This window comes from Anoplophora glabripennis, unplaced genomic scaffold (genome assembly GCF_000390285.2).
Source record: "Anoplophora glabripennis isolate ALB-LARVAE unplaced genomic scaffold, Agla_2.0 scaffold418, whole genome shotgun sequence".
Taxonomy (NCBI): Eukaryota; Metazoa; Arthropoda; class Insecta; order Coleoptera; family Cerambycidae; genus Anoplophora; species Anoplophora glabripennis.
Window position 1 is genome coordinate 53,553 of NW_019416647.1, and position 72,089 is coordinate 125,641.

At 33.0% G+C, this 72,089-nt stretch overlaps 2 protein-coding genes across 3 annotated transcripts in view; both read right to left on the minus strand.

Annotated features, from left to right (window-relative positions):
* Positions 1-2,657: 2,657 nt before the first annotated feature.
* LOC108910095 (fibroblast growth factor receptor homolog 1) lies at positions 2,658-45,956 on the minus strand. Of its 2 annotated transcripts, none has more exons than XM_018714605.1 (12): positions 45,727-45,956; positions 23,268-23,367; positions 20,941-21,095; positions 15,922-16,309; positions 7,916-8,073; positions 6,901-7,048; positions 6,694-6,820; positions 6,514-6,637; positions 6,231-6,462; positions 5,875-6,176; positions 5,587-5,824; positions 2,658-3,505 (listed from the first exon to the last, which is right to left on the minus strand). In XM_018714605.1, exons 2-12 carry the CDS (start codon positions 23,344-23,346, stop codon positions 3,207-3,209), a joined length of 2,250 nt encoding a protein of 749 aa, XP_018570121.1. In that variant the 5' UTR covers positions 23,347-23,367; positions 45,727-45,956; the 3' UTR covers positions 2,658-3,206. The 2 variants fall into 2 exon arrangements, with proteins under 2 accessions (XP_018570121.1, XP_018570120.1); XM_018714604.1 differs by lacking the exon at positions 7,916-8,073 and adding an exon at positions 11,789-11,973.
* A 19,540-nt stretch (positions 45,957-65,496) lies between these two features.
* Positions 65,497-72,089, minus strand: part of LOC108910096 (putative GTP-binding protein 6) — a 7,474-nt gene continuing 881 nt past the window's right edge. The window contains exons 2-5 of the mRNA XM_018714606.1: positions 71,763-72,089; positions 65,958-66,168; positions 65,801-65,900; positions 65,497-65,629 (exon numbers count right to left, since the gene is read on the minus strand). The exon at positions 71,763-72,089 is cut by the window's right edge and continues 517 nt beyond it. Coding sequence (XP_018570122.1) covers positions 65,497-65,629; positions 65,801-65,900; positions 65,958-66,168; positions 71,763-72,089 — 771 coding nt within the window. The remainder of the gene's footprint in view (positions 65,630-65,800; positions 65,901-65,957; positions 66,169-71,762) is intronic.

Genomic DNA, 72,089 nt, shown 5'->3' on the forward strand with positions numbered 1-72,089 from the left:
AGAGTTTTGTGGTAAAATAAATAATTACCAAATTTTTATACTTGCTTCGATTTTTCAATGTAATATTTCAATTTTTACAGATTTCCAAAGGATGGTGACATAAAGTACAGATATGTGAAAGCTTTTAAAAAACATGATTGGATACCATCAAAATTTTCACTTTGAAGAAAATGTAAGTTTCAACAAAAATGTAATCCGCAAATTAGCAAAAAATGCAGTTTCCACATCAAATCTACCAGAAATAATAAGTAATTATAATTTATATGTGCAAATGCACAGTGTGTTCAATTTTGACCTGGACTGTGCGAATTAAATACATTTTTTTGCATGTAGGACTCTCCCAATACTTAGTGAAGATTTTAATACTCACCACATAATTTTATAAAATTATCTTCACTAATAGGTTTTTATGAACATGCACAATCCCAATCTTCAGATTCTTTTACGTCTCCTATCAGCCAACCTACCACGTCGCAGTCATTATATTCTGACCTAAGTAATACATCTTCGATGTCAACTTTGAAAAGATTATATAAACATTTTAGTTATGAGAAAAGAAAGAAGAAACTGAAATATGAAGTTAAACGTCTTTAAAAAATGATAATTTAAGAAAAAGAAAAAATAACAATTTTTTTTTAATAACTAAAAAAAGTACACCCAAGCTACAGAAAAATAAAATTGTGTATCATGTATTAAAAAACTTTTTGAATGTGAACAATGAACTTATTTGAAAATTTGCGTGAACATCAATTTGATAATTTCCCTAACAATTGAAATCATTTAATAGAACTGGTAAGGGTTGTATGTGAAAAGTATATTGATGTGAGAATACATCATGAAGTCAAAATATTTATTTCAGTAAAATCTACGAAAAGACAATTATTTAGAGGACAATAAATATATTTAAATTATTTTGTAGTTATTTAATGACACTAAAATATACTATTTTCTGAATTCCAAATTGAAACATGAATGTTTGTCATAAGATGCAATATAATGTTTAATATGTAATAAAAATATTACTTAATCCGGATCTGTTCAAAATAGGCGTGGTCAGATTACCTCGCACACTCCACTTCCTCGCAATTTGCATTCACTGGTACCCGTACATTGGAATTAGATACAGCCAGTTTAGGTGGTCTATGGTTTTCACAACTTTCGACGTGGATTATCTCAACAACAGTACACCGATGAACTTAATTCGACGTTTGGCAATGAAGCACCATCAAAAACCACTGTATATCGGCGGTACATGGAATTCAATCTGGCCGTTGTTCGTTCACTGACGAATTTCGTAAGGTCATCCAAAATTGGTTGTTGTTCCAGAAAACATTGTTGCTGTGCGTGAACTGACATTTCAAAATCGTCGTGTGACTTATTGTGAGATTGAAGCATCCTTGGGCATTAGCAGGACCAGCAACAATCAATATTGCATGCAAATTTGTTCGCGTTTGACACATAATTGGACAAACGTTCAAAAAAGGGTTCCGGCTTCAAAACACGTCTATAACAGATGACGAATCATGAATCTATGCGTATGCCAGAAAGTCAAAAGCAGTCGACTGTAGGGCTCTTTCAAGATGAGCCAAATCCAGCAATTTGTTCGCTCACGAAGCACTTCTAAGCAAATGGTCGGGTATTTTTTCGGAAAACGGGCAGTTCTGAATGGTACACAACCATTTGTTTGCCAGAAGTCTTCGGCAAAATAAGGGAAATCACCGACAATGCCTGGATAATGCGAGCTCTTACACATCGGCTCAAACAAGAGACTTTTTGAGAACTGAAAAAGTCGAATTGTGAATTATCCGACGAGTCCGCCCCCAGAAAGTCTAGCCCGAGAACAACAAGAATGAGCAGGTCTCAAATTTTCCTGTCAGTAAATAAGATATATGTAGCAGATTTGTGAAACATTTTTGGGGTTTATGGAAAAATACTACCTCTGTAAACCCGCCTACTGGACTATTAACAAGTTAAATAATATCACAGTATGCTGTGATAATATAAAAGCTGCTCTTCTCAAAAGAACGACAATGAACTATTTTTAGACATTCAAATAAATGAAATATTACTGTCCAACAAATTTAAAATAGTAAGATGCTAGCATTTTATATTTTATGTGCATTGAAAAGGAACAAATGTTTCATTATCAAGTAACGTCTACATCACTAGACCGTTTCACTTGCTTTTAAATTTAGATACTTTGTTATCTTTATTACACCTTGCTGTGTGGCACTGACGCTCAACGTTCGCAGTGTACTTTAAGAAAACTACGAGATTTAAAACTGAATATTGCCGTTTGTTAATTACCTCTTTCAATAATTCTTGTTTGTCATGTTTCGTTGGAATTCTCAAAGGTATATTAAAGTCTAAGAATAAAAATAGTACTGAAGCAGAAGCCTGGGGATAAGGAAATAAGATAGACATCAAAATATTTGTTTAACGAAATTTTCTATTAACTTGGGAGATATCGATATCAAAGCAGTGTTTTTGAGGATGCCAAATTTAATTTTCATACAATTTTGTAGCTATCTTGTAGAGGATGCAATATATGGCATCTCGTTATGGCATGTGCAAGTATTTCCACTTCAAAATCCATCGGTTAAAAGGATTCAGGAATTGGATGTAAAACAAACTAAAGTTAATAAAAATCTATTTGTTACAATTAATTATAATATACAGTCTTAACAATTTTTAAATTGCGTTATTTCCAAAACGTGAAAGGTAAAAAGTGAGAGAGAGCTTTATCCTTAAGTTAAATGTTAAAAATTACACTATTGATTTATTGTCTGACAATAAGATTTCTTTGGTGAAACTATAATTAAAAACAAAATACATCCATAAGGTTAATTCCATAACTAAATCTACTTTATGACACAGAATTTCCCTCCGTTCGAATATCATCAATATTTGGTACTACTTCCCACAAAATGACTGTTTTACAGCTTGTCCTTTACACTTTTTGGTACCACTCATGGTAGAATTTCCGTCTGCCACTCTGACCTAATAAATAAACTTAAATGTCACTGAACAAATTACTTTTGACAACTTTGCTTCAATATCCCGTCCACCTCTACATTTGACGGTGTCATTTTGACAGCATCCCACTGACCATAGACATCCAGGGTTACACTTAATACTGACAACGATTTTGCGTACTATGGCTTTCACAAAAGCTTATGACACAAAGCGAACTTATTAAACAACGACTAGCTTATCTGAGGAAACGGGAAATCTTCGTCACAACTGGACTCTTGACTTGATGGTGGAGTGTCGAGTTGTGGAAGGCCTAGATCTAGATATTCTTCGTTAGCTGTGATGGTTAATATCCTATCGAGGTCTTCGACTAACTCGGCAAATACCGGACGCTCGTTTGGTTGATAACTCCAACACTCCCTCATCAACATGTATATTTCCAACGAGCAGCACGGGGGTTTCTCCATCCTGTGGCCGTTCCGTAGCAGTTGGAAAAGCTTTTCGACGCTTGGGACGGAAGGATATGGCGTGCCTGGAAGAGAAAAAAAATTAAAAACACTTATCAACGCAAGTTTGCTTTAGAGACACCATGTTTGTTCTGAATTTTAAAATAATCATTTGTAGACTTTGTTCAGGAATAAAGCTTTGTGCCATCTGCAAATAATGAACATGCACATCCAGGGCAATCACGATGTCATTAATAGAAATTGTGAAGAAGAGCAGGCCCAGAATGGAGCCCTGAGGAACTTTAGCGAATTTCTGTCCGCCTGTGACAAGGTTCGAAATATACTGGTCGTGATACAGTATACTAAGTACAGTTGTACAGATGTACAGCAACCGAAATATTTCTGTAGCCACTCTTTCTAGTCGCCTGATACAATTATTTGAACTTGCCCTTAATACCCAGAAAGCAACACGTTGCATAATAGAAAATATATTGTGTTTTCCTTTGTGACTTATTATTCCTGAAAGGTGTAGAATTATATTTTTCGAAAGATCGGTAAAATTAAAACTACCAGGGAGTATTAAAATGAGAACGCAGTGGAAATCTCACTCCGTACTCGTTTGTCAGTGAAATTAAACAATCCAGATGTGTTAATAATGCAGTCAGCTGAAGTACAGTGGGTCTGGTTTTACATCATGGTACTTCAATAAAGCATGGCATTTAATAATAAACCCGATTGAAAACAAAACTGGGACCGAATGCCACAACAATTAATTACGAAGATGACGAATCCAATCGAAGTCTATTTGTGTCCGACGCATTCCTTCACGATACGGAACTACGTCAAAAGATTGTCCGAGAAAATATTACTGCCAAATTCGTTATTACGTAGCACATTCCAGGACATAGGATGTGTCCCATTTACCTGTTACCTATTCATTATGAAATTTAAATAAACAACTGTTAAGAGAAGAATCAACGTGACAGTGAAAATATTGTTTTCTTTTACCTTTTCACCTTTCCCATTTTAGGTACTGTGCGTAAGATTTATACTTTGGTTTCATAAATACAGGGTTTTTTTTCTAAAAGATAGATAAACTTTCACCGAAGCCTCTAAACTCTAAACTAAACTAAGAAGCCTCTACGGAGAGATGTCGTGATGAATTGATCATACCAGAATTTTTGAAAGTAAGACAACACAAAGAATCCAACAGCGAACGAGCACCTCGCTTCTACTGGCAAAGATCAGAGATGCCAGAAGGTAACTAAAGAAAAAAGAGAAGAGTTCTCTGGAAGTACAATCACGAGTAAATTAGACAGATACACCTAGGGTCTGAAGGACAGAGTGACTACAGAAAAAACATTATACACAGGAAAAGACGTCAAAAACAAGCAGTGGAAGAAGGTTGAAAGACTACCCAAAGAACATCCTAAACAGGTGAGTTTGGACAAGTCATCATTGTAGAACTTAATGATGACTTAGGGATGTACTCACCCAGTCTAATCATCGTCTCTCAAGAAGTAGCAGAAGAAATAAGGTAGAAACCGTCCCAATTTTCTTGCCTTCCAAAGGCCCACAAACTGAACGTACCACTCCAACCAATAATGAATACAGTTGGATCAGGATACTAAAGACCTAGAGGGAAATATAGCACAGCATATCAAAACGCTGGAGATTTTATTGACAAGATCAAGGGGATCCAACTAGATCCAGACATCCATTGTTTGTCTTTATCGAAAACTCATCGCAGAAGGATGAGAATTTATTAGACTTAGGTAAAAACGTGCCTCAGATAGACTTTTTTCCCCTTATAGGAACCAGTTTTGTGAACAAACTGAAGGGGAAGAGTTCATCCTTATCCACAGTTCTGGCAAATATATACATGGTAGCTTTTGAGGGCAATGGACTTAGCAGTTCTAAAGCCAATTCAAATATGTTGACGATCTATCTATTACTTGGCCTTGTGAATATAACAACTTAGAAGGATTTTTGGACCACACTAATAGAATATATCCAGGCATTAGCTTCACCATAAAGTTGAAAGAAAATGATACCCTTCCGTTCCTCGATATCTGGGATCAGTTCACAAACGAAATGAATCTATTAAGTCTAAATTAAGTCTAAACCGATGACATGACAGCTGTAGACGTAATTCAGTATTACTTACCTCCTAAGGTCATAATTTCCCATAAGAGAATTCCATAGGACCAGACATCGGATTGCGTAGTATAGACTCTGTGGAAAAGAGCTTCTGGTGCCATCCATTTCACCGGCAATCTTCCATCTGTGGTCTTTCTGTAGTAGTCGTTGCAGTGGATATCTCTGGCTAGACCAAAATCAGCGATTTTCAAAATATAGTCATCACTGACCAAAACGTTTCTGGCTGCCAAGTCTCTGTGGATACACTAAAAGAAAATAGTGTGTATTGAGATGAAACTAAAAGGAAAATATTTACCCGTCTCGAAGCCAAATATTCCATTCCTCTTGCCACTTGGTAAGCAAAGGACACCAGATCTTTCTGGGTAAGAGTTTTCTTCTCTTTCTTATCACCAACAGCTAACTCGTATCCTGAAGAAGGTCTGTGTTGCCTCAAGAAGTCACGAAGGTTTCCATGTGGAGCATACTCTACAACCACATACAATGGACCGCCCTGTGTACAGCAACCTAGCAGATTTATTATATTTATATGTTTTCCTATCATCTTCATCATTTCCATTTCCGAGACCAAATCCATCATTTCATTATCCGTGTGACCCTCTAAAAATACATTTTTCCGAAATGACTGCAATATACACTAAGTATAAGACGTACCTTTTAACATTTTGACTGCTACAACGCTGGTGCTTCCAGGTTTGAGAAGATTCATAGCTTCGGCTTTCACGACCTTACCAAAAGCACCTTCCCCAAGGTTTTTACCTAGGCAAAGCATATCCCTAGGTATTTCCCAATCGGAGTCCATTGGAAGCTCGTATTCCGAGATGGCGCTGTCTCCTGAATTATTTGCTTGGGATTTTTGTTTTTCAATCTTCACAACTGGCATCAGCTGGAAGAAGAAACGTTTAAAAAGCATTTAATGGGTTTAGCGTATGCTTACCAAGGGTTCAGAGACATTTTCAGAAGCGTTCGTCATTTTTTCGATAATAACTTTTTTGGTCCATTGAGTTGTTTTGATGGCAGCTCTAGCTGTCTCTACAGCTATCATCTTCTCTCTTTTTTCACTAAAATTTAATAATGTCAATATTTTCGTGTCTCTGATGGATCGTTTGTAATTTACCGTTTAATTTTCTGTCTAAAGTGTATGCACATAAAGGTTATGACAGAAATCACTATGACTGCTCCTATGGCAGCTACTATTCCTATAGTAAAGAAGTTCGTAGGTTCATCGTTAAAACCTAAAATATCTAAAAACAAAAATTTATTGGCATTTTATCCTTGCAAGGACTGGGATTGTAGTAAGAAAGTAGTATTTCGATTCACTTACCAGGTTCCTTGTCCACGACTTGTAGATAGGCCTTAGACATGGTAGTACCAAGGCTGTTGGAAGCAAAACAAGCATACCATCCCTCGTCTTCGTGTGTCACATTGGTAATTTGATACGTTTCACTATTTGTATTGAGGGCGTTATTATTCTAGTAGTTAAAAAAGTATGCTAAATATAAATGTATGTAAGAACTTTAAGGAAGGAGTAACGAACATGCAGGATATCCGGAATTTAAATTATACTGTTTCGAATTTGAAAATATAAATAAACCCGATTACTTAAAGTGGTGCGTCCACTCTATTTTTGCCTTATCTGAAACGACGGCTTGGAAATAGAATTAATTCGAGTACTAGATGTAAGGAAGTAACTTCAATTCCCAATACAAATAAATGGTTTTTCTACCCCAGCGCATAAAAGAATAATTTTACGCATATTGTATAGTGCGTAATTAAACTTTTTGGTATTAGTGTTTTAGGCATTAGTGCGTAAAATTAATTCTTCTACGCATTAGAGTATAAGACAGCTTATGATTAAAAAAATATCCAACAGTTTCAGATCAAGGCAGATAACATGGACATACCACCTTTTTAGGTATAGATTTTTATAAAAATTATGAGTACTACTCTAACATACGTTACGTTTGAATTTAGCACACTCATGCAATTGGCATTTATCAACTAAACAATTTGTATACAGGGTAATCCACAAATACGACATTCTTTCGCATCTATTATGTCATCACAATTTTGTTTTTTATAAGTTCTTTAATTCTTCGTAATTTTAACACCGCTGTAAATTAGATTCTAATTCTTACAGTATAGAACAAAACGAAAAAATGCCGTACGATTATAATCAAAAATATATTTCTGGATCACTGAAGTCATATATGTCATCTGTTAATTTTTTTATTTCAGGCGATACAATTTCAATGATGCAGAGTGGCTACGAAAGGGATCGTCAAAGACAGAAACATGCTGGTTTCGGGTGAGTTTTGATTAAAACAAATTAGGGATACCTGAAGCACTTGGGTATGACTTTCGTTGAAAAATCTAGTCCACATTATATGCGGGTGTAAGTCAGAGACAAATTTGCAGGTCATATTATGGTTAACACCCACTGATACCGTAGTATTTTCCAGTTCGCTTGTTAATATGGGCTTGTTGTGGTACCTCTCTAGAAATTAAACAATAACAAATGCCGTCACCACATAAAATCATTATTATTGTAACACAAGAATAGCGGAGAACCTAGATCCGAAAACCTTCACCTTTACCAAAGCCTTACCACCACCGAAACCCAAGCGAAAAAACAGAACAATACAACCCACTCAACAACTGAAACGCTAGCTGTTGAAATTAATGTAATTTGTTAAAACGTCTTGACATCTTAATTGGGTATATACCGGGTGGCTCTAAAAAACCAAAACAGCCACACAAATTAAAAAATCAAACCCTAGAGAGCCACATATCATTTTCGAAGGAATTCGATGCGCTGAACATGATCCTGTAGTTCCACGACAAATTTCGGAGAAAAGTGAATTTTATAGTGGTCCAAATATGGGTCAAAACTGTTTTTTCCTAAATTTTGTCCAAATATATCATTTTCGTAGTATTTTGAGGCGCTGAACACGATGCTGTTAGTAAAATTTACCCGTGACCTCGACATTTCTCAGATAATCTATTATTTGCGTGAAAACTAGCCCAAATATAGGGTGTTAATGATAAGTTTTGTCAAACTTTAATGGCGTATTCTACTGATGAAAATAATCAACTTTTGCCCTGTAAAATTTTTTATAGGACGCTTCCCTACGGAGATACAGGGTGTTAAATGTTTTAAACATTTATATGATTTTTGCTGTAACTTCACTGGCATAAAAGATTGAGTGATAAAATTTGGGGGATGACATTTTTTTGTAGGGACTATTTTTTCATAGATAACTTATTCCAAAATACACTCCAGTTGCGTAGTTATTGGGGAGTAGGGGACCTTTTTTGAAAAAAAATCGTACGCCACTGGTTATTTAAATAATTTTAAATGTTTTTAAAATGTACAATCAATTTGTGGCAATAAAATATTCTTGTAAAGTATTCGTAAAATTCACTGGTCTTTAGATAATTGGGAAATCAAATAAGAAGATTCTTAAGTACCTACGTTGCTATTTATCATTTTCTATTGATTACTAAATGTGTAACAATAAATTCAATACCTAATATTTTTGAGAGGTTTCAAAACACTATACAACGCCACTGTTTTGTGTGTTGCAGAATGTTATTTTTCATATAACTAAAAACAGATTTTAATTAAAAAAAAGATGGTATTCAATTATACAAATGTTGAATTAGCCCTATTAGCAAATATACTTTTTACATACGGTAGAGCGAATGGCAATGCTAGACAAGCCGAACGACTTTATAGACAGACTTTTCTAAATCGACGTTGTCCAACAAAGAATACTTTTTCAAGCGTTCACCGTCGAGCTCCTGAAACTTCATGTTTGTCGCTACCAAAACATTGAGCAAGAGAAAGACCTGTTCCTACAGTTCATTTGGAAAACAAAATTTTGGAATCTGTAGATGAAGACCCATCTACCAGTACCAGACAGATATCAACAGATTTGGGTGTAGCACATGTAACAATCTGGAACTTCTTACGTGAGCAGCAATGACGCATTAAATGAAAATGACTGTCAACCGAGAATTGAATTTTGTCAGTGGTTTTTACAACAATGCGAACAGCCTGATTTTCAGTTATTAATATTATTTACTGATAATGCGAAATTTACAAGGAAAACCATTTCGAATTGTCATCATAATAACCACCAATGGGTGGGATGTGGGCGATTATTTGATTGCTCCCTACTTTTTACCCAAAACGATCGATGGAAGAACTCATCAAAGGTTCTTACAAGAAGAATTACTACCACTTCTAGAAGAAGTGTCATTGAGTTTACGTCAATTATTGTGGTATATGCATGATGGGGCGCCACCTCATTAAAGCCTTACCCTTAGACAGTTGCTGAATAATTAATATTCTAATCACTGGATTGGTAGAGGAGGACCCATTGCTTGACCGGCTGCTCATTCGCCCGACCTGAATCCTTGGATTACTTTTTTTGAGGTTAACGTATAACTATGGTATATCATACTCCAGTGCCCAATGTAGAAGTACTTCGACAGCGCATTGTAGAGGGTTTCGCAACCCGGCGTGTAAGACGATCAATGCGGAGACACTACGCAGCATACATAGCATCCCAAGGACAGTATTTTGAACATTTCTTGTGATGTTGTATAGTGTTTTGAAATCTCTCAAAAATATTAGGTATTGAAGTTATTGTTACACATTTAGCAATCAATAGAAAATGGTAAATAGCAACGTAGGTACTTATTTGATTTCACAATTATCTAAAGACCAGTCAATTTTACGAATACTTTACAACGCTTTATTGCCACAAATTAATTGTACATTTTAAAAACATTTCAAATTATTTAGAAAACAGTGGCGTACGATTTTTCTTTCAAAAAAGGTCCCCAACTCCCCCAATAACTACGCCACTGGACTGTATTTTGGAATAAGTTATCCATGAAAAAATAGTCCCTTTTTATAGGGCAAAACTTGGTTATTTTCATCGGTAGAATACGCCATTAAAGTTTGGCAAAACTTATCAACTGTATGGGTCAAAACTAGTTTTTTCCTCCTTTTTGTTCATTTTCGTAACATTTCGAGACGCTGAATACGACGCCAGTAGTAAAATTTACCCATGACCTCAATATTTTTCAGAAAATCTACTATTTGGGTGAAAACTGACACAAATATGGATCAAAACTAATTTTTTTCCTAAATTTTGGCCAAGTATATCATTTTCGTAGTATTTTGGCCCAAATTTTCTGAGAAATATCGAAGTCATTAGTAAATTTTACTAACGGTATTGTATTGCGCCTCGAAACACTACGAAAATGATATATTTGAACACAGTCTAGAAGAAAATCAGTTTTGACCCATATTGGGGCCAGTTTTCACACAAATAGTGGATTTTCTGAGAAATATCGAGGTCATGGATAAATTTTACCAATGGCATCGTGTTCAGCGCCTCAAAATACTACGAATAAGAAATATTTGGATAAAATTTAGGAAAAAATCAATTTTGGACCTGTTTCAACCAAAAATTTCACTTTTTTCCGAATTTTGACTACAGGATCTTGTTCAGCGCATCGAATTCCTTCGGAAATGATATGTGGCTCTCTTGGGTTTGGATTTTTTTTGAGTGTCTGTGTTACCAATTGTTTTTTTCAAATGGGACGATATTTACAAAGTTGGAAGTCCAGAAAACACGATTGACAAATATTATTTCCAAATAGAATACTTTTTGATACCTACAGACGAGAAACATTTTTATTACAAGCCACGTCACCAGTAATTTCGTTTGAAATAGTAATTTTACTCGGCGTTGGCAATTACATTTTTGTAAAATAAAAAATTATTATTATAACAAAATCGAGGATAAAACACACTGTGCAGATCGACCAGAGAATTTTTCATGACGATGATTTTTAGTTGGCAATGCCAATCGTGCAGTGTGTATTGCCTATGCTCGGCGGTCACGTGGCTTGCTATCATTTATGAATTATTTAATTATTACTGTACTTATGGTACAAATTATTTAAAAGAAGTGACACTCTCCAGTCTTAAGGTAGGCTTAAAATGTGGTTAAAAAATGGCGGTATAATTTGCCGCATTTTTTACAAGACACTCGGTATAATCTTTCTTAAAGGTTTTTTTAGGATAACAGGATTATACATGAATTTCGCGCTTCCATTGTTGAGTCGATGTGTTGATATTAAATTTAAATACGTTGTTTTTATTGTTCTGAATTTCCACCATGTTGAAATACCTCTAATATCCATGTATTATTGGTGTAGTTGTAACTTTCGGAATTATTAGGAAGTCGTATCCATTGTATGAATGGCTCGAGATCGACAATTATTTGAGGACATTGAAAAATCGCCGTTTGATTTTCCACAACTGTTAAGTTTTGGGGATATCCTTCTTTTATGTACGGTTTTGACGGATAACGCTCTGTTTTCGGGAGAAATAAAAATAAACACCTTAATCATAACAAAATACGATAACAGTAAAAAGATGTAAATACGTCGAGCTTTGGTTGGTTTTGTAGTAAATATTGACGATATATTTTGCGAGGAACGTTAAAATTTAAATTGTATTTTGGATTACGCGCCAAAGAAACTAAGAAAATGCCAAGTTTAGTTTTCAGTCGCTCAGTTAGATTGAAGAGGTATATTCGAGTGTAAAGCTTATGACAGCTAGATCTGTATGTTATAGATATGGACTACAAAGATACACTCTAGGTTTTAGAAAAAAATCGATTTTTGCCCTTTCGTAAATTACAGTATTTCTGCTTGTGCTTATACAGGGTGTCCCATAATTAGTGTGCAATACTTTAACAGCGGATTCTACAATCAAAAATAAGATCATTTTTTCCTATAAACTAGTTTCGAAAAATGCTTCCTAAGAGGCCTCAGGAGATCATATTTTTTAAAATATTTCCAAGACCAGTTAACGTATCATTATGAATTTTGGTATGTTGGACACTCGATGAATGTTCTAACGAACTACACGAAAACTGTTTAAAAATTTTAGTCAGAGGTGTCTCAGGCAGGGGGGCTGACGGGTAAAATTCGCCCCCAATTTTTTGCACGTCAATATTTTCAAATTTAAACGTCAAACAATGATAGACATGAGTTTTTCACAAAAAAAAGTACTCTTGTTTTACTTCGATAAAATACTTCGTTTTCGAGAAAAATCGATTTTAAAGTTTTATTACATAATCTCAAGAATTGAAATGGATTACATGAATAGGTAGGTAGGCCATGAAAACAAACGTTTGTTTACTTGAATTAATTTGACAGATTATTAAACTAAAATTTATGCTTTCACTTTACGGTGCTGTATTGGATACTAAGTAAAATCTAAAGAAAAAATGCAGAATTTTAATAATAATTTTAATAAACATTCATTTTGTGTATGGATTTTGTAATGGGAGAGCACTAGCGGCACCAAGAGAATACCAACGGAAATACCAGAATCGGTGGCAACCTGGTCTAAATGTAAACATCAAACGATGATAGACATGGGGTTTTTACAAAAATATGGACTCTAGATTTACATCGATAAAATGCTTCGTTTTCGAAAAATAACTATTTAGATTTAGAAGTAATTTCTTCATTTCAAAACAAATTTAGAAACCATTCTTGCATCTCTCAAATCACAAACCGTTTGTAGACTGTTGGCATCCGTACATGCGTAGTAGAAATCATTTGCAAACTATCAGTAATTTACTACAGAAACAAATCTGATAGGTATGATATATGACTGAAGTTTTGTAATAAATCAGATAACAAAGAAATTATTAAAAACTAAATAACACGTTACAATAATTGCTCAAAATAATTGCAATTTAGTTCAATGCACAGCATAGTTCTACGCAAGGACATTTAAATAAAGGGGACTTATTTATTTACATTTCTACATGAAGCCTGCTCTATTCACAGTCTAATTGCATCATTGTTGTCAGCTGTATAATTATACTGGAAATGTACTTAATATTTTTATCGCAATTTTCATCACAATTGTGAAAATTATTATTATAAGATAGTTTTATTAAGTTATGCATACAATATTGTTAAATTCTGTACATATTAAACTATTTTTCATTTTTCATATTTGCCATGTTTGAAGACTTGGCAACTACGCAATAATTTGTAGCGTGTTCCTCGTTCGTTCTGCCGTGGTTGGCAGAATATGGCGTCTCTTGTTAGAAAATAGTTGTGATTTTAGTAAGTGAAACGTGATTAGTGTTTATACATGTATTTTGGATAAACTTTTAAGGTGTGAATATGGTTAGACAGTGCAGAATTTGTAAGAAATTGGATTATAAACATCCACATCAGCTATCCTTCCACAGGTAAGCGTGCTTGAAGGTGACTTTGGAATGTATATGCAACTGTGGCCATTGTCGTGCGTGTGGGTAACTTTTATTTGAATAACGGTAAAATTTTATAAAACTGACTTGGTATTTTTTTAAAATTTTTGCTGAAATAGTAAGAAAACAATAATATGAACCACGTTTGGCCATTAAAATCAAAGGAAAATGCTGCACCACAAATAAGTTACAGACATTATTTATATTTAATATATTTATAGGTATTTCAATGTTATCCCTTATACCCAACATTACAAATTTTAATCATTCATCATTTTCATTTTCCTCTACGACAAAAACCTTTTCAAAAATATATTTACAATTTTACTAAATGCACGAGCATAAAAACTGAATAAATACAACAGCAAAAATATGGTGGTGGTTCACTTATACATAAAAATACCGAAGATGCAATCAACTGAAAGTTGCATTCATTCAACCATTTGATGTTCTCCTTTGGGAATATATTTTTATGTCTCACTGAAAATTTGCCTCAGTATTCTAAAAGTGAAATGTGAACGTTTTTAGGATGCTTGGGGATGGTGCAACAAGAAAGAAATGGTTACAGTTATTGGGATTCCAAGAAGTTATAAAAATATTATATATATTTATTATAAAAATACTGAGTAGCTGTTGAAATATATTGACTTAGGACTATAAAATATTTTATTTTGACCCATCCAAAATGTACGACATTGGAGATGTAATCGCGCGCATCAGTTGGATGAAAATAAAGCCCTCTGCTTTCCCCTTGTCTAGCTTCACCCAACATATGAGATAGACTGTGACATGCATAGTCCCCTTTATTTAAATGTCCTTGGTTCTACGCCTTATTCCATGAGAAGCACGAAGAATTTCAAATTTATTGTTGCTTAGCATATTACAGGCCAAATTTATTTTTTCTAATAATCCTTCTCTGGTATCTATTTCGGTGTTATAAACGATACTATTTAAATGTCCCCATAAGTAATAATCTTGAGGACTAAGGTCAGGTGATCAAGGTGGCCAGGTAATGGGACCGCTTGGTCCAATCCACCTTTCCGGAAAATATTCGTTCAACCAGATTTTCACATTCCTACTATTATGAGCTGGAGCTCCATTGTTCTGAAAGTACATGTTTCCCCTAATATTCAGAGGTACATCTTCCAATAAATTAAACAATTCACTTTGTAAAAAATGTAAATAAACTTCACCGTTTAGCCGATTTGGAATTTCAATAGGTCCAATTCATTTGTTACCGATAATCCCCGCCCATTGATTAACTGAAAACCTGTGTTGGAAATTATTACGCCGAACTACCTTCGGATTGTCATTAGCCCAATAGTGGATATTGTGAAAATTAAGAGCTCCATTTCTGGTGAAAGTCGCCTCATCGGTCCAGAGAATTAATGGAAGCAAGTTTTCATTATTAATGACGCCTTTTTTAATTTTTTCTTTAAATTAAAATCAATACAGCACCGTAAAGTGAAAGCAAACATTTGAGTTTAATAATCTGTCAAATTAATTAAAAAAAACTTTTTTTTGACCTAACCTATTCATGTAATCCTTTTCCATTCTTGAGATTATGTAATAAAACTTTAAAATCGATTTTTCTCGAAAACGAACCATTTTATCGAAGTAAATCAAGAGTACATTTATTTGTGAAAAACTCATATCTGTCATAGTTTGATGTTTAAATTTGAAAATATTGACAAGCAAAAATTTGGGGGCACATTTTACCCGGGAGCCGCACGCCTGACAGCCCTGAAAATTTTTAAACAGTTCCAACATACCAAAATTCATAATGATACGTTAACTGGTCTTGGAAATATTTTGGAAAATATGATCTCCTGATTCTCTCTATTCTAGGGGAGCGTAGCTCCCTTAGGAATCATTTTTCGACCCTTGTTTATAGGAAAAAATAATCTTATTTTTGATCGTAGAATCTACTGCTGAAGTATTGCACACTAATTATGGGACACCCTGTATAACAAATCGTGATTGAAATTTGAACGTCCCTCGTAGCTATTACAGATGATGCTTACCAACGACGTCCACAATAAAGGTGAAATTAATGCAACCAACAACGTTACACACAACGCAAGTGTAATTTCCTTTGTCGTTCGTGACAGTGTCCTCCAGGGTCAAAGACCAATGATTAATTTTTATTTCCCCCAGTTCCCTTTTGGGTGGTGACCTGTCATCTCTGTACCATGTAATATTGGGTGGTGGAATACCCCCAGCCTTACAGGTCAACCTGACCATGTTCCCCGCCGGTTTGACCACCAGTTTTTGCATCTTTTTGGTGAAGTGAGGGGCTTCGAATATGGTCAAGTTGTATTTTTTGACGACGAAAGATTCGTTCGTGAAACAACCGTAAATGCCTTTGTCTTGGGCGGTCACTGGTCGGAATTCATACGAATCTGAATCCGCCTGGAAAATACAAGCTGGTCATGAAACATCCGTGTCTGACTACATACTCCAAATTTCATTTTTTTTTGGTGAACTTTGTTTCACATTATTTACTTCAAACCGTACCTTGTTCATGTTCACATTAATTGTTTACACTTTTTTTTAACGCCCTGTATATAGATATTTTTCTCACGTTCATAAATTATCCCTTTGGAAAGGAAAAAGTTAAAATATTGGTAAAAAGAAAGTCTTTAATATACAGGCTGATTCAAAATTCACTACAAAGAATTTAGGGGCATATTTTTATGGTCAAAATAAGACTTTTGTTTCCTATGAACGTAGGTCCACAAATGCATAGTTTTCGATATACAGACTGTTAAAGTTTTTTATTTTGTTCGATTTTTTAGGAATAATTTCCAAACAGATTTGAATATTGGCATAAAACTTGGAGTACGGGGATTTTTTAGGATCCTAAATTTAAATATGTCATTGTTAATGACGTTGCTTGTAGAAGGCGCTATCTATAAGGGTACGCTTAAATTACATTGGACTATACTCGACGGCCAAAATTATAGATAGTGATTCATCGCTAGCTCTTGGACTAGTAAGGGGGATGAAGCGTGCCGGGAACGAAAATCCATTGGCGTGTCTGCGTAAAAGGCAACAAGATATAGAAAATATTGAAAAAACATAATAAAACATAACATCTAATATTTTTTATGGTTTGCTATAACCGGCTCTTTGATCAGTTTTAATTATTACAGCATTTTAAAACGTCCCAGTTGTGTTTTTTTAATTTATGAATTTATTATTGCCATGGAATTAGACCCCTCGTCTACGCTTATGCTATGACGTTTCTCAGGACGGGCAAATCAAGTCAATCAAATTCAAGATACTTGCTTAACTGGTTAGATGGTAAATGAAAATTTAAAAATTTTTCACCGTAAATAATTAATAAAATTTGAAAATATGCATTTAACATTTCATTAGCCAATATCTCGAAAACGGTTGGCTGAGGAATTTCGACCAAGTATACCATTTTTGCATAAAATTGATAGGGGAATAAATCATAAATAAACGCATTAATACGAAACGTCAAGGTACAGGGTAGTAAAAAGTCAGGGCCAATTTAATTCAAACGTACCCTTATAGGTGGCGCCCTCTACAAGCAGCGTCAAAAGCAATAACATATTTAAATTTATCATCCTAAAACACTCCCGTACCACAAGTTTTATGCCAACATTCAAATCTGTTTGGAAATTATTCCTAAAAATCGAACAAAATAAAAAACTTTAACGCCCTGTATATAACTAAGCATTTGTGGACCTATGTTTATAGGAAAAAAAAAGTCTTATTTTGACCTCAAAAATACGCCCCTAAATTCTTTGTACTGAATTTTGAATCAGCCTGTATTCAGGGTGTCCCAGAATAACGTGTACAACGGAAGATCACAGATTCGTGGATTCAAAATAGGTAGATTTAGGCTAATTCAATTATATATATAATCGCTTCGTTTGGCCGCTAGATGGCCTCAAAGTTTGTGAAAATATTTTGAATTTTGTAAATAATTCGAATACGTATTATTCGATTTTGATTATTTTTGCGGTGTGGACTTTTGTTTTCAATCTACACATGTTGGTGTTTCTTAAAATTACAACTCCTACAAAATCGATGTATGGTGGTAATATCCGTTCATAACTTTTTCATCTTTTGGGCAATAATGATAATTATTTTTTATTTGATAGGCCGCTTATAGAATTCTCTTTATGAGCGGTTTGGGTACAAAAAAGTATTTTTTAAATGTATACATTATCTTGCCACCCATATTACAATCCTTAACAAAGTGCTAGTAGGCTCTGATTTTGTAGGCTGACTGTAATTTCAGTTTGCTCTTGTTTGGGATAGCATTATTATTGCCTCTATTATTCTACCCGATAGACTGAATGATGAATTTTATATAGAATTTTTGCAGAACCCGAGTTATTGCCGTTATTACTCAGAGCTAGCATGTGGTTTATGTATAATGTCGCTCCACCACATTTCAACTGTAAATGTCCGGCGGTATCTGAACCAAAGATTCACTCGTCGATGGATCGATAGAGGGGATAATTTCCTGTTAACTGGCCTATACGTTCACCAGACTTAACACCTTGCGACTATTATCTTTGGGGCACTCTGAAAACAACTGTGCATGATTCCTCATCTAACACTGAAGTGAGTTGTGGAGGCATATCCAAAAAGCCATAAATGTTTTAAAAAAATAGCCCTTAAGAACTGCAAAGGGTGTCCTTTAACTTTCTTCGCCGAATTAACCTTTGTTGTAGAAACAAGACTGGTCATTTTGAACAGTTTTTATAATAAGTTGTACTAAATTTAATAACCTTAACTTTGTTACTTTTATCTCCAGTATTTTTTATTGTATTTTATTGTTTTTACGAATTATTTCAATAAAATTAGGCACGTTGTAAATTACTCTAATTCGTCGTATGTGTGTATCCGTATCGAAAAATTAAGCAACATGTATATGTTATCGTAGTAAACAATCATTAAGAATTGGCAGGTACAATGATTTAAAGATCAACCTACAAAATCAGTGACTACTAGATAATGTAGACATTTAAAAAATATTTTTTTGTACCCAAACCGCTTATTTAATCAAAATTCTATAAGAGGGCCAAAAACTTCCAAATGGTATCACCTAACAAATAAAAAACAGTTGCCATTATTGCCCAAAAGAGGAAAAAGTTATGAACGGATATTATCATCACACATCAATTTTGTAGGAGTTGTGAGTTTTAAAAAACAGTCTGTATAACATTTGTAGATTGAAAGCAAAAGTTCACACCCCAAAAATTATCAAAATCGAATAATACGTATTCGAATTATTTACAAAATTTAAAAAAATTTCAATAACTTTGAGGCCATCTAGCGGCCAAACGAAGCGATTTTGGCTATAGGTGAATTAGCCTAAATCTGCCTATTTTGAATCAAATCTGTGGTCTTCTGTGATACACGTTATTCTGGGACACCCTGCATAAACAAGAACAAATCGAAAAGTATATTTGAAACCGAGGTAAAAATTATTTTTTCCGATAGAATGTAATGAATTAACTATATACTGATGATCATAGCATTTGTTTCTGTTATAGCCACTCAAAATTAAAGTTTGGAATTCTTTATTCATAATTTTAATTGATTTTCAGAGGTATCCAATTGAAAACTCAATCGATTATTAAAAGCACTTCGCTTTGATGCAGAAACCGTATAAAAAATAATGGATATTTACTCCTTAATCAATAATCGATTCTATATACATTAGGGTGGCCCAAAAAAAACGAATAGTTTTTTCGTGTCTCTTGTGAAAATATTTTAGTTTATCATGTTTTAAGAGCCCCCTCAAAAAATCACCTAAAAAAAGAGGTAGCTCAAGATTTTAAAAAATTTCGTCAAAAATTGAATTTTTTAAAAAATTTTTTTTCTCCCGTTATTTTATCATTTTCTAGGTTGAAAAAACAACTCTATTCTGAAAATTTCAAATCGATATTTTAATTTCTAAAGGTATCTAAAATGTTTTCGAGCGACCTCTAAAAATAAATATCAACGAACTAATAATTTTAATTTTTTTAAGAGAACAGAAATAAATCACGAGACACTTAAAAAATTTCTCGAAGTAAAATTTACTACCGCACTGACTGTGAGTATCAAATGTTTATATTTTTTAATTTTTTAAAATTTAAGTGTCTCGTGATTCATTCTTTTGTTCATCAAATTCAAAAAAATAAAAAATCAAATCAATGTTCATCAAATTCAATAAAAAAAATTTATTAGTTCGTTGATATTTATTTTTAGAGGTCGCTGGAAACATAAGTATACTACTTCGAAAGTGACCTTTAGAAATTAAAATATCGATTTGAAATGTTCAGAATCGAGATTTTTTTCAACCTAGAAAATGATAAAATAACGAGAAAAAAAATTTAAAATAGAATTCAATTTTTGACGATTTTGGAAATTTTTAAAAATCTTGAGCGACTTCTAAAAAAAAATTTTTAAGCTGATTTTTGAGGGAGCTCTTAAAACATGATAAACTAACATATTTTCACAAGAGACAAGAAAAAAAATATTCGTTTTTTGTTGAGCCACCCTAATATACAGGGTGTTTTTTAAGGTCATTTGTAGTTCCAATTGACTATTATAATCTTTTTTTATATAAAAATATATTGTGCAAATTTTACATTTTACTAAGTATATAAACGAAAAACTTTCGCAAACTAATTGAAACAGTTAAATTTTGTCACGGGCCAATTCTACTTCTCCATGACGTTCGGATTTATACACTAAACACCCCGTATAGGCAGTCACTTGACGGCTTAATACACTAAAGGACATATCAGTGCATTGTTCGCATTTAATAAATCAACTAACCTTGAAGTGCATATCAATATTTTGTTTGTGTACGTCTAATGCTAATAGAGGATGAGCGTCTACCGTCATCGCTTTGTTATTTGTAGATTGGTACTATCGCCATAACTTTATATTTTTAATTGTAAAAAGAATTCGGGTGCCTCAAGGTTCAACTCTGAGCCCCCTATTATTTACAACAATATATAAATGTATAAGCGCTAGTAAAAAAATAATAACTTTAAAAACTTTACCTTCAATAATTTTCCTCTTATGGTGCCAGCGTCGTTCAGTAATTTCCACTGTATTCTGCCTCTGTGTGGACACTGTAGTACTAGGGTACTATTTGCGACTGCTGTTATACTTTCGAAATTATCCAAGCCATAACCGTTACTCGAATATGAAGTGTCTGAAAAAAATGGAGGGAAAATTTTTGTTTCACAAGTTTCACAAGCCTGATCAAAATTATACAAGGTGTTACAAAGAAGTAGGTCAAGTCGTCAACCACAGATTCTTTAGATCATGGGACCGTCCTGACCGTCGTTATTTTTCATTTAAGCGCCTCATTTTCAAAATATGAAGTGTCGAAATTATAATGTTTAAAAAACGATTTTTTAGAAACTGTTATATTCATGCCTGTTAATAGTCCAGTCACTAAAGGCGAATATAAAGTAAAAGCTTCCAATTTTTTCGGATAGTATGGATTTTACTGAAAATTTGCATACAAGCTCATCTGACCCCCCACTTCAAGTTATATTGTCTAGATGTATGCTTTTTTCTATTTGGGGGTGAAAACTACCCTTGTACGAAAAAAATGCGAAAATCGCAGAACTCTTAAACCCTTAAAAATCCTTAAAAATTAACCTTCCATGTCCAAAAAAATAGAAAAAAAAAGGTTTTAACAGTTTAAAATATTCTTTTGGTGCATTCACAATGTATTGCATTTCTTTTATTATTCATTAGAAAGCTTACGACTCATTACAAAGTTGCAACCCTTAAAAACCATCCCTTATAATAAAATAAAATATTATTGAAAGTTTGAGATGTTTTAAAGGTGTGCATATGTTGAATTATAAACTTTTTATTGGTTTTCAAATGATCTATGATATATTGCAACTTTTCAGCCACCCAAAAAACCTTTATGGAAGACCTACCCCTCATAAAAAACGCTACCCCTTATAGAAAAATTTTCTAAAAATTAGATGCGAGTATGATGATATAATATATATTTTTTAAATTTACTCAAAAAAAACATTTTGTAGGGAATTTAAAGCACTTTAAAATCTGTGATTTGCAGTTTTTTTGAGCCCTTCGTTTTTTAGATTTGTAAGCTAAAAGTGCTCAGGAAAGGCAGTCTTGGAGCTTAGTTTTGAGCTTCTAACGGTCATAACTCCTACAAAAATTAAAAAAAGCAAATTGTTCAGTAAGAAAAAACCTACAATTTCTTATTCTATCATTTTTTTAATAACTTTGTTAGTTTTTGAAATATTTTGAAAAGAAGGCGATATTTTAAAAAATTGAAAAATTTTATTCAAAAGTAAATGAAATGAAAAATTTTTTTCAAATTCCCCTGCTGATCTACTAATAATACACAAATAAAGTAAATTGAAGAAGGAATACTTATAATTTTTTTTCCGTCAAGTCATTAATTTTAATACCGATTTTTTATTTCTCAAAAATCAAGACAATCATTTTATTTTGATTGTAACTTCATTAGTTTTCATGCTAACGACTTCCACCACCACTCAATTTAAAGGTCTTTTCAAGAACTTTTCCTCAAAAAACCTTTAATTCTTCCGCTACAGGACGTTGAACGGTTCGATTATAGCTATCTTCGAAATTGACTTCAACTTCTGTGAGTCATAACTTGGGTTCTATACCATCTACAAAAATAAAAAAACAATCTCTTTGCTATTTAATTACCTTCATTTTTGCTTATGATAATTTTTTTGATAAAACTTGTAGTTTTTGAGATATTCGCGAAAATGGCTCAAAAACGCATTTTTTGGGCTAAAAACGAACATGTTTAGGCGCAAGTAACTCATAAAGTATTGACTGTACAAAAAATTCTTATAGAATATTTTTTGCTTAGAATTCATCCCTCTATCGAATTGTGAGGTTATTTTTAATAAAAAAAATTCCCACCCTCCAGAAGGGGTGGCATACACCCCTAGAGTAAAAGCACACATCGGCACTATATAACTTTTGTTTCTTGGGCTATTCCCTAGCTACAGTCAAATTTCACGTAAATCCATTCCATCCGAAAAAATTGGTAGCCAAAATGCTTCAGTGACTGGACTATGTTTTTTGTGCAATTTTGTTAAAATAAATCAAATCATTGCCCTCTACTCCTTTCGCTTTTGTAAAAATTTGATTTAGACTACAATTTCCTTGAATATATTCGACTCGTTTGCTGTTTTTTAATTTCCCAATTACTTTTAAGCGACATAGACTTATTCTTGGCTGGTATCGATCCAGGTGTGTTTCTACTGAACATGTAACATATATTTTCAAATGTAACACCCTTATTATTAATTAAACACCCTGTATTCCTGTATTGTAATTATTCAGTTCTACTTACCTGTGGGCACTATCGCGTGTATTTCAAGCACCATGAAAATCAGTATTTCTAAGACTATATATAGCATGGAAACCTCCATATTTGTTATGCTCTGTAGCTCCTGAAAAGAACAGAAAATTTGGTATAATAAGGCTATAAGTTTGTCGTTATTTAATATATATTTAAATAATATGTAGAAAATTCCAACTTAAAGGCAACAATATTTACATCATTGGCATTTTGCTTATAAATGTTGTCAGAACAACTATTTTTATAATCATCCCAAAAGTACAATATTATGATATATCTCAATCAAAAAAGTAGCTTATTCTTGGCTAAAAAATGAAGTGAATTAATATGTTGATCATAACAAGTACAAAAATTGAAACGAAATTATTGTTGAATACCAAAGTGACAGATTTCGAATGTGTTAAAAAAATATACGTAGAATAGGTATGTACTGTACTACCCAATTCTTATTTAGGTTATACGAAATGGAGAGCACAGACAGTTATAATAGACGCCTATAAACAAAAATACATTTATAAACCCAAGAATAAAGTTTAGGCGAAATATGTATATTACATTTAGGGTGGCCCAATAGTGTGACAAAGATTTTATGTGAAACTCATGGCCTACTAGAGTAAAAAAAAGTAAAATTTGCAAAATTAAAGGGGTTTTGCTAGAAAAGTGCTAATATTTCCGAAAATAGTCATTTTAGACATGGGGTATTATTTACAAAAGTTGTAGATAATTAACATACTTATACAAAAATAAAATAATATACCGGGCGTTTCATTTAAAAAAATAGAGAAGATGTCCTTCGAAATTTACTAAACTGAGACTTATGTGTAGAACACCCTGTACAAAATTATAAAGATTTTGCTATTTTGTCCACATCTTTGATCCGCATGCCTACAAAATATTTTTTCTTAATTACTGGTAATACCTGCACAGTGGATAGACTTACAGAACCCTGTCCCAGCGAAAATTATCTTATTTTTTCAAATAACTTGGCATCACCGCATCGAATAGAAAAAACAAAGACATCGAGTGTTCCACTTAAGAAAAACCACCTTGAAGATGTTCCGCTCTAATACATATCCTGTATAATTCAAAATATTTTTAAAATGTGAACTTTTTTAAGTACATCACTCCCATAAAATATTACTTTTCAAATCTTTATAATAATAATAATTGAACTTTGTCACACTATTGGGCCACCATGTATATAAAAAAATCTGTTTTACCCGCTAGTGCGTAAAATATTTATTTTGTACTTTCGTGACTGAAATAGAATAAGAAATAATACCACTGATCAGGATTTTATATCGAATCAAACAAATGAACATCGCAAAACTGACAAAATAAACAGACTTTGCTTTATCTAGTGGAACACCCAGTATACACGATTATAGTGATTTGATAGGTCTATTTCTAATAATAAGAAAAATTATGTCAATCCTTATCTGGAATCGTAGAAAAGTTCTATTCGAATGGTGTAGAAAAGATAATGAAAAGATAAAAGTTGCATGAATGAATTTTGTACCAGATCCAATAAACAAACATTGCAAAGGCGTCGAAGTAACCCAACTCTTCTTCTTTTTTTAATAACACCCTGTATATTGCAACGATATATGGTGTATCTCTTATAGCTGTTTTACATTGACAATTTATTGTCACTTCATCAAGAAATTGGACAAGTGTAATGCACCAAATCTGCTGTCAAATAACTTCATGAATTTATTCATCAAGTTCTTGACGTATTAGAACATGTTCTAATTTTTATCAATTTCTTAGTTAAGTTCAGAAGTACCAATCCAACACATTTCCAGTCTCAGATCAGTAATGAGGTTATGTTATTGGAATATGTAAATTAATGTGTTGTGCCGTACTAGTTTTGCATTGTTTTTACTGATTTGTTACTTACAAAAACTAATATTTATATAATATGTGTTAAAACGATACCGCTATTGTATCATTACAATTATGAGTGGAAAGGTGACATTTTTGAAATTTATTTGCTTCTTTCATTTGTTGGTAGAACTGATTCATGCGTCGAAAAACTTGATAAGTCTGTAACAGTGTAAAACCACACTGTTTACCAATAAATTCGTGAATTAATTCATGGAAAACTTCGTCAATTTATTCATGAATAAATTGTCAATGTAAAACAGCTATCCAAAAATCTCCCTTTTCGTAGATATATCAATTACGACAACCTACATACTTTGAAGACCTCGTAAGTTCATTTATTAGCAAAGTCGACATTTTTAGTGTACTGCATTCCAATTGTTTTGCTGTACCTTGTACTTTGAGAACTTCACAGTTATATTTTAATTTAACGTCGTCTGTAAATTATTTTGAAAACTTCCTAGGACAAACTGCAATATAATAAAAACTCATTTTGTTCATAACAATCACTGTTTTATTACATTTTTATATTTTCCGGCATTTAAAACAAACAGCAAAACTTTTTAATTAAGTTGTGCAGTTTTATTTCTTAATTAATTAGAATCCACATCCGCAAATTTATAACAAACAGTTTTCTTAGCACCTACAGAAACAACTCGACGAGAGTTATGAGGCTTTCGAGGTAATATATGGATTTCACATCATAATTGATGTGTAAAAATATACAAAATGGTTTCATTTACCTAAAAAACAGGAAGTTGTTTATTTTGATACCTTTGCGATGTTTATCCGTCTGATCCGATACAAAGTAAAATTATAAAATATGATGGTGTCCAAAAATTTACATAAGGTTTACAGGTACTGTAGAAAAGGTACGGCATGGCATATTCGAGTCTTTGGCCGTGCTTCGTGCCATTACCTTCTCCAGCCATCAGAGTCTGTTGTGGTAACTTCAACACATGTGTTTCACACGTGCTGCATTTTAGTGTAAAGCTGCATGTTCCTCTCCTCGCCCTGAGTCTTGTTTCTTGCTAGGCTCTACCTGCCAGCAGATTGTAACAGATTTAAATGCCCCAAATATTTTGCTACATAATGCAGCCCGCCTTCCAACAACAAATTTTTAACGATTACTTTGTTGGACAAAGTATTGTGACTTCTCTAGTCATTTATAAGCCAAGGAATAAATAAAATTGACAAAATATACTCCTCTAAATCTACATATGTTTTGATTTTCTTTTACGAATATTTAGACTTGATTTGAATAAGCTTAAGTAAAGTAACTTAGCATTTTATGCATGGCAGTAGAAAAGCCTATCAAGTAGATAATTTTGATAAAAACAGCGCCCTGATAGCGTAAATGCTTTTGAGAAAACGTACATGCTTCAAACCTGCATTAAGAGAGTACGTTACTTTTATACTATTTCGCTTTAAACTCAAAGCAATGTATTCAAAAGGGGCATAAAAGTAAACCTACGGCCGTCTGTAGCAAAGCCAAGGCTGTCGATTTTAAAATTCGGTATGAATAAGGATTAAGTTGTGTGTGATGCACACAGAAATGTTTTTATTTACCACCATTCGTCTCTAGTATGCTGAAGTGTTTAGTACCGAACCAGATGTGTTGAACAGCATACAATTTCAGTTATTTACTTTAGTGAAAACTATGAGATCTAGAAATTTAATTTAAACAGAAAAGGTTTGTTCCACAGGTACTGAGTGCAACAAAAAAAAATAACAAATTTCTTGGAATATAATGGAAACTACTTTTTAGCTTTAGTACACATCAATAATGAAGTGCTGCACTTTGGCGCGTTGCTTTTATTGAATGGGTTTTACATGATTTTAACAGCATATGACATACTTGAAATCTTTCGCAGTTTGTTTTTTTGCCTGTTTACCATGCGTCACATCATACCAAGTGTGAAGTCAACTGGCAGTAGCGGCTATAGAAAATTTTAACTGAACAGCTCTTTGCAAGCGTTCAGAATAGATAAGATAAGATTCTGCTTAAATTTAAACTGTTTACGATTTGATTTTGTTGCTGAATAAGAAGTGGATCTTACTTGTGGAAGGGCGAAATGGGCGGTGACTATTAGACGCCTTCATTATAGCCATCTTTCTCTATCACACGGATTTCTATGACTTTCTTTATCGCTCTCACGTAACGCCCGATGAACCATGGGGACTTTCCGACCCTGTATAGTCTTTCCGATATCAATTGAAGAACCAAGAGTATGTATAATATGTACCAGGTTCGGTCGCTGACGCAGCCATATTTATTTAGCCATATCCATATACAGGTCTGGTCGAACTAAACATGGAGGTGGTAGAAATGTATACGCCCAAGAAATGTTGAAAATGCGAGCGAGGGCAAACGAAATACAAACACGGCTGCATCGGGCCACTGGGCAATAAATCTCAGCTGTTGACTAATGGCTGACAAACTGCCCAGCAGTGCAGTGCAGCAATGCGGAATTTGTTGTGATTCAGGTAATTTTAATTTATTATAGGCACCTTCTATTAATCATTGATATTACAATTGCAAAAGGGAGAAATAATATTATTACAACACGGCATTTTGGAGACCTTTTGAAACGAAACAAAACGAAATTTACCATCAATATAATAAAATTGTTTGAGGACATAAATAATTAAAATATGTTGTTGCGAAATGTACATACAGGGTGTTAAAAAAAGAGTGTATAATATTTAAGGAGGTAATAGTATGAACCAAAATAAGCAGAAAAGTCTCAATAAACATGGGTCCGCAAAGTAACGGTTGCGGAGATATGGAATGTTTTATGTTTTTTAGCCCCTTTTTTTATTTTGCAAAAACGTTGTGTATTTTCTTATAATAGTTGGTTGATGTTTAGTGAAATAAACAGTACGTATTTGACAGTTGTTCTCAGTGCACAAGTTTTCTTTCGCTATGGCTGGTTACTCTAACGCAGAATTAACAGACATGCATTTCATGTATGGTCGTGCTAATGGGAACGCCACCGAAGCGCGACGTCTTTATGTTGACGCTTATCCAAATCGCCAGATTCCTTCACAACGCATGTTTGGAAGAATTCACCAAAGATTGCGTGATACCGGTTCCTTGAGCAAACAGTGCCATTTATCCGGAAGACCAAGGTCGGTATCCACTCCTAGAGCAGAAGAAGAAATTCTAGCACTGGTAGAGCAGAATCCAGGTACGAGTGTGCGGAGAATATCAGCCGAGGTAGGAATTAGTGGTCCTCTTGTTTGGAGAATCCTTCACGAGCAACTGCTTTATCCATACCATGTGCAACGAGTACAGGCCTTAAATCCAATAAATGATCATCAAGCACGTTTGGTTTTTTGCCGCTGGTTTCTACGTCATGATGCTGAAGACCCTCGTTTTCTTGCAAACATTCTTTTTACTGATGAGGCCGGGTTCACAAGAAATGGAGTGTTTAATTTTCACAATACGCATATTTGGGCCGACGAAAATCCTCATGCTCTAATAGAATCTGGACATCAGGCACGTTTTTCATTAAACATTTGGATGGGTATTGTAGGTGACAGGTTTCTAGGTCCTGTTGTTTTACCAAACCGATTAACAGGCGCTGCTTACCTCAACTTTCTGCAGAACACACTGTATGAGTTTTTGGAAGACATTCCTTTGAATCAGAGGCAACAAATGTGGTTCCAGCATGATGGTGCTCCAGCTCATTTTTCCATGGCCGTTAGAGAGCATTTACACCAAACTTTTCCACATAGATGGGTAGGAAGGGCCGGACCTGTTTTATGGCCTCCAAGATCGCCTGATCTGAACCCTCTAGATTTCTTTGTTTGGGGATATTTGAAGACATTAGTGTATGGTACTCCTGTAAATAGCCTGGAAGAGCTGCAGCTACGGATTAATCAAAAGTGTCAAGAAATCCAAACCAAGGAGGGTGTTTTCGAAAGAGTTCGAATATCGTTGAGACGAAGATGTCGTGCCTGCTTGGAAATGGACGGAGGGCACTTTGAACATCTTCTGTAACTTTGTTTTTTGTTTGTTAAAAGCTTCCTTTGTCGGTTTATTCCTAATAAAATAAAATGTTTGAGAAACGAATAGTGGTCCATATCCCGCAACCGTTACTTTGCGGACCCATATTTATTAAGACTTTTCTGCTTATTTTGGTTGATACTATTACCTCCTGAAATATTTTACTCTTTTTTTAACACCCTATATATATATATATAATAGATATGTTCTACACATTATGTACAAATTATTATAATTTTTTACCTTTAGCAGAAAACTTTTTTAGGGACGCCTATGAAAGTCATTAAATTTTATTGCCAGGCATTTTTTTTATGTTCAACGACTTCGGAAAGACTGTATTAAGTATTATATTTGCTAAAGAAATTTGTAACATAATTTAAAAACGCCCCGTCCAGTTCTGTTGGTGATTCAAGTGCTGTTATTTGTACCACAGAACCCTGACAGCAAAGCGTTTTAACCTTTCCTAGTTTTCTACGGATCTAGTAACATGGAAAAAACTGTATACCTGTTCAGTTCTATTCCGGATAACTATGATAACGTAAATTAAAATAAGAACCCTTAATATAGTACCACTTTACGCTTTTTATAAAGTCCAGGTTACAAGTCGCGATCTTATCTGTGATTCGAGGAAAAGAGTGCACATCCGCCAGGCGTATATTTAGGTGCTGTCCAAAGAAGCGGAAGCTAGTGTTATTATAAAGGGGAAATGAGGATTTATTTTCTTATATAATACGTTTATTTTATGATACCTACCTTGGTGTGGAAAGAATATTTTTGTTTTTGGGGAAAAAGTAGGTTTTACTATCAGTCAAAAAATAGTTTTAAAAATAAATAGGGAAAATATTGGTTAGGTAAAAAGACCATTCAATCTTGTCATACTGACAATGGTCTTCTGGTTGCAGTGCAGTTGTTGCATATTTTACTCAAGTCCAAGAGCTGTAGAGATGACTCGTATACTCTAAGCTGTGTGTACAAATTTTCTTTTGGCCACCCTATATGTACATCAGGCAGTTCCGTACACAGCAGTCGTATTAAATTAACCCACAGGCCCACGTGCTCAACCGACCACACATTAATGCAAGTAAATCTTTCATCTGCAGCCTCACTATAATTCATTAATGCAATAAATATTACCATTCAAAGTTATAACGGTTATAATAAGTTTGAGTACGTACAGGTAGACGTGCCGGAAAGGATTACGGTACAATTTATTTTATGATATTAGATGGGTATCAGGGAAAGATCATCGTATTTTTTATCGCTTAAGTTTTAGGGTTGATTCATTATTTTAACACTAGGCTTCGACGGATATGAATGTTGGACGATAAGTTACAATCTTTTTTGATATTACAGGGTGGCTTTGCACGGAATCCGATTGTATTTTTCAGTAGATGACACGTAAATGAGGCGTCTTTTATGAGTTTTCCGAAAAGTATATGCTACAACTTAACTTATAAACACACTCTCACTATTTAATTTTATGAAATTATTATTTAACAGGTACCACAAAAAGAAAAATTGTCTGTAATTTTCATGCGACATATGTTACCCGTGGTATTTTTGCCTCCTGATCACGAATTCGGTGTCATAATTGAGCCATCACATCACAGGAATTTCTTAACCTCAAAAAACAAGTCAAAAATAGCAAAAATTCACTAAAAAGTGCTAGGAAAAATACAAATTTTTTTTCTATATTCAAATATTCATTTATGTGGTTAAGACCCCACCGAACGTGAATCCGCGATCAGAATTGACGTTTTTTTTCTAACCTCAAAAAAAATGGGTCAATTAAGGTCAGATATCACAAATTTTCAAAAAATAAGATTCGCGCCAAATTTGGTATACAGGGGTTTTCGGAGTCACTGATCACGGATCCGAGGTCAATTTTTTGAAAATTCAAGATGGCGGATCCAAGATGGCCGACCAAATTTTCAAAAAATAATACATTCGCGCCAAATTTGGTATACGGGGGTTTCCGGGGTCGCTGATCACGAATTCGAGGCCAATTTTGGAAAATTCAAGATAACGGATCCAAGATGGCCGACCAAATTTACAAAAAATAATACAATCGCGCCAAATTTGGTATACGGGGGTTTTCGGGGTCACTGATCACAAATCCGAGATCAGATTTACAAAATTCGTTTTTAAAAATTTGATCAATTACCTATGTACTTTACTACCTGAGATTAGGCAGAAAATCAGATATTTTACGGAAAAAAGAAGATATAGCCGAAAAAAAAGGTTAAAACATGATTGGGTACTCAGGTTATAAAGTAATCAAAAATATTATGTACAAAATGAATTTCGCAATTGACCTCGAATTCGTGATCAGTAGAGTTCGCGACTCGGTTGGATGATCATAACCGTCGCGTCGGCCTTTCACTACAGCGCATCGTACCAAACCGGTAATAACGGCAGTTATTGGCTTCGCGTTTGCTTCGTGTATACATGTTTTAATATTCTAATAATGTCGAACGCACCAAGGGGTGGAAAATTGACCTTTCGCTGATAAAGTACGAAAATTTATTTATTTTTATTTATAACTACCTGTTTATTTATTTGTTTACGATGAACATGCCTATGACTAGCCGACGAAAGCCCCGAACTCTAGTGATCAGCGACCCCGAAAACCCCCGTATACCAAATTTGGCGCGATTCTGTTATTTTTTTAAAAATTTGGTCGGCCATCTTGGATCCGCCATCTTGAATTTTTAAAAATTGACCTCGGATCCGTGATCAGCGACACCGAAAACCGCGTTCCTTTTAGGACACCCTTTAACTGTGTTCCATTTTCTGCTGTTTTTACTCTTTCTCAAACTGCACTTTTTTCGCAAATAGATCGGGAGTAGATGTGATGTTAAATTGTTGTTAGTTTTTAGTTGTCATTTGATTCGAAAATGATTTTTTTATTACCGAGTTTGCCATCGGTGAATAATTTTTTGTGTAATATTTTTAGAAGCATATTGTGATTTTATCTAGAAAACCTCCTTAAGCACTAAAACACCCTGTATTTATTTCACGCAATAGTTCAAGAAATGACACAATACCATATTTCAGGCTCATTTTAATTATTTGAAATAATTTGAAACGCAGTGATCTGGTTCATATAATTCAAAATTATTGATTAAATTTAGACTTTACAAATAAAAGATAATAGTGTATGACCTCATAATGATAGGAATTTATTTATGGTGCATATTATAAAATTATCATAATTTAGATAAAAACACATTTCGTTGCAACACATATTTTACAGAGTTCCAATAGAATTATTCACATTGCTATATAAATACATAAATTCATTCATCAGATTGCGGAATAATAATTATAAACTAGGAACAGATGTAGCGAGAATTACTGGAAGTTTCGGTGATTAAAGGAAATGCCGGATAGTCAAAAATAGATTATTCCGAATAGATTTGTTTCGAGGAGGTAAAGCGATTTTTTTTAATCTCCAGAAATGTTTCAATCATATCTTCAGTAGTACAATCATTGATCCACCAAAATGGTCCACTCCGTATATTTTTAAACGGTTTGCGCTTCATTTCTGATAACCAAAATAGTCGTAATGGTTTAGAAGAAAGGTTTAATCGCATATCGATTGCCTATAGCAATTAACAATAACAACTCTTAACTTAAAAGTAAATTTAATCCCACGGTATTTAATCTCTAGTTGACTAAAAATAACTCTCTTTATTCAACAAATATCATTGACTCCCAACGAAACTCGAAGTAAATTCTATTGGCAGCTCTATCACTTTTCCTTAATTTTTTGAATAAGGAAATTAAAGTCGCCATAAAATACTGTTTTTTTTTAACATCTGGTACAACTTACATACTTTGGGAGGTCCGTTCTTTACGTCAAAGGAAGTAGTTGTCGACACTGTAATTTTAAAGTTAATATCTAACACACAAACATTCCTTAATTGTGAAATTATTTTTCGACCGCAACTTTTCAATCCGTCAATATGTTTACACCTTCAACACAAAGATAATATCAACATTATCTGTCCCAGAACTTATTTATAATTCTTATTTTGTCTCAGACAACTGACATCTACCGTCGGTCGGAGTGACAAAAACTACGCTAAAATATACAAATTGTATAAACTCCAAAAACAAACGCGATAATCTGATTTAACCGGAAAAATGGAACGCACTGTACAGTTTGTGACGAAACATCTTGTATAGTGACGATAATTACTGGAACAAAAATTCTGTAGTACCAGCTAGTGTAGTAATTCCTTGACAAAACTAAATTTGTATTCTTTGTCATGGTCAGAAATCCAAAAATAAATTCATTACCCCATTTGGCGCTCATAAAAACGGTTTGGATAGCCCAAACTTAGGCCTGAATGCAAATAAGGTTTACCTTTACACAATATCAGATCGGTCTGTCGAAATCTGATATGTACAAATATACAGAGTGGCTCAAAATAAGATTGTTCAAGGTAACTTATGTAATATAGTTCGAAGAAAATAATGTCTATAATTCTTTGTAGAAAATTTCATTTGATCTCTTGCATTTCCTTTGCCGAGTACTATACAACGATATATAGAAGAAAAACAATTGAGGCTGGTGTTTTATAGACAAGAAATCGCACTTTTGGTAAGACGATGGTAGAACATGTAAACTATAGTAATGTTGAAATACAACGATTCCTTTAATTTTTGAAATATCACTTCCTGAACCCTGCCTATTGGACTATAAGTATTTCAATCATCGTAATTGTAGGTGATTAGGTGAATGTGCAAATTCATATTCACATTCTTGAATCCTTGATTAAATTGTAATTTTACATTAAAATTTGATCTATTTTATAAATTTTCTAGTTTCAGCATGAAATTCAAGGATTAAAATAAATTGACGGTAAATTGCAATGCAATGTCGTTGTGAATTCAAATTTCGCAGCAGGCAATCTATTTTATTTTTTGTAATTTTGCAGCATCATTTTTGAAGTGTTCTAATCACTACTGCAGGGCACTTCTGTGAAGCGAGCTAACCCCTATAATTTATAAAGAAGTCCACACACGCTTCGTTTGATTAGACCCAGCTCTAATTTAGCAGACAAATTGTATTCTGTTTTTAAATGGGAAATAAAACTGTGCAATGAGAGTGGAAAAGTAACTATATCACAATTGCATTGTGAAAAATGTATATAGACTACAAAAGCCCATCGGAAATGTTCAAAGGGTCATTTGACCCAGCATGAATTACTTACAAATCAATACTACCACATATAAACAATAACTTTAGAAACTATGCCGTCAATTCTTGTGGGTACAGGTGAGTACACAGGTAAGCTAAACCTGTCCACCAAGGGGGGGAGGTTTTCGGCAAAACATTTTTGTACGGCATTTTTAAAATATATAGGTTATACAAAAAAATTAACCTCGACCTAACGCCGTACAAAAATAGCAATACCGGAAACCGGGAAAATTTTTGATTTTCCGAAAATTTCGCCCGGGTTTTGGTGACTTATTTACAGTGCGGCATTTATACTGCAAGTTTCGGATCGATACAGATAAAATTTTAAGCGACGCCGTACGTACTTGCTGATACAGGGGTTAGGAATACAGGGTGCAACCCTCTATTTGTAAGTAGGTAGCGTATGAAATAACCACCCCTCAAGCCATTTTTTGCCATAACTTTTATATTTCGTAAAAACTCTATATCCAAAAATACGCATTAGATAAACTGGTTCTTTTAGAAACTTTTGCCTCTCTAGCAATTTACCTTTAAAACTTTTCGTTTATTAATAAAAAAAATAAAATGTATTACCATTCACCTCACACCGTATATGATTGCAATCAATCAAAGAAAAACTAAGTGCGCTGCTGTCATGCCAGTTGTCACAATTAACTCTTCTGTAAGTTGTCACTGTTATCAGCTAAATACTTTTTGGGTGTAAATTAACAAGAATTATGCCAAATTTTACTAATGATGAATATGTGGACATGCTACAAGTGTATTTTGAATGTCGCAAAAACTGTGCTGCGGCAACAAGAGCGTATAATGAGAGATATCCAAATCGTCAAGTTCCCCACAGACAAACTTTTTCGGCGGTAGAACGAAGACTTCGGGAAACTGGAAAAATACAGCCGCATATTGAGGGTACCGGCCGAAGACCTACTGTTCGTACTATTTATCTTGAGGATGCAGTACTTGAAGAGTTTGACGAAAATCGTCAGACTAGTACGAGAAAAACAGCAATGCACTTAAATGTGTCCCATAGTGTTGTTTGGAATATTGTCCATGATAATTTATTATATCCTTTTCACCACCGGCCAGTTCAAGCTCTACTTGAACCAGACATGCATAAGCGAGTTGTTTTTTGCGAATCGTATCTTAATATTCTAAGAAATAATTTGAATTTTGCCTCAAAGATACTTTTCACAGATGAAGCAACTTTTCAAAGACATGGTTTAACCAATATGCACAATCTTCATTCCTGGGCTCATGAAAATCCTCACGAAGTATCTATGACAACATTTCAACATAATTTTAGTTTAAACATTTGGGCAGGAATTGTAGAAAATGTGCTTGTCGGCCCTTTTGTTTTACCTCATCGACTTGGTGCTGTTGAATATTTGCAGTTCTTAAATGAGCATCTACCACCACTTCTGGAGGAAGTACCATTAAATGTACGTCAGGCCATGTGGTACATGCATGACGGGGCTCCTGCTCACAGCACTGTAGTAGTTAGGCGGTGGCTTAATTTAAATTACCCGAATCGTTGGATAGGTCGCGGCAATGAGGCACCTATCTCTTGGCCTGCACGTTCTCCCGATCTAACGCCCATGGATTTTTTCTTTTGGGGACATATAAAAAGTATTGTTTATGCGACCCCAGTTGACAGTGTTGAAGAGCTACAGGAAAGAATATTCGCGGCGGCTGATGAGATTCGCAACAATCCCATAATTTTTGCTCGAGTCCGTAACAACTTTGATAAACGTGTTAGGTTGTGTTTAGAAAGAAATGGCAATTATTTTGAAAATGTCCTTTAACTAAGTTTTTTGTTTTTTCTCTTTTTGATAATAAATTATTTCTTAGTTTCGTTTTCATTGTACTTCTATTTAATAAAAGTTTCTGCGACATTCAAACAGTTATTTGTGCAACTACTGTAAAGAGTGTGTATTTGTTGTACGATGCATGAAGTTTGCAGCTCGAGACGAAGTTGAGAGCTGCAATCATGTTAAGTGCAACAAATATGCTTTTTGCACATGTTGCACGCAACATTTTTTCTACGATTGTTTTTATTTCAAATTTTATTTAACAGTATTTTACATAATATTAAAATTTTAACTGACAACTGGAAATTAATTGCGCAAATTGTCAATGTCAGACGTTAGGTACTTATGGATATGCTTAGATTAAACTTGTAATCAATATTTTTTTTGTACTACTGTAAAAAAAGTTAAACTTTTGGCACAGTAGGTAGTGCAATAAGTAGTAAATTTTGCACGATCGTAGAAAAAAACACTTGTAGCATGTCCACATATTCATCATTAGTAAAATTTGGCATAATTCTTGTTAATTTACACCCAAAAAGTATTTAGCTGATAACAGTGACAACTTACAGAAGAGTTAATTGTGACAACTGGCATGACAGCAGCACACTTAGTTTTTCTTTGATTGATTGCAATCATATACGGTGTGAGGTGAATGGTAATACATTTTATTTTTTTATTAATAAACGAAAAGTTTTAAAGGAAAATTGCTAGAGAGGTAAAAGTTTCTAAAAGAACCAGTTTATCTAATGCGTATTTTTGGATATCGAGTTTTTACGAAATATAAAAGTTATGGCAAAAAATGGCTTGAGGGGTGGTTATTTCAACCCCTTTCGAGGGGTTAAAATTTTCGAAAAATAGTTGAAAACTCGCATCTGTATTAGTAAACAACCTGTAAAAAATTTGTTATTTGTACCTCGTTCGGTTTTCAAATTACAGCCAATTTTCATAATTTTTTTGGAAACTTTGATGGCCCATATCTCTTCAGGGGTGAACATTTTACTAAGGCGATTTTTTGCAGTTCGTGTTCTTTTGAAATGTAGATTCACTGGTATCATTTATGCTACTCCATTCAAAAACACCCTGTATACTTTAGAAATGCCGTACAAAAATGTTTTGCCGAAAACCACCAGTTTGGGACAGTGGGACAGTTTGACAGGGGACAGTGGGACAGGTGGACAGTTTAGCTTACCTGTGTACTCACCTGTACCAACAAGAATTGACGGCATAGTTTCTAAATTTATTGTTATATGTGGTAGTATTGATTTATAAGTAATTCATGCTGAGTCAAATGACCCCTTGAAAATTTCCGATGGGCTTGTAGTCTAATAGCATATTTTCAACGTCCTAGCTAAAAAGGGATATTTTGATAAAAAGCCAGTAGAGTAGAGTATAAAAAACATGAATGCGATAAAACTAACACTTACATAATCTCTTAAAAAATTCAAAGCATCCAGTGTTTCAGTTTAATCTAAAAGATCGTGTAGGCAGTTAAACGGGTATAATCGTTTTCTCTATTCACTCACAATAGCCCCATTTTACGCGCTAGTACAGCTGTTTCGGGTAATTATGGTGGTTTAACACAAACTTAGAGGAACAATAGAAATATTTGTGGAAATATTATAGACTCACGTAATCCGATACTCCTTCGGTTTATCGCAGATGCATTTTACTTCAAACAGGACTTAAAACGACCGAAAGGAAAACAATCGACAATAAAACAAAATTGAAACTGGTTACATAAAAGGAACATAAGTATATGGATAAGTTAAATAGGTTTTTATGCAACAAATATTTAGTAAGGAACAATTGCGTTAAAGGGTTCTTTATTGGTTTTTTGGTTTGTTCAGTATAACTCAAAAGCTAAGCGGAATTCAGAAAATTTGCAAGGGTACTTTTTTTTATGGAAAATTACACATTTAGTAGGAAAATGCTTGATTTTGTATTACTTGTAAGTAAGTGAATCAAATAATTCGTATGGTCACAAATCGACCGCGCTGTGGTTTGCATAAGCATGTTACAAGTCGATTAGAACACCACAGACATTTAGCATACACGATGCCTAGCACCGATTACGCTTTACGCCTTCCTCGAGCAGATGCAGAGGCAAGCTAGGTACTACCTAGTACCTATAATTGATAAAACCGGACATAATAAATGTACCGCCTTTCGCATGGAAGTGCTTCAAAAAGAATGTTAATGGTTTATTTTCCATACTGCTATTGTTGTCGTAATATTCATTCGCAAGGTACTGGGAAGCCACTAAGAGCATACTAAGCAGACGTAACTTAAGCATGTAGAAATGCTTAAACGATGAGTTGAATCCTTAATAAGCAATGAGATTTGAATTGCCTGTTAAATGACATCCGGTGCTGGTCCAAGCAGTGCTCGCATACTATTTGTTTTGTCTCTACAGGGCGTTGTAATGCCCATGGCTAACGGTAGCCAAAATTTTATTGGAAGATTTCATTACGGTTTCATAAACTGAAAACGGGTCTGCGTATCCGCGCAGCAGCGGTATTTAAATGTGCTTTTATGCTAAGCCTTTAGAATTTTATAGATTTTTTGAGATCAAACCAGAAAATTTTAGAATTTGTTTCTTTATGTGTTGGATTTTTAGATAGATTTTCGAAATGTTAATTTTTTGAAGTGAAGCAATATACAGGGTGTCTCTAAAGGGTCTGTACAACGCTCCACCAGCTCAATATAAGTCGATTTAATTAAATCTGCCTTAGACCAAAAATTAATAACAACGGAACTATAGGGTGTCAGCTAATTTCGTGAAATTTCGTATCCGAGTTTTTTTTTGGATGAGAAATTCGAATTTATCGACGATTTGGTTGTATCTTCTAGAGGGCGCCACAAACGATCATTAGGACGCATTTAAACTGCCAAAACTTTTTTGTGCCACGGTGTGTTTCAGTTTGGGTTGGAAAAATCTTTTCCCCCAACATTTCTGCTTAAAAAAGGTATAACCATGCTAATATCTCTAAAGTCAACCGTTTTCAACTAAAAGGCATTTAAATTTGTAAATGCATAAGAAAATTGTAAATGCATAAGAAAATTTGTTTAAAAGTTATTTTCAACTCCACTGATAAAAGAAATTAGTAGGCATGAATTAGGCAGGAAATAAGACGTTCGAGGATTTTCATCACATGACTTGTTCGAGGGGTCATTAAAAATAACAAAACCGCGGGATGCTATTAAATTAGAGGGTTGAAATTGAAGATAGGGGTGAAAAAGCACCTTTGCAGTTTTCTAAATATAGCACGAAAACGAAGTAAAATTTCGGTATAGTTCACAGGAAAAATTTTGTAGATAATTGAATTTCTCATCGAAATGGCTTATTTAAAAAATTTAAAAGAAAAATTTTATGCAAAAAATCGTTAATAAACAATTTTAAAGAAAGCAAAAAATAAGATTTTTTAATTTTTTTTACCGTTTTCACAAAATAATTTAGATTTTAAAATTTGTATTAGGACATTATTTTAAAAAAAATCAAAAAATCTTATTTTTTGCTTTCTTTAAAATTGTTTATTAACGATTTTTTGCATAAAATTTTTCATTTAAATTTTTTAAATCAGCCATTTCGATGAGAAATTCAATTCTCTACAAAATTTTTCCAGTGAACTATACCGAAATTTTGCTTCGTTTTCGTGCTATATTTAGAAAACTGCAAAAGTGCTTTTTCACCCCTATCTTCAATTTCAACCCTCTAATTTAATAGCACCCCGCGGTTTTTTTCATTTTTAAGGACCATTCGAACAAATCATGTGATGAAAATCCTTGAACGTCTTATTTCTTTCCTTTTTTGGAAAAAATGAGAATTAAAACGTATAATTGTAAATGCGACGAAAATCGAAAAATTGGCCAAGTTTGAGCGGTCATATATCAGTGAATTTTCATCCAAAAATACTTTACAACCTCTTGTTTTAAAGGAAATTTTATCTACTTTTTTTCTATGAAGCAATGCCTATACCTATCTTTACTCAAAATAAAACTAATAATAATAATAATAATAATATATCTACTCCTCATTCTAACTACGAGAATTAGCCCAGAAGTCGGAGACTTGTGCGGGAGAGGAGGCGGCATATTATTATTAAGCAGGCCGCATTTGCTAGAGGCAAAATTCAAAATTTAAAATTCAAATTCATTTATTTTCCAGAGATATACATACATATATATAGGAATAGTCATATAAAACAAAAACAAAAACAAAACCAAACTAACATATTACCACAAAAGAAAAAAAAATGAAATGATAGTTACTTGTCAGTGCCGGTATAATCTACAGCAAAGAATTCATCTAGACTATACAAAGATCGTTCCAATAAAAACTTCTTTAATTTGCTCTTTGTGTAAGTGAGTCTGTTATTTCAGAAGGTAAATGATTGTAAATTTTAATAGCCAGACAATTCTGTGATTTGAGAAAAAAGTAAAAAAAAACAGAAAATCGAATTTTTTGCTTTTCTTTCAAATTGTTTATTAACGATATTTTTGCATAAAATTTTCCTTTTAAATTTTTTATGTAAGCTATTTCGATGGGAAATTCAATTCTCTAAATAATTTTTCCTATGAACTATAGCGAAATTTTGCTTCATTTTCGAGCTACAATTAAAAAACTGAAAGGGGTCCATTTTCACCCCTATCTCCAATTTCCACCCTCTAATTTAATAGCACTCCGCGGTTTCTTCATCTAAAATGACCATTTGAACGTTTCAAGCAATGAAATTGCTTGAACGTTATAGTTCCTTTTAACCCTGTGTTTTTTTATATGTATAATCAACAGCCTATAGGGGCAATCGTTTATTAGCAAGAAATTTACTTTTAAAGGAAACAGTTTATTTGACAATCCTCATAATTTCACATCTGGACTCTCCGAGATTTTTAAGAAAAAGTGAAATCAATCAGTAATATACAGGATGTTCCGAAATTAGGGTTTATGAAGATAAATTAATGAAATTTCAAACTGGATATTACTTCTAAATTTGTGGTTACATTTTACCCTAACTTTTGAATATGGAGATTTCTTCCATTTGATACAAAAAGCGGCCCGAAAAGTTCTGCTTTGATTTTTATTTATATTTGTTTTATTAATTAATTAAATAATGTCTCGGGGATTAAATAGAAAAATAAACGAATAAGTATAAATGTAATTTAAATGTTACCGTCGCAATTATTGCATGTCAGAATACACAAAATTAAAATGCCATTTAATATCACAGGTTACTTCGCAGTAGGAATTAAAAAATACACTTTAGTGCTTTTGGTATGTTAATCCCTGCGCCCATTTTAATGCTACCTAAAAATATTACGTTATTTACGAGAATTAAAGTAGTTTGTACTAAAAAACAGCTTACTTAAAGCCATAATTCTAAAAATATTTTACTTGCCAGAAATAAAATCCGAGGGCCGTACGAGAACAAATTACGAAGGGTATATTTAATGACTGATGAGCCTCACGAACGGCGAAACGAATTTTATAACTTCAGACGTTCCTTTAACACTGCTCCCCTATTGTACCTTTTAAATAAATTATAAAAAAAACGTAGTAGCCCTCTAGGGACGTATTATAATCTGAGACTCATACACGCAGGCTACTTTTTCTGTGACCTAATTAATAAGTTATTTCCAGAGATGACGAACATCTCTGAGAAAATTACAAAGTGCGTTGTTAGCCGCACAAGAGTATGTAAATAAATCATTTCAGTGCATTAATTTATTGGTTCCAGAAAAAAAGCACTTAACAAATGCAAACACAATATATTTTATACTCGGTAGTTTTAAAGTCCTTTATTTGTTGCTAGTTTCGGAGAGTAATGTCTCATTTTTAATCACCCAGAGATCTAACAAAATCAATGAACGTTTACTAAGGTCGTTGTAATTTAGTGAATTGAATTTTAAGGAATTTAAATTGTTAAATTATTATATAATTACATATTTTTAATTATCTCAAGCCACGTAATTCACAAATCAGTCTTCTACGTGACTATCTTAGGTCTAAATTACATTTTTGCCCTTAAATACGGGATATAACTAAAAAGATTGGCCAATGGCGAAGTCCACAAAAAAAAAGAGATGCTGCGTCGAGTTCAAAAAACGGGCTGCATATTACAAGGGTAGGCACATCACAGGTTTTTTTATATGTGAGAGTATAGCTTTGGGAATGGGTTTTGTAATTTTAAAACACATTCTTTTTTCTCCCAAATATTTAGATGAATTTATTATTTTAGAGTACTGAAAGCTGTAGAAAGCTAAAATATGTTTTTGCTGCATGTTGTTTTTGTTGATGATGTTTTTCGAAAGGTCCCATCTTTTTCAACAACTTTTAATAAGAAAAATTTTCGATATCTCTTCCCGATCTAAAGATATAGAACGATATATAGAGAAACATACTGACTGGTTCAATCAAGTCTGTTACTGAATTTATCAGCGTTGCCGTAAGAAAATAGAATTATAAATATAAAAATTATAACATTGTGCATAAATTTTTTTTGTGAAAATAGTTTTGCCTAACCAAAGATCTCACACTGAAAAAGCTAACAAATACACACTATACAGAGTGTCCCGCATAAGAACCGACACAGAGCTAGGGCCGCCGGCAGGGGGGGGTTCAGGGGGGGCCCGTCGACCCCCCCCCCTGGATTTTTAAAAAACAATTTTCGTCTAATTTCTTAAATTTTATAATACCGCCTAGAAATTTAAAATTTCACATTAACTTAAAACGATAAAATAAAACAATGTAATTTGAGTGTAATGCAAAAACGCGTTGTGCGAAAACTCCCACAAAGCCAATATCCGCGGGCGTTAAAAAGCGGCCAGCGCCAGTTTCCTAGCCTGCGTTTACTTTGACTCTGAATTTTTGTGTATTATTATTATTTAGAAATTAAAGTTGTGTTGTTTTTTGTTGTTTTTATTTCGGTTCTGTTGGTTTTCCTTCTAATAAAACTGGAGTATACTTTTGTAATTGTTTTATTTGTAATAAACACAAAACATGAGCGACCATTAGACAAGCTCCATTTTGATACACACGCATACATTAGCAACAGAACCATAGAACATAGAATAATAGAAAACAACTAAAGATTAATATTCTATCAGTGATACCAACGTATTAATCCAAAACTAATTCTAGACTAGTAAATTGACTTTAAACTTTTTGACCCCCCTACATTTTTTTCTGGCGGTGGCCCTACACAGAGCAGGTGCATGTAGGGATGTCCAAAATATAATATTTAACCAAACTTACCTATATACAAAGTTGCACGCCTGAGGAGTTATTAGCCCCCAAAATGGGACCCTAAATTTCGAAAAACATTAATATCTCTGAACACTTTACCGCAGAAGAACCAAATTTGGTACATGATTTAGGTTTATTACTGGTCTTCTTTGACTATGATTTAAAGTTAATTGAAGCACTACAAGGTGTTCATTGGGGATTACTCACCCCTAAAATTGTATCGAATTTTTTTTTCATTGACCGAATTGAAAAATAATAATATTAATTCACTGCAGAATTTTTTTACTCCCGTTAAATTTTAAAAAACTCTATGGTTTTCATAAAAAACCGTATTAACTGAAACAAGATTTTAACAGAGTTTATTAGAAAATAATCGAAAAGTCAGTAGTAAGCCATGAATTTATCTTTCAAACTTGTCAGTTAATAATAAAATTATTTTATTTCCACAATTGCCTCTGATTGTTTGAAAAATATCAATTATTATTTTTATTATTTATTTGTGTTTTTCACTTAATACAATATTTAAAAACTACCTACCTAGGTACTTGCTTTCTTTTTGCAGAATTAGGAAAGAAGTGTAGTAAAATTTATTTGGCCAATTGTCAAATTTGAGAGATAAAGCCTACTACTGACTTTTCGATAATTTTCTAATGAAGACTGTTAAAATCTTGTGTCAGTTGATACGGTTTTTCTTGAAAAACATACAGTTTTTTTAAATTTAACAAGAGTAAAAAAAAAATTAAATTAAATTCTGCTATGAATTAATATTATTATTTTTCAATTCGGTCAATGAAAAAAAAGTTCGGACAATTTTAGGGGTGAGTCAAATGAATTAACACCTTGTAGTGCTTCAATTAACTTTAAATCATAGTCAAAGAAGACCAGTAATAAACTTAAATCATGTACCAAATTTGGTTCTTCTACGGTAAAGTGTTGCAAAGATATTAATTTTTTTCGAAATTTAGGGCCCCACTTTGAGGGCTAATAACTCCTCAGGGGTCCAACTTTGTATATAGGTAAGTTTGGTTAGATTACAATATTTTGGACACCCCTACATGCACCTGCCTTGTGTCGGTTCTTATGCGGGACACCCTGTATATCGCGCATTTTAAAAAGTTGTTAACCTTTCGAAAATCTATTCGTTTTCGTCTTTCAAACTTTTGGATCAATTAATTTTTTTCTATCTTTTCGCAAAAAAAAACCGATTAAATAAGGAAAAAACACAAGTTGCGCCACAAATAAATAACTTGAGGCAATATCTAAACATGTAAGTGTCTAGCAACTTACACCATTCTTCTTTTGAAGTAGAATGCTCTTTTGTTTTCTCTGCCAAATTACTTGCAGATTTGGTACCAAATGAAATCTCGATTTATAAATATATTTAACTCTTTTTTTGTTAACAATCTGGTACCATTATTAAATAAATTGTAGATTCATCGACGTCACTGTTCTTTGTACTAGCCAGGAAATACGTTGAAAGAATATTCTAACGTGTATGCTAATTATACTTATTTATGTTTAACAACATTTTCAAAATGAGGATGTCATATGAAGACAAAGTTTTCAACCTTTTGCGTTTTGTTTCTTAAAAGGCCGTGTTTCAGAAATAAATATCCATCCCGCGTTTGATTGATGAAAACGTCGAGTAAAACTATGGAGAAACTTTTACTTTTTCCTTGAGAAATTCTATTTTAAAACACCCTATACCCACATATTATGACCCTGAACATAAGACAGCCTTATACCTGTAAAATTATCAGACAGCACGCTGTTTTCTGATTATTTTTAACACCGAAACGTATAAACAAACCGCTAGATAAAATGTTTATTAGCGCAGAGCCTTTAATTCTTTAATTTATTATTTTTACTTTGTTAGTGTTATGCCCATTTCCGCCAGGATTATGAACATTGGGCGAGCTCCCAAAAGGGGTTTCCTCAAGGATGAAATCTAGTTACTTTATTTGCCTAAAATGACTAAACACTAAAGTAAATATTTACACGTGTAATTCCAAATAATAACAAATCGCAGTTCATAAAATTTTAGCGGGGAACAAAAATTTGTTGAAAAATCCGCATGTTATATACACAAAATAATGTTCAGCAAATGTTATTGATCTAATAAAGTGGGATATCTGGCAAGGCATCGTTTTCATTATGCTGTTCATAAAATAATCCACGCCAGTCCAAAAATAAATCCAACTCGCAAAATAGTCGAACGCTGTGTCGAAACGTGTTCGAAACAGCGTTGTAACACGGTCACTACGAATTTCTTCTAAAAAAAAAAAAAATATGTACGTTACCTATCTTGAGATTATATCGCATTAATGATATACTAGTAGTCCTTTTTCGGCGATCACAAAAATCACTGATGTTTGGAACACAACACAACACTTAATCTTTGGGCAAGGCCTTATTTTGAAAGATGCGGGCCAGTCTATGAATGAACTCAGTTCCCACACTACTATGCGCCTGACCGTCCTTAAGGGCTGGTTAGCTTCAGATGTAGGCGGTCTGCCTCAACTCGCTTGCTTCGACGCCACAGCAATTCTGAGTTAGCTTAGCGGCTTTCTTAACGCACCAGACTATTTTCTACCACCACAGAGTTCTGGTTCGCATACGATACACGTACTTGCGAATAAATATAATTCCATCTTCATCCCAAATGTGTTCTCTTAATGATCCGCAATCAGTAAAATTGTCTGTTTGTTAAACTTGACCTTCCAGATAATAAATTGTGTCTTCCCTATTCGTTTTGCTCAAATAATACGTCGCTGTCGAATAAGCATCCGCTGTGTATATTCCAGCGTACAATGCATCCCGTTTTCGATGACATGCTACGATATCGCGACTATTATAGGAGATAGAATGTTGTAGTTTTCGTGAACCATCATTTTTTTTTTGAAGGGGAATCAAAAAGGATTTTCGGAATGTTTTTTAATTTTTAAGTCTTTTTGCATAAAATTCTGTGACTTAATTTTTTATATCTTCGGTTCTCAACATGTAGACAGTGTCGTAGATATGGTAATAGGGCAAATATTAGAATAATAGGTTCAGTTCTTCAGTTCTTGTTTATGAGGTTAGAAATTTTTGCATAAATAGATTTTTGGTACGAAGAATATCGACTTAGCTTTAAAATAAAAAAAATAAAATGATAATTAGTGTCTAAAATATATGTATTTGTCAATCACAAAATTAGAAAAATTAAAAGAGTTATAGCCAACAACCCCATATGTCATCAGCATTATGCATTAATAATATTTGAATAAATAATATTGTAATTCTATCAGTATCAGAAAAATTGACAAAATTCAATGAACTTTTAAAAGATAATACCATTGTTTGTTGTGCCAGATATCTGTCATCGCTGCTTTAATGTTTTGTTTCCGATTCTGTATGCTCCATATTATTTTCAACCTGATACATTTTTTGAACTTGTTTAAAATCGTAAAAATTCTGCTCCACTTTGATTTCCGATCAAACAAGTCTCCGTGTGTTTTTTAGTATTATAAATTTTATACAGGGTGTAACTAAATAAGTGTAAAACATTTAAGGGGGTGATTCCTCATCGAAAAAAAGATAGGATCTTTCATATAAAGAAACTTCATTGGAGCATCCCTTGTTAAGATACAGCCCCTTAAAGGGGGTACATAAAATTTGTTTAACAATTTTTTTCACAAGCACTAAACAAGTTACAATATTGAAATTAACCTGACATTTTCTACTACCAAAAAGACACTTAGCCAGTAATTTATTTGGTTTACCCCATGGTTGTAAGGGGTGGAAAACGCAACCCCTAAAATTTATTTCCAACGTAATTTTTTGTCTTATTATTTTTTTACCATTTAAAAATTTATTTCCGATAGCCTGTTTCATTCTAAAAAAAAATGTCTCTTGAATTTTTTGCCCAAATTAAACCAGTTCGCAGCAAAAAATTATTTTACGAACAAGATACATATCGCCATAAAACGAAAATACGAAACTAATTTATCTAGTAGGCCGCCATTAGCGATACTGACAATTAAATTGGAATCAAGCTGTCAGTTTGTAAATTTTTGAAATTGAAGTAATACTAATTGTGTATTGTTCTGTTCTTAATTTGTTACTTTAATAATTCACTTGTTATTAAAATGGCATACACAAATGAGGAAATGGCTGATATGCATTACGTTTACGGTCTGTCGCAGGGGAATGGGTTAGAAGCTTCTACAAGATATGCTGAAATGTATCCTCAACGGCAGCATCCTTCACATAGAATATTTGTCTGACTTCATCAACGATTACGTGAATATGGTTCATTCAACAAAAGAACGCAGGATTGTGGTCGCCATCGAGAAGTAAGAACACCACAGCTTGAGGCAGCAGTACTTAATTTGATAGAAGAACAACCTACTACCAGTACTAGAAAGATTGCTTTCCAGCTAAATGTTGATCATATGACGGTATTTCGAATTTTAAAGGAACATCTCTTATACCCTTACCATCTGCAACGAGTACAGGCACTGTTACCGCGAGACTTTCCGAACCGTCTTGAATTTTGCAATTGGATGCTGGAAATGATTAGAAGAAATCGTGACTTTCTGAAGACGATCGAATTCACAGACGAATGTAGTTTTTCTCGGGACAAGATTATTAATTTTCATAATTACCACATATGGGCTGATGAAAACCATCACGCTATTGTCGAAACTAACCATCAAGAACAGTTTTCTCTTAAGGTGTGGGTCGGAGTTATTGGGGATTATTTAATTGGGCCTCATTTTCTACCTCCTCGATTAAATGGTGAGGCATACGTTCAATTTTTAAGAAAAGTGCATCCCCCCGTACTGCTGGAGGAAGTTCCTTTGGGCGTCAGAAGGGATATGGTTTTTATGCATGATGGGGCTCCCGCCCATTTTAGTCAAGTAGCACGTCAGCATTTAACTGAAACATATGCAAATCAGTGGATAGGTCGAGGAGGACCACAGAATTGGCCCGCTCGATCCCCGGATCTCAATCCTCTGGATTTGTCTACTTGGGGCCATTTGCAGCATTTGGTTTATCGTACTCCTGTTCGCGATGTAGAGGACTTAAGAAACCGCATTATCGATGCGTGCAGGGTAATTAGAGAGACTCCAGGAATATTTGAGCGAATACGTGGCTCAATGCGCCGACGTCTAGACGCATGCGTAATGTCTGAAGGTAGACATATTGAACATTTACTATGATTTCTACATGTTGTATGTTTTGTTATTATTAAATTAGTTTTGATTATTCCCCTTTAATCATTTAATGCAGGTAGTAACTACAAAATAACAGTAAATCCAGTCCGCATTTATGACGATGTATCTCTGTAGTTGTTCGTAAAATAATTTTTTACTGCGAACTGGTTTAATTTGGGCAAAAAATTCAAGAGACATTTTTTTTTAGAATGAAACAGGCTATCGGAAATAATTTTTTAAATGGTAAAAAAATAATAAGACAAAAAATTACGTTGGAAATAAATTTTAGGGGTTGCGTTTTCCACCCCTTACTACCATGGGGTAAACCAAATAAATTACTGGCTAAGTGTCTTTTTGGTAGTAGAAAATGTCAGGTTAATTTCAATATTGTAACTTGTTTAGTGCTTGTGAAAAAAATTGTTAAACAAATTTTATGTACCCCCTTTAAGGGGCTGTATCTTAACAAGGGATGCTCCAATGAAGTTTCTTTATATGAAAGATCCTATCTTTTTTTCGATGAGGAATCACCCCCTTAAATGTTTTACACTTATTTAGTTACACCCTGTATAGACGTCAAATTATATGAAAAAGTAGACAAAAGATGAGCAAAATGAGTAATAATAATAATAGCAATAAGCAATTTATGTTAGAAACTTTTTACTGTTCACAAGTGTATAATCGATGTGTTAAATTCGCAGATTTTTAAGTTTTATATTATACGACTTGCTACATTATAAATGTGCAGGAAGTTGAATAATATGAAACTACTAAGAATAGTTGACCGGAAGTAAGTCGTATGAAAATTATAAATGACCTTATTTTCTTTGAGTTTTACAATTTGAAACATATTCTAAACAAGATAAGGGAAAGTGGAGAAATATTGACTACTTAAAAGTTACAGGAAAGGGTAGATTTGTGGTTGTAAATTTCTATTAACTATTTTATGAATTATTTTATTTATGTTCTAGAGATTCTATATTCGCAAAAAACATCAGTTAAGCAAAATCGATTGGTAATATAAATGGAAATCGATTATAATAACTGTTATTTATATAATTATTGTAAATATATGTATTTAACAACTTTGCAGCTAAATCTCACATTTTAATAATTCTTAATTAATTCTTAATTATTTTTATCTTTTCTTCTATGTTAATTTATTTCCTCTTTGCCAATTTTCCTACTAAGATTAATTTGTTTTATTTTGACAATATTGCCTTTCCCAACTCCCATTTTTTTGACTTATTATATATCAATTTGATGAAGAATAACAAGTCACACACAAAAAAAAGTTGTCTGTATTTTTCATGCGACATATGTTATCCGTAGTATTTTTGCCTGCTGATCACAAATCCAGTGTTAGAATTGAGCTATCATATCACAGGAAGACCCCGCCGAACGTGAATCCGCGGTCAGAATTGATGGTTCTTTTTCTAACCTAAAAAAAAACGGATCAATTAAGGTCGGATATCACAAATTTTCAAAAAATAACATAGTCGCGGTTTACGGGGGTTTTCGGGGTCGCTGATCACGGACCTGAGGTTAATTTTGCAAAATTCAAGATGGTGGATCCAGGATGGCCGGCCAAATTTTCAAAAAATAACATTCGCGCCAAATTTGGTATACGGGGGTTTCCGGAATCACTGATCACGAGTCCGAGATCAGATTTACAAAATTCGTTTTAAAAAATTTAATCAATTACCTATGTACAGACTGATTCATTATATTTTGACCCCCCCTTTAACTTTTTTCAAGTTAAAATAAAAAAATGTGAAAAACAAAAGTTGCACGATCTTTTATGGATTTTTCGAAAATGATAGCTGAAAAACAAATGAAATCCAAACAGAATGGCCGCTGATGTTAACTTTGTTAATTTAAATGGAACACCCTGTATATTTTTACAGATCTGGATAGAACGTTCCCTCTCGAGCATAGTCATATAGGGTTTGTTGGGTCCATCTCTAACAATAAGATACTATTAAAAAACAAAAAGATGGTTTCTTATTAAGAAAATAAGATATCTTGTAATTGTTAGACCTCTTTCAGGCATTTCTGCCTCTTTTCCAATTACATAAGGATTTCCAGATTTAGTTGTAATATATTTTGCCATACCGGACATTGACATGGTCCAAAATGCGTATAGGTAGGTATAAACTAAATCTCACTAATTAGGCCGTGAGAGGCCTAATTACTCATAGACAATATCATATGGTAGGCCGTGGCAGTGACAGGTAATGTCATGACAACATTGTTATTGTTTGACAGTTTGTATTATTATTTAAAATGGGTTTTAAAATTCTTTATCTAAAATTCTGTAAACTATGTTCTGACAAAACCAGATATGTATCTGTATATTAAGCAGGAAGGTCTAATACGCATGTGCAAAAAATAGACTAAATGCAATATGAAAGTATTGAAAACGGCTAAAACAAGACAAGTGCATTTGTGTTTAACAGGATTTCAACATTAATGCAACTTGTGTAGTTCTTATACAGCAAAAATAAGTCATATGCTACTTATCTCATTTTAACAGTTTGTTTCGGTGCTGATATAAGTTTTTTTTGGGCTAGAATAAGATAAGTACCACATATAGGGTTTTTGCTGTACCATTGGTGGATCGAAATCCGGAATTTTTTCAGATATATGGTACTTATCTTGTTTTGCCTGTATAATTTTTGTCGTTTGCGTCGATAAGTTCGTGTGGCAGTTGTAATAGAATAGAACAAAAGTTTCTAGAAAATGGGCACAGTTACATGGAAGTGGATAGTATGCATAGCGCAATAGAAAAGGCACAAAAGTTTGTTCCGGTTTATACAATTCACGACTGGATAACAATCTTTCAAATGGCTAGAACGGCTAGATCCAATAAAAAGCCTTACAACGTTAAAGAATTAAAATATAGTGATTTTTTAGATTTAGAAAATTTATCAAACATTCTAATGAAAAACAAATTGAAGGATACCACAGGCGAAAAAGTTAATTGGCTTAAAATCAAGTGTTTCAGGTACACTAAACTAAAACCTTGGATTTTAGAATATAGATACGATCACACATCCGATTATAAAAAAATTAATGTTTTGGGTAAAGGCCGACCTTTACAGTCAAGCGAAATTAAAATACTGAAAGCGTATAAAAAAATTAGACCAATATCAATTAAAAAAAAAAACAAGACTTACTTTGCAAAAATAATGTTATTCCTGAAGAATATCATTATTATTACAAATCGCTTCCATCCTCCAAAGAGGCAAAAGATCTTGTACCAGAACCAGCACCGGATGATTCTGATCCAGAATCTGAATAGGCAGGGAGAGGCAAATGACTAAATTGATAAACATATATACATCTAAAATAAGACAAATGCAAAATAAATGAGGTTTTTTGTTAATAACTAATTAGTTTTTCAAGTGTTAAGATTATTTTTGTTACTGTTTTGTTAAATCTTCTATTAAACTTTAGTATGTCAATAAAAAAAATATTTAAATTTTCTGTTTGATTTTTAATCTATTAACAAAGTTTAAAACATTAATTTTTCAAAAGTATACAAATGTAAGTTATCTGGTTTTGGCAGTAACCCGTCGATATAACATTGTTCATGAGTAATTAGGCCTCTCACGGCCTAATTAGCGAGATTTAAAATTCCTATAGGTATTTTAGACTATATCAATGTTCGATATGTCAAAATATATTATAACTAAATCTGTAAATCCTTACCCAATTGAAAAAGGTAGAAATGCCTGAAAGAGGCCTAACAATTTCAAGATATCTTATTTTTTTAATAAGAAACTCTCTTTTCGTTTTTTAATAGTCTCTCGCTTATTGTTAGAGATGGACCCAAGAAACCTTATATGACTATACTCGACAGGAAACGTTCTATCCAAATATGTAAAAATATATTTAAATTAACAAAGTTAACATCTGCGGCCATTTTGTTTGAACTTTTCCCATTTTCTTATAACTCTTAAAACAAAAAAGTTGAAGGAGGGGTCAAAATATAGTGAATCACCCTGTACTTATTACCTGAGATTAGACAGAAAACCCGTGGATAGATCGTTTATATAAAAAAGAATTAGATATAGCTGAAAAAAAGAAGGTTAAAACATGATTGGATACTCAGGTTATAAAGTAAACAAAAATATTACAAAATGAATTTCGCAATTCGTAATCAGCGACCCTGAAAACCCCCCGTATACCAAATTTGGCGCGAATCTGTTATTTTTTGAAAATTTGGTTGCTCATCTTGGATCCGCCATCTTGAATTTTGCAAAATTGGCCTCAAATTCGTGATCAGTGACCCCGAAAACCACTTCATACCAAATTTGGTGCAAATGTGTTATTTTTTGAAAAATTTGGTCGGCCATCTTGGATCTGCCATCATGAAATTTACAAAATTGACCTCGGATCCGTGATCAGCGACCCCGAAAACCCCCATATACCTTAATTGACCCGTTTTTTTTTTTGAGGTTAGAAAAAGAACCATCAATTCTGACCGCGGATTCACGTTCGGCGGAGTCTTAACCATATAAATAAATATTTGAAAATAGAAAAAAATCATTTTCATATTTTTCCTAGCACTTTTTCGTGAATTTTTGCTATTTTTGACCTGTTTTTTGAGGTTAGCTCAATTCTGACAACGGATTCGTGATCAGGAGGCAATAATAATACGGATAACATATGTCGCATGAAAAGTACAAACAATTTTTTTTTATTTGTGTGGCTGTGTAATCTATCTGCTTTACATAAATTAAGAACATAAATTGTACACGTGTAGAAGTTTCCGTTGGTAACTTTAATTTTCTCTTCAACGCACTTTTTAACATTTTTCAGTCCCAACTAAGTTAAATCTGGAAAACATTCGGTAACAACCGGTCATTTTGAACACTTGTAAGATTGATGTAAACAATAAACCACGGTGATAGGAGCACTATGAAGGCCACAGTAATACTGAGTAGATATGTGTTATTTGTTATTTGTCAAATGAAATTGGCTGAATATTCTTAGAAGGCCACGTGCAAGAAATCTTTAAAAAAATCTTAATAAACACACTACACTCGTTCTGGTGGGAACTGTTTTTAAATATAACAGTTTCAAACATTTTCATGAAATATATAAAGCATATATACTTTTTGGGAATCACCCTGTATTTCTAACTACGAGGGCGAAAAATAAGTACAGTTTGCTAACCCCATTACGTTAAAAGTTTACATGTCATATGGCTCTACCAAGAATAGAGATCTTTTAATGTGAAGATAAAGTGATGGCTATGGCCTCTTTTACCTGACATTAATTTTATGATTCATGAATGGAATCCGCACACACACACCATAAGACCGCCTTTAACCAAAATAATCCAGGCTTTTTCTTTCATCAAAGAGAAGGATATGTCCGTCAAATCTTCAGCGTACCGAGTGGTCGCGCGAAAAGTGGCCGCTTCTATTATACATATACATATATCGGGGATATTAGTATTGTCATTTAGTATTCTACGAGTATCAAGTACTTTCTCGACAAGAAAAATGCAGAATAATTATATAAGATATTTTGAATTTATTTTATATCCATGGGACGGACATTCACCATGAATCAGTATTAGCTGCATTTCCATGATTTGGTATTTTACAAAACTTGAAGAATTGGACGTCAGTAAAACTTGATCATCTACATACAATAGCGTTCTTTGTAGAACATTGATTTTTTGTTCATAATTACATTAATAAAGTGCGTTGTTTGATGTTTGTTGCATCTTTTAAATAATGAGGGGGTATATTTACGAAAAAATAATACCTAATAAGATTTCCTTCCATTGGGATACTATTATTAGCAACAGCAAGGGCAAAAAAGAGCAAATAAGCATCCTTTCATTAAGAAAACAATGAAATGTAAATTAACCAAAATTTTATATACAGGGTGTTCCATTTGAATTTAAAAAGTTTTGTCGGTTTTAAGTTTTCAAAATGTAACGTGAAAAATGGAACAGTCAGTATAATTTTCTTCAGGTAATTTTAATAGCGGAAGGTAGTGAAATTTTCGGAACGCTTGCATCTGTCAAAATTTTTGCAAAGTGATGATTATCTCGAAAACAGTTAGATTTAGGTACAGGGAAGGTTTAATATTTTTGACTTATTTTTAATTTATCTTGTCGATAATGCAATAATATATAGAGTGTTCAATTTAAAATAACAAAGTTGACAGCTACTTCCGGTATAACCGGAAGTGCTACGTTGATGGCATTATTTTCATTGAAGGGAATATATCTGATAACCCCCGTAAACAAAATTTCAGTCATATTGTCTTTGGTTCCTCTGAAACGTTTAACTTACCGTGAAGAACCCTATATAAAGGGTGGCCAAATGAAAACGAAACAGAGCCATTTTCAACTGCGTCAAGATTGTAGAACATGACATGACATGTCGATCTTGATGATGTTCATTAAATAGCTGAGCTGTTCTATTCGCACATTTATTGTTCATAAAGTAAAACGAAATGATATCTACCCTTCCCGCAATGGAATAAACCATAGTGTTTAATTTTCAAAAACAATTAAATAAACTACCAACCAACGCTTCCAAATAATACTAGAAAATAATTTGGATTCCACTAATTTTACGTTCATTGTGTGTGTACAGTATTCATTTCTGTTTTTTACAATTATGTTTTTTTACAAAAGTGATAACAAATCGACAAAAACCAATGTAACACAAGAAATACTAAATTTATACCATTGGTGTACTTAACTCGAATGACTGACATTTTTACCGTTACTAATTGTTTGTACATCAACTTCTTCTTAATAAGCATTGGGCGGAATTATAAAATTTAAAGTCTGTTGTAAAGAGAATTGTAAGAGCTTTCAAAAGAAATATTACTCAACCCCCAATACCATTTAAATATTTTGGGGTGATGCTTACCCTTGCTTGGGGGTGAAAGTAGCCGAGTCAAATATACCAGCAAAGGATGTCCCCCTTTAATCTAAAATCGATGGGTGTGAGTGTTTTTCTACAATCTTGACGCAGTTCCTGAAAATGGCTCTGTTTCGTTTTCATTTGGCCACCCTGTATATTTCCGTAATAATAGACAAAGAAGAAAGTGTAAAATATTTATTTTGTTGTTGTAGGGGTAAGCCAAATCGATATATTTTTTAATGACACTTTCCGTGTGACACTTATAAAATATCTTTTACGCCTACTAGATATAACAAACATAGTGGCATCTAGGTCAATTTTAAGAGAGAACCAGCGCATCCAGTGTGGAACTTACTGAATTCCTCGAAGGGCCCCTTTTTAAGAAAAGAAAATCAAGACCAAGAACATGGTCATCCTGAACATATTCAAAATATGTATTTTTCTCTAAAAACAAAGATAGTTAAACAATTTGTTTATGAGTTTCCAAAATCTTTTTTAAATTCTTGCTATTTAATTTTTTACTTCAATTTCCAAGGGCTGGTATTCACAATTTCTACAATAACCATATTTGGGAAGAACAAAATTTACGTGACTAGGTAAAATCTTCCATCAATGTGGTCGCTGAAATCATCGAAGACATTTTTCTTTTAAGTCGACTTCCCATCACCAAAGTGTTGATTTTGAAACGTCCCGTAGTCATTTATATTTACGTGTGACTGGGAATCATAATGCTGTTAACCTTTGGACTCCGAATTCGATGTGTCCAATATCCAGAATTATTATTGCTGGTACGTTTAAGGTAACCCATCAGAACGCATACAAATTGAAGACGAACATAAACACTCCTTTATTACATCGAGTACTTAATAATATTTGACGGATTTAGTGACTAATCATTTAATAACGGCATCGGAGAGGCACTTGGATTTTAAACGCAAGTTTTTATATAACAGCACTGTTCATGTCTGGTGGGTTCAAGTTTAGTTATTCGATAAAAAAAGGTACGTACAGGGTGATGTCATGAGACTAGCGAATTTCTGTAGCTCTCGAACAACGCATCGTCAAAATTTAAAATAAAGGTCGCAAGTAAAATTACTTGTTCTAGCTTTCCATTCTGAAGTAGCTTCTAGAACGAAATGTTTTACTACTACAGCTTTTACTCACCGATTTTTGCGTTGATTTCTCGTTAAGTTCAGGGCCTACTTACAAAAAAAAAATAGTTTTATAAAATGGAGACACTGATTTGGTGCTACTCTTTATGTTGGGTATATTACCAAAGCTTCGGAGGGATCCGTTTTAAGTGGGACGCTCTGTACGTATCCAACTACGTTTTGCTGTAAATTGAACCCATCTCTTGGCCGCCCACAAAAATTGTTTATTGTGATGAACCATAATTTGCAATGTCAACAAATGGATCCGTTATATGCCCATAACATGTGTGGTTGAATACGATTACGTGCAAATTTAACGTTTTTTCATCACTGTTTATATTTGCTATTGTCGACGCCACAACCCTCAGTTCTCGTTGGTGTTATATTCAGCATATTCGTTAAAAATAGGAGATATGTAGTTAAAAACGGGTCAACAAGCCCAGGGACATATATTTTTACTGATTTGATAATTGAAGTTTGCAAGAGCTTATTTCTTTTATCAAAGCTCGTAGATGCAGCTTTTTGAATATTTAAATTAAATAAATTTAAAACAACTACTCTGCGGTCTACAGCCCCATCCATCATTGAATTACACCCTCGCATATCTGACAGATATCTAAAATATGACATCAGTGTAATTTTGTCTTCATCATCGAAATTGTGTTCTTATTGGACATTTTTCAAAAATCCTGTTTTTGTTTTAAAGTCTATTTTCCGTCTTCCGTCTTCCATCTCTTTTTCTCTTCTGCTCTGAGTTAAAATGCTAATGTTCTTTTTATTACCCTACATATCTCTTTAATTTATTCAACTGTGTTGGTGAGCATTAAATATAATATCTTACTGTTACATTAATATTTAGTTTTACTGATGATATGGTGAGAACATTTTCCAGAAATAGATATAAATTTATCTAATTATTTATTACGTATAGAGTTTTCTTAAGTTTACGAGATGAACATAAACCTTAAAAATGTTTATATAAACAAATAACTCGTAATATAAAAATAATAATTCAAGATAATACACCCAAATTAGCCAGATTCGCAAATCAAATAACCTTCCGCTGTTTACGAGTTGTTCGTGTAAACAATTTACAACTTTAAAAATCTATCCACAGACGTATTAATGTCTTTTGCGTCGGACTTCTGGCTGATTTAAAAATAAATCCAAGTTTCTGATGACTAACTGCATACTAGGAAATGTATCAGCTCCATGTTTCTGTAAATTCAGTTCTAATGTACCTATTTAAGAAATAAAACTATCAAATAAGTATGGTGTGGTATTTTTACTCAATAAATTCAATAAATTAAGACCAAGAAATTGGAGACAATAGAACTGGTCCTATTTATTGGCCAATTTTGGTGATTTTAATTATTCATAGTATTAATTTTAATAACACCATATTGTTTTATTTCAAATAATTACAGAATACATTGCATATATGATTGATTGATTGATTGATTGATTGATTGATTGATTGATTGATTGATTGATTGATTGATTGATTGATTGATGGATGGTTGATGATTATGATGATGATAATGATGGTGATGACGATGATTGATGATGATGACGATCGATGATAATGTAATCGATGGTGATGATATGATGATTGATGATATTTATGATCAACAATGATAGTGATGATTGACGAAGATGATCGATAATGGAGATGATCGATAATGGAGATGATCGATGACGATGATTAAAGATAATAACCGATTATAAGGATCGATGATGATGGCTATCGATGATAAACGATGACGATCGATGATAATGATCAATGACGTGGATTGATGACGATGGTCGATTACGATCAATGACGACGATGAAGATCTAAGACGACGATGACGATGACGATCGGAGATTACGGTGACGATGGAAGACGAGCATAGTGACGACGGTTACGATGATGACGAGGATGACGATGACGTTGATCATGACGAGGATGACGATGATAAATATGGTGACGATGACTATCATCAATCATGACTATAGTGATGATAATGACTATGACAATGGTGACGGCGATGTCGATGGGGATGATAGATGATGATGATATTTTCAGTATATTTCAATGTAAATTTATTTGCGAACCTGTAAAGAACTTAACGTTGTCACACATTCTTGATATTTTCATTATTCTACAGCTAGTTTTTACATCATTGTACTTCATGTACTGTATATACATAATAATAATATGTACTCGATTTTTGAGTATTGTAGTTTTTTCGTCTATTATTAAGTAGGTTAATATTTAAATTTAAATTAGACTCGTTTAGTAAAGTAAAAGATATTTACACGAGCCCGACGCATCTGCTCTGTAACCATCTATCTATGCACTGTGCGCACCATATGTCACCACAGTTCATAAAACGTTTCAAAAAGTGACAACTGCATGTATCTAAACTTATAATGCGATACAGGTGCTCGGGTACATCAGTCAGTTTCTTTTGGAATTTCTTCCATACTGGCAAATGCTTATTCCTACACCTGAACCATCTCTTTTTCTTCTCAGGATGTAGAAGAATGTAAGTACTATTTAATCACAGATATAATAATAAAAATACTCTTTGTGTCAGAAAAAAATTATCTAGAATTTTAAAATAAATTTTTGTAAAATTATTAATTTTTATTAAAATAACTAATTGTTTTCTCTGTTACATCCTGTTATATGTAGAATGATACAATGAATAACTTTTTTGCACTAAATTTTAACACGGTGCGTCGTTCATTTAACAGTATTTCTTAAATAATCAAAGAGGCAAATATTTAATATATGACTAGATGAACATTTGTATTCCCTTAAAGGATTTCTTATTTTAAATAAAACTAAAAAGTACTAAAAATATATATAGTTCTTCTATATTTACACCCCATAATTTGGCGGTGTCTATTTTGAGTAAATATTTTCAGGAAACCATACATATGTCTACGACTTCAGTAGAAATCCGACTCAGTTATATTAACTGAAGAGGAGCTCCTGTCAGTGTACAGTGTTAAATTGAAGTATCCTTAATGATTAGTTAAAAAGCAGAAAGGTGGTTCCTAAAATAACATGTAATGCCGGAAACAGGAAGCACCTAAACCCGCGCACGTTTGATGGCATGACCGCCTCCACGAGCTCGTCAGCTGCATGGCTGTGCAATACTCTGCACTATGCTTTTTCATCATGCAGTGGCGTGGTCATGTACCTTAAAAGTCTTCTAATGAAAAATATAGAAGTCATTATAAAGGAGTACATTTCAAAATTTAGAAAAATAGAAATTAGTAATTAAATACGTACAATTTTTTTCGATGTAAGACCTGTTTACTACAAATACCTGTTTACAGTTGTGTATATCTGGTTGCATAGCAAGCACTTAAGAAAATTGTAATGTAATGTAGCTTTAGATATGAATTTAACCGGGTCCGAGGTGTCTGGGAATGTTTCCTAGCCTAAAATTTTTCTGAAATTTTAAAGTCCCTAAAATATAGATAAAAAACGCAAAACGCACGTATTTGAAATGCCTGAATGCGGTGGTCATTTTCTAATTTCTATGTTTTGGTATAAAAGTGTAAAAAGTAATCATAATAGATTCCTTATATCTTAGTTTATCTATTACAATAAATACGCCCTGTATAAGGCAATAATTTATTTTTTGTTTTTTGTTACAGAATTCGTGAAGATTCTGAAATCGGGAGGACAACCGTGGTCCTCCCGATTTCCAAAAAATGGTCAAGAAAAAAAAAGGAAGACAATATTGTCCATAATACTATAACATAATGAATTATCTATTAAATAATATTGTGAAAATATGTTTTCTCAACCGTTTTTAATATAATTATTTTTATATTATATCTTGAGTTTTACTTAAAAAATCATTCTTAGATATTTCATTTCTCTCCTAAAACAGAAAGAAAGTAACTTGTTAAAATTTTCCAGCCTTAACAATTGACAAAATATGCAACAACAAATGTATCACTTGTAAAAAAAAATGTATTACTTTTACCTACAGAAATTTTAAAATTTAATTTCAATTATTCTGGAGAGGCGATCGTTTGTGAAAGTTTTTGTTAAAAACATTTCCCCTCTTGGTTCAGCCTGGAACAGGAGGGAAGAACATCGACAAGAAATGTAACAAAAAATTCGCTGTATTTTCCTTAAAATTTAACTAAAATCAGTCTGTTATATTTTTGTTAAATTTTAACAAAAAATCCCCTCATTTTTACCTAGCTAAATTATAAAATTTAATTTCAATTATTCTGGAGGGGATTTTTTGTTAAAAAAAATTTCCCTCTCGGTTCAACCTAGGACAGGAATTTTGCATAAATTTTTTTTAATTTTCTAAGAGTTATAAATTATTATATAATTAAAAAGCCCTAATACTAAGACCACTTCTAATTCTTATTACGTTTCTCTACACAGTTTTGTCCCCTTTGCTATGATGTTATGAGCAACAACAAAAATATACTCCTAGCCCCAGACGATTTAATATAACGCCTGGGCACTAGGAACATACATTTTCGAATGTTACTCCCTCAACACGATTTCCTGCAGGAATCCCTTGAAAAAGATATTATCGATTAAAATTAGAATATTTCTTAACAAAGTCTAGCCTATGTTGCCCATAACAAGAAACAGACTTCAGAAATGAATTTAGGACGGCCGAATTAGTTGACGAGAATTTGCTCATAGATTCCATAGCCAAAAATTCTCCAAAAAAACTATAAAAAATGCTCAAATTGCAAGTGACCATATCTTCCGTCCTTCCTTTAGTCGGTCGATAGCCGCACGGTTTAAGGCGTCAATCCTTTAATCGTGTGAATATTTCTGCCCGGGTTCGATTCCCGCGGCCGGTAGACCGTAGATTAGCTATGCTTGTACGGAGGATTGGCACCCTCTGTGCAGGTATGGTAGGGTGGAAGAATGTTGGCTTGGATCAATGTGAGAGATTGACACCGGTTGGCATTTGACCACCCCCCTAATTAATGAGGTTTTCCAGGTTTACCTCATTCATGCACTGAATGGTGGTTAGGGCCTACCAACATAAGTCGTTCCTGGGCGCAAATGCGGCCTGCCTAATAATAATATGCCGCCTCCTCTCCCGCACAAGTCTCCGACTTATGGGCTAATTCTCGTAATTAGAATGAGGAGTAGAGATATTATTATTATTATTTATTATTATCTTCCGTCCTTCAAAGTTTAGTTCTAAACAGAGTCTAGAAATCGATTTAGGAGGGTCGAATTAGTCTTGGAGAATATTTTTAGAAGTTTCCTAAATAAAAAAAATATTAGCCAATAATTTGGAGAATATTAAAAAATTTTCAAAATATGAGTGTCCAAACATAAATTAAAACATTTATACGCTCGTATTTTGAACCGCCGAACACGCTGGTACTGTATTTTCTATAAATTTTATAGTTTGGTAGGAAATCACTAAAAATATTCGGAAAGGTGAATGAGAAAAAAATTTTTAAAACGTACACGTATCGCCCATCCCTCTAAGTTTAACTCAACACAGAGTCTAGAAATCGATTTAGGAGGGTCGAATTAGCCTTGGAGAATTTTTTCAGAAGTTTCCTAAACAAACAAAAAATTAGCCAATAATTTTCCAAGGCAGCCCATGAAAATATTCAAAAATTCTCAAAATACGAGTGTCTAAAAAATAAATTAAAATATTATACGCACGTATTTGGAACCGCCGAACACGCTGGTACTGTATTTTCTCTAAATTCTATGATTTGGGAGGAAATCGCTAAAAATATTCGGAAAGGTTGAATGAGAAAAAAATTTTAAAACGTTACATACGTTTTAAAATTTAAAACGTATGTACACGTATCTCTCGTCCCTCCAAGTTTAGCTCAACAGTCTAGAAATCGATTTAGGAGGGTAGAATTAGTCTTGGAGAATTTTTACAGAGAAGTTTCCTGAAGAATAAAATGTATAGCCAATTTTCCAAGACCATGAATGACCATGAATATATTCAAACATTCTCAAAATATGAGTGCCCAAAAATAGCGTTACAAATCTAATCTAAGGTTACAAATCATAATATAGGCAACCAATGCAGCAACTGTGTAACGATGGTGGAACATCATGTTCTTCCGTAGTTTATAGTGCTTCAGATATTTCTGTACTGCTTATGTAGCTAAATTACTTCGTTGTCGCACTTTCAAGATATATTTGGTAACATAGCACGACACGATATAGTCCACTGATTTCTGTTACATACGTATAGAGACTCGTATCACACTATCATAGACCAGTACGAACATAGAACGACGATTACCAATAACAATTTTTTTGCACACGGCCCCAATTTACTTCTTCAGAATAAGGCGGTTTTTCTTTATATCTGTATATCTGTGTTTTCTGCAGTTTGTTAATTCGCATATACTTAATTATTACTACATTAACTGTATTTGTGAAGTAGTTTTTAATTTTATTTTAAACAAAGTAGTAACCACAAAGCTTTCATAAATGATACAAGCCACATGATCAGTAATTCTGTTTGGAACAGTAATTTTATTACATTTACGTTGGCAATTAAATTTCCGTAAAATTAAAAATTAATTAAAATAATAAGATCAAGATTACATTAAAACATAATTTTCTGTTTCATAGATTAAATACTTATATACGTTCTGTTTCAGCAACTGGTGTTTGGTGTAATTTTTCACATTTCATTCAACCAATCAGCGATCGCCTTATTTCGAGTGTAGACGTAACGTTTTGTCACTGTTCATTAAAAATAAATCATTAATATTAGTAATGCTCATATTAGGGATTTTTAGTTGACAGTACCAGTCGCGTTATGTTGGTTTCTTAAACTCCTATTTTGCATATAGATGTGCAAAGGAACAATTTGTCCAAGAATTATAAAAATCCTGCCGCACTCATAGATCCAAAAACAGGAAGAAGCTATCTAAGCAGACTAGTAAATAGAAGATTGCTCCCTCACAATTAATTCAGTTGAACTTTTTAGAGCTAAGATCTGTAGCGTACCTGTTTGACAAACTGAATAAACTTGAACTCCGCCTTTATTGGACGGGATTTACAAACTAAGTGTATGCACAAAATTTTGAAGAAAAAAAAAACCAACCGTGCAAGTCAGGTTAAGTAACGTGTATAGAACAGAAATATTCATACTTTCATTAAATTTATCCATAAAATTTTCAGGTCATGAGAAATTAAATTGCCATGCCAAAGGGGCGGAATTTAAGTCTGTTAAGTTGAAATGATAGATTTAATGAAAGTATGACTAGGTACAATAATACATGTTATTTCTTTCTGATATACGTACATAACTCATTTTATCCAATATTTCAAGCACACACTTTAGTTTGTAAACTCCGGCCAAATCTAAGCAATAGACCTTTTTAGTGACGTCACATGCGCCAAATAATAGGCAACCCCATTGTGCACAATGTCACGAAGAATTTCTCAATATTTTTACTAGATCGATTTTCGAGCTTATGTACTTTGGACATAAGTTCCAAAAAAATGGCTTCTTTGTCATGACCTTAAATATAGCGATATCAATATTAAAAATATTTAAGAAGTTTCAAACTCCAAGTGACAAACTAATAGAATTATAGAACTTATATATTTAAATTTATAGAACAATATTAACTTTATAGTAATTAATAAATTAAGATTATATCAGTGTTACTGAGCATATGCATTAGAGATAACTTCATGTAAGCGAAGTAGCCCCAGAATAGGATATCATTCAAGAAAAGTTTGGTTGTGGTTAAGAGTACGTCTATAATAAACCGCTTGAAGAAAAGAACAGTCGATAAACACACTCACACAGTACAATACCAAGAAAAACAATGAAAATACTTAGAACTAGAAAATGCCAACATTAAACAAAACAAGGGAAAATACGCTAATGATGACAGCGATAACATATCCACAAGATCTCACCTGTGTATGAGGCTATTCTTTCCGAGCATGAGCATTAGGAATAACACGGCTAATAATAAATTTTTACTTTATTTAAATTTAGGAATATTCTTTTATATCGTTTTTTTGTCAGTTTTAAGCATATTAGTGTATCTATTTTACGAAACATGTGTTGGTTGTTCTTAAATACTTCCAAATCCTTGTAAAAATAAATTAATTTGAAGTTGTTCATTTTTATAATATCTATGTAAATAGTACACAAGGGTCAGATTCGGTCTGTACAATTTCAACTATGCCAATTTGTTGCACGGGTTGCCTAAATATGTGACGTCACACTAAAAGAGTCTATAGACTCAGTAACATTAATATAATTTTAATTTATTACCTAATTACTATAAAAGTCAATATTCTCTAAATTTTAAATATATAAATTCTATAATTCTATTAGTTTGTCACTTGGAATTTGAAACTTCTTAAATACTTCTTATATTGCCAGAATATCGCCATATTTGTCATGATAAAGAAGCCATTTTTTTGGCACTTATGTCCAAACTACATAAGGTCGAAAATCGATCTAGTAAAAATATTGAGAAATTCTTCATGACAATGTGCACTATGAGGTCGCCTATTATTTAGCGTATGTGACGTCACTACTAAAAAGGTCTATTGGGTAGGAAAAATGTACCTGCCAAATACCTACCAAATGGCATCACAAATACAGGTTGATAATATATGCAACCAACTCGACAGCTATGAAGACAGGATAGTGACAATAGAACAGTACGTACATACTACCTATAGAGTTCACTGCAATAGAACGAAAATCTTGTCTGCTTTTAAAAGCGGGAAACATTGCAGTGTCTGTCTGCAGTATAAATGGGTCCTTTTGAATAAAAAAAACAGAATCTTTAAAAGTAACATTATATTGAAACTATTTTTGATATATAAAATAATGTTTAAATTTTTCAAAACTACTTTTTGTAATTATCACTTTTAATTTAATGAATTGTGTATTTCCTTCATCTGGCTCTTCGGCAGTGACAGTTGCATTTTTACGTAACCATCTACAACAAAATAATCTCTTATACAGCGTGTCTTGAAAATATATACCCTGTAATATTTTACTGACATTTTCTAGTTGGAGATTAATGGGTAAAATAATATAAAAATATTAATTATAGGATGAATATCTTAAATTATCCCTAAATGTACTATTACTAATTAATTGTTCATACCTAAATTCGTCTCCACCACTTAAAACTTTGATGGTGATCACCTGCCTAGATGTTGCTTTTAAAATACATTCTTCTAAATATCGTCTTAAAGAGTCTAATCCTGGAATAGCAGTATTAGAAAATGTCTACAAATCACGAAAGCATATTCCTAACTTACCCAATCCAGTTTTTGCAGATACTAATATATCTAACCCATGTTCTGAACTATCTTTACTAACAAGATCACATTTGTTTCCTACACTAATAACTTTGTCTAATAAATTTTCATTTCCAGTTTGTACTCCTAATTCTTTTAAAGTAGTTACCACATGATTGCGTTTATATTCGAAACATGAACTAGACAGATCCTCCACCAGCAATACCACATCCTAAAATGGATAATAAATAATAGGTGTCTTTCTGCAACAATCTCAAACTATTTTCAAACTTCACTTAAGTCTTAAGTTGTCACGAAATTTTAGCCAGTCTAAGGTCATGAATCAATTGGTCAAATACCTTTAATAGTTTCAAATCAGTCCTCAACTGCTGCAAAAACAGACCTTATATATAATTCAAATATAAATCCAAGAATCCAACATACCAGGTGTTGTTTCATTAAGCAGAATTTTAACATCAAATTATACATTAATATTATACACTAATTAACATTAAAATATAGTATTAAAGAAAATATTGGAACAAATCAATGAATTGTGAGATTTTTGCATTGGAACTTTGTTACATTTAAATCCAATGTATGATTTACGATTAAGTGACTAGTTAACCATTAAAAAATTGGATAGTCAATACAGGTTCTAAAAGTCAATCGATTTATTTGTGTGCTCGTGAAATTTAATTCTGCACATTTAAAATAAGTGCAAACTGTGTATATGAAATATATGAAAAGCAAAGCCTTAGTGCAAATCACTACCAACAATTGCATGTCTGTATAAATAACTATCTATATATTTGATAGAAATCAGTGGTTGCAACTATTATTGACCATTACTGGTACTGTCAACTTTGCCAACATCCCAAGAAACAGAAAAATTGGCAACTTATATGTCAAGAAAGACTCTAGTACTGAGTCGCTCAGTATAAAATATAATGTTATTATCAATCTGAGAAGTTCCGATGGAACATGATAAAAAGGAATAATTAGTTACTTACTGGCTTCATTTAATGTTTATATAAAATTTTACTTGTGGAAATGACCAAATCTGTACTGAATTAAATAAATATTACATGATTACCCTAAAAAAAAGGTAATGTGACTTACTAGCAATTAGGCCATGCTTAGACCTTTTTGCCTACTAACCTACACTATCTTTCACCTTACAAACACCACAAACATCCATAGGTACGACAGAAAAATTTTTACAATTTTTTCTGCTTTTGCGGGACTTGAACCCACTACGGTAGTGCCAACCTACCACCGCACCTCACGAGTACGCTATATTGACCTTTTAAACTGCTATGGTATCCAAAGTACATAAATTTCATTAAGTATATAAATATATGTTGAACAATGAATAAATCGAACAAAAAAAATGTTCTACTATAAACATCCAAAATGCTACTTATAAACTGATTCATTTTATTATTGATAAATGGAGATTCAATTATTTTTACGTGCTTACAGTAAAATTCGTATAACTTGAATATTTTAAGAGATAGATTAAGAATTGAAATATAATTTAATTCAAACTTTAATTGTGACTGGAACCATTCACAATATACAGGGTGATTCACAACATATAAAAAAACTATGGGGATATATGCACCATAAAAAATAGAATTGTTATCATCGATATATTTACTGATTTTGAGAAAAAATGTTGTTATATTTAAAAGTACTAAGTAACTGGACAACAGTATTATTGTTACATAATTCATCAGGTACATCTATAGCAATGCAGAATTAATGGATATTGTCTTAAATGCAAATCAAGACAAAATGTATTAGCAGCTTCTTGCCTGTATGCAGTAAATTTGCTGCTACTTTTACTGCTGTGGTTCAATGAGGTCATGAAGGAGGAAATTTGTTACCAAATCATTGAAGGAATGGTTGCAGGCGTCAACATCATATTGTAGAAGCTTAGGTAGAAATTTTACATATTGTAGGAGAAAATCCTCATATGAGTGCAAAACAAATATGCAAGTATCAGTATCATCAGCTGAATGGTTGTTACAAAACGCTCAAACTCCCTTATTTACATCTAATGTGTTAGTTATAGATGAACTTGTGTTTACACAAAATCGGATAGTATTCACAACATTTGTCTGCTTACGATTCAATGGGATGACTTCCAGCACTGGCCAGGAATTATTGATGATTGTTTAATTGGACCTTACATATTGCCAATTAAATGGATGGTTTTCAATATATTGAATTTTTTAAAAATAATTCGCCTGGACTTCTTGAAGATGTGTCCTTAGCAATTTAGCAGTTTGACAACGGATTTGGTTTTTGCATGATGATGCGCCCCTCTATTTTTAACATAATTTTAATTGAGCTCAACAAATATAGTTGTCTAGAAGGTATAACCATCACGGTGTCCTGATTTAAATCCTCTCATTTTACTTTTTTGTACAATAGATTAAAAAATGAAGTGTATTGTACTGAAGTGGAAACTACTAATGATTTATATGAACATATTAAAGTTGATGCCAATAATTTATGCTGCACGATTAGCAAGAAGAAACATTTGACTTGATGATTTAAAACTGTGCTCAGATGTGCTCAAATGTATTTATGAATTAGTGGACAGGTGAACAGTTTCACATCAGTACCATTTTTTTCTTAAGTAAAATACTAATTAACATTCACTGATTACATTTATAATAGTAGGAAATAGTAACAATGATAAAAGCAATTGAATTTGTTGAAATAAAATAGTTGCAATAAAACTCTAGTTATTAATTACCTCCTTACACTTTTTTCCTATTTTGTGTGGAAACTTTTTATGCACGGTGTCCCAAACTCTTGCCCCAATGATATTACAGGGTAACGAAAAATGTTACTGAAAATTTGAAGTATAGAGTTCAAGCGGCATGGCGATTGAAGTGCATTTTGCACCAAAGACTAAAGTTTTAGATATTTTGAAAATTGTGTTGATGACATCACTCCTATTTAAAAAAAAACATATTTTTCCGATAAAGTTTGTTTCTATAATATTTTCATTAAAAAGTTATGATTAGAAGTAAAAACAAACGATTTATAACAATTATTTTAGAATTTATTGCTTCGTTAATAATAGGAGGCTGTTGAAAATTTTCATACAAGGCTTGTTATGACACTGTTAATGATGCAAGTTGCCAGAAGTCCTTGAAATAGTAATATCAAATACATATTTAAATACTAAACATGTCTTTAATTATTCACAAAGAAAACAAAAACAATAAAAGTAGAACAAAAAACAAGAAATATTTTTCATATATAACCAAAATAATTATAACATATTTTCTATATGTCCACCCCCTGTAGCTAAACATAAATCTAACCGAAGCCTAACTTCCTTTGTAATTGCATTCCTCAGCATATTAGGAGTAAGCATTTTGGTAGTAAGCACAGGCATTTTGAATTTTTTTTTTAATGTTCTATATTACGTGACATACTTTTATAGACTTTATTTTTAAGGAAATCCCATCAAAAAAGTCTAAGGGAGTCATGTCGGGAGATTTTCTGGGTCATTTTATGTGTCCATTTATTCCAATCCATTGTTCCGCGAAAACAGTATTTAAATAATTCTGCACAATAAACGCTTTATGGGGTGGGGCTCCATCGTGCTAGAACCACAAACTTCTTCGCAATTGCAAAGGGATGTTTTCGAGAAGTGCTGCGAGTTCTTCATGCAAGAAACGCAAGTATTCTATACGATTCAACACACCATAAAAGTATGGTCCTATCAGATGACTTCCAATGACACCACACCACACATTCACACCAAAATATCCTTGATTTTGTATAGGATGAACATAGTGTGGATTCTCAATGGACCAACAATTTTTTAAAGAAAACAGATAGAGAAAAATTTTTTAAATACAAGTTTATCGGAAAAATGTGTTCTTTTTAAATAAGGAAAAATACAGTTATGTTCCTGGAAAAAAAATATTTCATGACGACACAATTTTCTAAATATTTAAAACTTCAATTTTTGGTGCAAAATGCACTTCAATCCATGCCGCTTAAACTTCATACTTCAAATTTTCAGTAACATTTTTCGTTACCCTGTAATATCATTGGTGCGTCGATTTTGGGACACCCTGTACATGCCTACTGACTGGGCAGGCATTGTGTTAGGTCAAGTAATACAGTTGACTAAATTCCAGTGGCATGTAGATAAATGTTTTTAAATAAATTTGAATGTGTCCTTTCTGATTTCTTTTTAAATCTTTGTATGTATAGAGTCCTAAAACAAAGAAAGAATAAAAAATATCCCATTTTTTTTATCAAATTTTATACTGTGACAAATTTTACAATATGTTTAGTTATTTTTCACAAGTTTCAAGGTTTGCTCAAGTTTGCTTTGGAAATTAAAATATTGGGCACGATTATATATGGTTAAGTAATGTTAAAGCTCTAAGAATAATATTTTTCTCTTTTCAATCCTTTTGAGTAAAACTGTGACGATGTGAAAATAATATTTAAAAACTTTACAGTGTTTCCTTTTTGTACCCAATGCCCCACAGGTTATGGTCCCAGGTAAACCTAGACTGATATTAAATGTGTTGTATGTAGTGGTATAGTGATTGCTAATAGTGAAATATTGATATCCAAAAGGTGAAACGGAATGTTAAACTATTCAATGGTAGTGATTATTCTATATGGAAATTTTGAATAAAGACTCTAAACAAATATTGGATGAAAACTCTCCTTTAAAGTTAATTAATGACAGAAATTGGAATAGTAATAGTATGCAAGACTTAAGTGATACAATGAGAAAAATGATTACAAAAGAAGACACCACAAGAGATACATTACAGAAGCTCAATGAAGCAGATGCCATCATTTTTCTATTTTCTATATTTATAAAAGAAGTAAGAAGGACGAGAGAACCCTTCAAATAGTTCAAATCAGTGAAGACAATGGTTTAAGATTTGCATTTATGACTGGAATTCAAAAATTATAATCACTTGCTAAAGAAGAAATTAGATTTACATTAAATTCAGGGGCTACCAACGACTCACGAAACAAGAAGCACTATTTCACTGAATTTTCCTAGTTAGCAAATACCATTAAGATTTCCATTGCAAAAAGCGACAACTCAATTACAGAAGTTTTAACAAGTAACACTACTCAACCGTCAATCTCTGGTTGGTATGAAACTTGGCACATCGACAGAACTCTAAAAAATATTGAACACGTATTTTTTTATTTTCTTGGAATTCTCTTTCAAGGGGTAGGATCCACCTCTAGAAGACGGTAAGAGTGAAAATCTCCATAAACCTCCATAAATGAAATTAAAAAAAAAATACGTATTTATTAACCAAACTCACTCACCCAAACCAACGAACCCTCCCACTCTAAGCCTACCCCTCTCCTAAACTAATCAACCCCTTTATCCCAACATCAAGCATATAAGTGGAAGTCATCACAAATTTGGAATTTACAAGTGCGAATTATTAATACAAAATATGGTAAGCCCATAATAAAAGGTGAGAAAATAAATAAGTTAATAGCCATAAATCTAAGTAAATAGTAGTATTCATTCGGCAATCGACAAATATATACTATGATCTCAGTAAAACTAAATTTCTAAAATTAAAAACTAGAGATCTTAAACAAAGTAGGTATCTATTAATAAATTAAGTAAACTAAATCACAAGTGAGCTATATGAAGCTTATATTTTTTGAAAGCAAGCCTCTTTTGTATTCGCTAAAGGTAAGGACAGGACAAAACAAAACATCCATTGAGGTGTGGCAAGTAGTGAATCACTCTGTATTGGGGGATCTATTAGAAAAAAATTTGTAATTACTTACTGCAAATGTGACATCCTCTAAAGTAGCAACAAAGCACTCAATTAGATTAGTTGGTATATCTGATAAAAATCCCACGGTATCAACATAAAGCACCTGCAATCCTGATGGCAACAATCCTGAATGAAGTGTTACATCCAATGTAGCAAACAACTGATTCTTTGGTTGTAAGGAGCTTTCTCCTGTTAAAGCTTTTATTAATGCTGTTTTCCCGGCATTTGTGTAACCTACAACCGCAACAATGGGGTATTCTTCTTTTTTTCTCTTACTCCTAAGCAACGTTCTTTGATTCCTCACCTCTTTAATTGCGTTCTTCAATTTCTTTTCTCT

Excerpts from the sequence above, each read along its gene's own strand:
- LOC108910095 (XM_018714604.1), bottom strand. The coding sequence starts at position 23,346 with ATGGAGGTTTCCATGCTATATATAGTCTTAGAAATACTGATTTTCATG. Across the intron at positions 7,049-11,788 it reads ATAATACATGGATATTAGAG|AATAATAACGCCCTCAATAC; the intron begins GTATTTCAACAT and ends TTTAACTACTAG. Across the intron at positions 6,177-6,230 it reads AGCAGTCAAAATGTTAAAAG|AGGGTCACACGGATAATGAA; the intron begins GTACGTCTTATA and ends ATGTATTTTTAG.